Genomic DNA, 72,089 nt, shown 5'->3' on the forward strand with positions numbered 1-72,089 from the left:
GGGCCTCAGCTATCACTACGCCTGTCAGACTCTGCTTTCTTGTTAGCAAGAAATACACTCAATCCCTCCTCTTCTGACTTTATATGAACCTGCCAACTGATCTCAGCAAATCTCGTTGGAACCCTCCATCTGAGAATAGACAATTTTTTTAGAAAACTATCATAATGCAACAGGGATAATAACCAATATTCCATACAAATTCAATATATTTTTGAGAAACCTCTAGATTTACAGAAAAGAAAGCACAATTGTGATGAATATACTGAAATTAGAAACGTGTACATAATTCAAAACATTCAAAGGGGAAGGAAACATTTCAACTAGATTTCCAGATGTTGACAGTACATGTCAATGAGCTACGGGTCTCTACAGCATCATGTGCTCCCCTCATGGCAACAGATATCATCAAAGTGGTTAGAACCATGGATACAAACCCACGCTCAGCTCCATTAAGCTGAGACAATGCTGTGCCCACTTTTGTGTCTATAGGGTCACTTCTATTGCCAGAATAGACACTTCAACATTCTGATGTAATAAGTAATTGATATCAATTATTAAAATATCTGACCACCTGGCCTGGCCGGCATGGCTCAGGGGTTGAGTGTCGACCTATGAACCAGGAGGTCATGGTTCGAGTCCCAGTCAGGGCACATGCCCGTGTTTTCAGCTCGATCTCCAGTGTGGGGCGTGCAGGAGGCAGCCCATCAATGATTCTCTCTCATCATTGATGTTTCTATCTCTCTCCCTCTTCTTCCTTTCTGAAATCAATGAAAACATATTTTTTAAAAAATATATCTGTTCTCTTGTAAAAATAAAACACTAAATAAATACAGCTTTTGACTCTTTCATCTTTACATCATTCTACTCAATATCGGTTGTTTCAGATGTCTGACACATGAAAAGTCAAACAAGGTAGCAAACTTCCAGAAATTTCAATATCACTGATTTAGTGCTCATATAAATTTTAATCAGATAGTATACATCTTGGCTAAAATCAAACAAAAAATACATTCTTATAATTTCATTTCATGTGTGTATGCTATGAACACATGCACAAAATTTTGCATATCATAGAGACAGAAGAAAAAAATAGTTGATTTTTCATTGTTTTGTTGTTCGATGCCAGAAAACAGTAATGGCAGAAATATTTGCACAAAATTCATGCTGCTGCGTATATGTGATCTTGGGTCAAATTTGCACCTTGTGTATGAATTTCAGGAGCAGTAACTTAAATCTGAACAACCAAAACAACTTTAAAATGACAGATTGGCCCAAGAAAACTAGTCAGAAAGACATGCCTATCACCATAATGTGAGGTATTTCTGACTTTTCTCATGGTCTTATTAAAAATTGCGTGAGTACATAATATAATTTAGAAGGGCTTTCTTTTTATGTGCTTGGCACCTCCAGAGGAGTTAATATTTGTTCTGGGATCAGTGAGCACGAGAGATAAAATTAAAGCTAATGCGTAGACCTCTTTTTCATCTAAGAAATCCCTCCTAAGCCTCTTTGACGGAAGGCCCAGGGTATATGTCAGGATGTGGGGAACAAAGAGGAAAACAAAATACTCTGAAAATACGGCCCTGCAATTTCAATCTCCCACTTTCTATGATTATATACTAACGTGCTATTCCCCATAAATATGTGGGGTTTTTTTTTATTTTCTATAAAAACTAAGTTAGAAAAATGCAAATTTATTTGTACGTTTCTAAGCATAAAAACAGAAATGAGAAGAATTACCAGTTGAGGTATTTCAAAGCAGGTAAATAGTAACATAACTTAGTAAAAGAATATTCGACTCTCATTTTCATTTGAAATAGACTTAGGTAGCTACAGGATTGTTCAAAAACTACTCTGCTGAGCTTGTTTTCTACCATGATTATGTGATAGGCACATGGGACACAAGTTCAGTGAAGCATGTTTTTATTCTTGCTTATTAAACTTCCTACTTGAACAGTAGGAAAATTCTAAGTTGACATTATTGTGAAGATTAAAAGTTGGCTGCTAATCCATCAACTTTTAAAGAATATGTTGAACAAATCATTTCTGCATGGGCATATTTCTATAGCATAATAGGATTTCTCGTTTACATGTTTTAATTCATTTTTAATTTTATGAAAAATGAATTAAAAATGCAACTGCCTTTAGACCCAGCGATCCCACTTCTGGGAATATATCCAAAAACTCTGAAACACCAATTCAAAAGAATGTATGCATCCCTATGTTCATAGCAGCGTTATTTACAATGACCAAGATATGGTGTAACGCCCTGGACGCAAGCCGCTGTCACAAAGAACCAAGAGACGCTTCTCATGCAAAAAGCAAAGGGTTTATTGTTTCCAGCATGCTGGGGCTCACAGCTTACTCTGAGCACAGAGCAGCGGCTGCAAGCCCCGGCCAAGAGTTTAAGCACACATTATATACTTTCTAGCAAACGGGGGAAGTAATCTGGGGTCATTCTACTGGAGATCTGGCGCCGTGTGAGTTAATGCCTGTCTGGTTTCTTATCAGGTTGTTTGTCCTTCAGTTCCCTCCCGGGCTGCAGCCATCTCCCGTAACCTCCCTGGCTGCAGCTGTCTCCCATAAAAGTTGTTTGTTCCATCTGCCCCTTCTGACCTTCCTGATTACTCTGGTGCCTGTCATTCCCCCCTTTTTCTGTGGGCGGTCTCTAATCTTAGAGACCCTCAGACTCAGCCAAGGCTGAGTATTGTTGCCTGATAATCAGGAGCTTAATGTCCCCTACCCTCTGTTGTATGAATTCCATAATTTTATTTATAATACAGGGTCCTATGGAGAGAATTAACAACAGGATTATGAGCGGTCCAGCAACTGCTGATAAGAGGGTCGTTAACCATGGCGACTGTGTAAACCAAGATTCAAACCAACTTTTCTGCGCCTCCCTTTCCTTCTGTCGCTCGGCCAGCCGCTGCCGAAGTTTGGTCATGGACTCCTCTACTACCCCTGTATGATTGGCATAAAAACAACACTCTTCCCTGAGGGCTGCACAGAGCCCTCCTTCCTGCATAAACAGGAGGTCGAGACCACGCCTGTTTTGCAGGACTACCTCTGAGAGCGATGTGAGGGAGTCCTTAAGGGCAGTTATAGAGGTTTCTAATTCCTTTAAATCCTGATCTATAGCAGCCTGGAGCTGATGCATATGGCTCGACCCCTGGATAAGGGCAGTAGTTCCAGTTCCTATCCCCACTACTGTTCCAACTCCTAGGAGGACCGCTATAGTAAGCGATACGGGCTCCCTCTTAAAGCGGGTGACACGCTCTCCCATCATTTCTTCGAATGAGCCTGCATCATGGTACAGTACCCGGGGAAACAAACGGACCATAATACAAAAATGGTAAGAACTATTGAATATAGCAGTGGAAATACAGGGGGTTAGGCCAGTACTGCAGGCCCACCAAGTTCCTGCCTCTGGAGCCAGGTACTCAGCTGCAGAGTTTACAGAGACGGTTCTGGCACAAAGGTGCTGGTGACCTAGTGGGGGAGTACCTATGCAGAGTCCCCTGCCGGAAACTTCAGGGAGGGTTAACTTGTGATTTTCTCCCCAACTGCAGGCGGAGCTTGTGGTCAGGGTATAGGTTCCGTTCACTGCAGTCCCCTCATAATAAGGGGGTGTTGCCGAGAGGCAAAGCCAGCAGGATCGAGTCAAATTACTTTGGGTTGCATTAAGAGCAGTGTAGGCCCCACTTACGAGGTTGAACAGGGGGAACCTACCACTTGCGCTTCTCAGGGTAGGAGCCCCGCTACTCGGGGTCCGAACAGGGTTGGTAACTTGGGGAGATTCTGTTACTGGCCCCGCCAAGTAGTGGGGCCGGAGTGGGGAGACCGGACGGACAGCTGGATTGGGCCCCACTGGGACTGGTGTAGTCTCTTGTCGTAGTTTGATAGTAAACCAGAGACCAAAGTCATATCCGGAGGCATAAAACCTAAGCCCCCATGTCCTTCCCATATACCAGTGGGAAAGCTTGTCCGCCCTTCTGCCTCGTTCTGTTAAGGAGATATTTAATCCATTACACAAAGCTTCTGTTTCACATTCCCCCCTTTTGTTGCTCCAGTGGACAGTTATCCAGTCTGAACTGGATCGGGTGGTCCAATAAGCTGACCCCGTGGTTTCACACCCCCATGCTGCGCAATAAAGGGATTCAGGCCCACCACAGCTCTGTATCTTACTCCGACTACGATCATCTCTTGGGCAAACATAAAAGGTGAGGCGGCCCAGGGAGGTACGCTTGCCACTATTTAGACACCCCGGTGTGTGATCGTTACTGGGACTATTTCCATAGTAGAGTAAGTGACGCCCCCCGGTTGCTGATGGAATTTTGTTGGGGTCCTCAATCTCCGGTATGTCCCATGTGTCTAGGCCGAGGGCCAGCTGGCATACGTCTGGAGATAAGGTAGGCCACCAGCTACCCGGAGTATGGACACCTTTGGTTGACCAGACTACTTGCCCTGTTGGGTTGATGACTTCCCAGGTTAAGGTTACAGGGGCATGGGGGTTACTTGCCATCGGTTTGGTTAGGCAAGGGCTTACAGCGAAAGCGAAGCTTAAGAGGGTTATCAGTCCTTTCCATTGTCCATTCAGGTCCCGGTGGTGGTGCAGGCTTGAGATGAGAGGCATGGATCCAAGGAGTGATGCCATCTACTTTTACCGCGGTCGGAGTGGTCAGCAGCACCACGTAAGGTCCTTTCCACCGGGGCTCCAAGCTGTGGGTCTGGTGCCTCCTCACGAACACCGAGTCTCCAACGTGGAAGGAGTGGGGCACTTTAAGGTCTCCTGGCTGATAAGCCGAGGCCAAGGGCTTCCAGACAAATTGCTGGATTCCCTCTAAAGCCTTTAACCTGGCAAGTAGAGGAGTACAAGGTAATGAGTCTTTATCTATGGTGGGTGATACTTTCAAAATCAGAGGTGGGGTCCCATACAGAATTTCAAAAGGGGTGAGATTATACATAGAGGGTGAGGGAGTGTTCCGAGCACGGAACAGGGCATAAGGTAGGAGCAAGGTCCAATCCTGAACGCCAGTCTCTAAGGTCAATTTAGTTAAGGTCTCCTTAATGGTTCTATTCATTCTTTCTACCTGCCCTGAACTTTGGGGACGATAAGCACAATGTAATTTCCAATTGATCCCCAATACCTTGGCCACTCCCTGACTTACCTGGGCCACGAAAGCAGGTCCGTTATCTGACCCAATTACCTGGGGCAGTCCGAATCGAGGAAAAAGTTCTTCCATAATCTTCTTAACCACCACTTGCGCTGTTTCCCTTCGGGTGGGGTAGGCCTCTACCCATCCTGAGAAAGTATCTACAAAAACTAAGAGAAATCTTAACCCATACTTAGCTGGTTTGATTTCAGTAAAGTCCACCTCCCAGAATTGGCCGGGCCGGCTTCCCCTGAGCCTTTTCCCTTCTGGTATTTGCGACGGGTGTGCATTTACAGCCTGACAGGCTCGGCAGTTTCTTGCCACCTGTTCAGCTAGTTTTCTGTTTTCCTTGGCTGCTAGAGTGAAGGGCTGCTCTTTTAATAGCTCTTGCATCTTCCTGGCCCCCAAATGAGTGAGCTGATGTACATGCTGTAAGTAGGAGGTCGCTTGTTGTTCCTTACTCCCTGTAGTTACGGGCGTCGTGTCCTCCTCAGGAGTCTTGTTCACTAGTGCTAGAACCCCTGCCCCTTTAAGAGCTGCCGCCTTTGCTTCTTCGTCTGCCCGCCGATTTCCTGTGGCTACAGGGTCCGACCCCTTTTGATGGCCGGGGCAATGAACAATAGCTAATTTGGTAGGCAGTAGGACAGCTGCTAGTAGTCTAAGGATTTCGGCCTTGTGTTTGATGTCCTTTCCAGCTGAGGTTAACAGTCCCCTTTGCTGGTACATGGCCCCATGTACATGAGCCGTGGCGAAGGCATAACGGCTATCCGTATAAATGGTAGCCTTCTTCCCCTCAGCCAGTTCTAAGGCTTTTGTGAGAGCAATTAGTTCCGCTTTCTGGGCGGAGGTCCCTTCTGGTAGCCCTGCAGACCATACAACCTTGTCCTTGCTAACTACCGCCGCCCCTGCACATCTCTTACCATCCTGCAGGAAGCTGCTGCCGTCCGTGAACCAGGTCACCTCTGAGTCTGGCAGTGGGAAGTCCTTTAGGTCACGACGGATTCCTGCTTCTTCTGCCAGGATATCCTGGCAGGAGTGTAGGACCGGGTCTGCAGCCTCATCCGGAAGCAGAGTGGCAGGGTTTAAGGCGATTGGAGGTCCGAAGGTCACTCGGTCCTTGTCTAATAGAATGCTCTGATAGTGCGTGATGCGAGCATTCAAGAGCCACCGGTCTGGGGGCTGCCTGATGATACTTTCCAGCATATGAGGGGCCACAATAGTTAGTTTTTGTCCCAGAGTCAGTTTGTCCGCATCTTTGGCTAGTAAGGCAGTGGCAGCTATAGCTTTTAGACAGCGGGGCCAGCCCCCAGCTACTGAGTCCAGGCGTTTGGACAGATAGGCTACAGGTCTTTTCCAGGGTCCCAAAGTCTGGGTCAAGACCCCTCGGGCCACTCCCCCTCGCTCTTCTATGTAAAGGGTGAAGGGCTTTTCAACATCGGGAAGCGCTAATGCTGGGGCTGATAGCAGGGCTCTTTTTATACCGTCGAAGGCTTGCTGTTGTTCTGACCCCCAAGAGAATTCTGTGTCCCCCTTCAGGAGCGGGTACAACGGGGCGGCTAGCGAGGCAAATCCCGGAATCCACAGTCTACAGAACCCAGCTGTCCCCAAGAACTCTCGGAGTTGTTTTCTGGAAGTTGGTGTGGGAATCTGCACAACAGTCTTTTTCCGCGCCTCAGTTAACCAGCGTTTTCCTCCCCGGAGAGTATACCCCAGGAAAGTAACTTCCTGTCTGCATAGTTGGGCCTTCTTAGCTGATGCCCTATACCCAAGCTGAGCGAGCTCCTGCAGTAAGGAGCGAGTCCCGTACTCACATTCTTCCCGAGACGGCGAGGCCAGCAGCAGGTCGTCTACATACTGGAGCAGGGTTACCTCCGGGTGCTGGGTTCTGAAGGCGCCCAGGTCCTGATGGAGGGCCTCATCGAAGATCGTGGGGGAGTTCTTAAATCCTTGGGGCAGCCTGGTCCAAGTCAGTTGCCCTGCAAGACCAGCCTCCGGGTCGGCCCATTCAAAGGCGAATAGTGGTTGACTGCTTTCGCAGAGCCGCAGGCAGAAAAAGGCATCCTTTAAATCCAATATAGTGTACCAGCTCCTGTCAGGTGGAAGGGAACTCAGAAGATTGTAAGGGTTAGGGACAGTGGGGTGTATGTCCTGTACCCTGCTATTAACTTCTCGTAGATCTTGCACTGGTCGGTAATCCCCGGTCCCCGGTTTCTTGACGGGAAGGAGTGGTGTATTCCAAGCTGACTGGCAGGGCTTCAGGACGCCTCCCTGCAGTAGCTTTAGAATATGTGGCCTGATTCCTTCCCGAGCTTCCTTACTCATGGGATACTGCCTCACCCGAATTGGAACTGCAGAGGTTTTTAAGGCAACCACTACCGGAGGTTGATTTCTCGCCAACCCTAATCCAGCCTTCTCCGCCCAGGCATCCGGATACTCGTTAAGCCACCTTGTTACATCCTGTTCCTTTACCGGGGAGTCATACAGGCGGTATTCGTCTTCCATAGACATTGTCAGAGCCGTTACTACTGGTTGCTGGACTAGGGGGCTCAAGAACTCTACTCTGGGCCCTTCGGGGTTGAAGGTGATGCGGGCTTTTAGTTTGGTAAGCAGATCTCTCCCCATAAGGGGAGCTGGGCAGTCAGGTATCACCAGGAAGGAATGATGGACCTTTCCCCTTCCCAAGTCTAAAGTTCTTTTGGTGGTCCAGGCTCGGTATCGGCTGCCGTTGGCACCCCTCACCAGGGACCGCTTAGTTGACAGCGGCCCCAATGGTGCTTGTAATGCCGAGTAAACAGCTCCGGTGTCCACCTCAAAGTCAATAGGGGTCCCCTCCACATCAAACTTTACCCTGAGCTCGGGGAGGGGATCCGAGCCCCGTCGCCCCTAGTCTTCATCCAGGGCCAGCAAGGTGGGCGGTTTAGCCTGTAGGCCCTTCCTGGGTCTCTTAGGGCAGTCTCTTTTCCAATGCCCGTACTCCTTGCAGTAGGCACACTGATCCGGGTCCAAGTTTGGTCGCGGCCGTGGCCCAGCACTGCCTCCCTTCCTGTCTCTCTCTTTACTGCTACCAACTACCGTGGCCAGGATTTTAGTTAATGCTTTATCTCTCTTTTTATCCCTCGCATTCTCTCTTTCTTCTCTCTCCTTTTCCTTACGTTCCTCTTTCTCCTCCTCCGTTTCTCTCTTATGAAAAACTTTATCCGCTTCTTTAACTAAGTCCCTAAGAGTGAGGTCCTGCAGCCCATCAAGGCGTTGCAGCTTCCGCCTTATATCTGCAGCGGATTGGCCAATGAAAGCCATGGCCACTGAAGCCCTCTGGTCCTCCGACCGCGGGTCGAAGGGGGTAAACCTCCGATAGGCTTCCATTAACCTTTCTAAGAAGACTGCAGGAGATTCAGCAGGACCCTGGACGACCTCCCTTACCTTAGCCAAATTGGTGGGCTGCCTAGAAGCTGCCCGGAGACCCGCCACGAGAGCCTGGCGATAGGAGGACAGATGCTCCCTACCTTCCGGAGTATTAGGGTCCCAGTTGGGGTGAGCCAATGGGAAGGTGTCATCAATAACATTCTGTAGCTGTGTCGGACGCCCATCTTGCCCTGGAACGTTCTTCCGAGCTTCTAACAGGATTCGGTCTCTTTCCTCTGTGGTGAAGAGGGTCCCCAGAAGTTGTTGGCAATCATCCCAGGTTGGCTGGTGAGAAAACATAAGGGACTCCACGAGACCTATTAACCGAGTGGGGTCCTCAGAAAAAGGAGGGTTATTATTTTTCCAATTATACAGATCAGAAGAGGAAAACGGCCAGTACTGAAGGGCCGGCATGGCTCCCCCATCCCCGTCATCCACCGTAGGCCCATAAGGGCGTAGCGGCAGAGCTGTCGCCTCAGGCCCCTCATCCAGCGGGCACCGGCTCCTGGTCTGCTGGGCCGGTCCACCGTCTGGCGGTGTCGAGGGACCCTCAAGGGTAGAATCCGGAGAGGCCACCGACGGGGATATCGGCAGGGGAACAGGAGCGGGCGGCGTGGGAGCAGGCGGATCGGGCGCCGGGGGCGGCGACCGATCGTCCTGCTGCGGCGCTCGGGCTACCGGAGGCTGCGGATGTAATGGCAGAGGCTGAGGTGAGGCATAAGGCGGTGGGGAGTCTAAAAGGATAAGGTCAGGTTGGGAGTCCAGGAGAACCGGGGGAACAGCCAGCTTTACAGGGAGTATCATGGGCTCCGGAACCGAAGTCGAGGACCTGGGAAGGGAACCAGGGGGTAAGAAGGGCTTTACCCACGCCGGGGGGTTTTCACATAAGTCCTGCCAGACCAGGATGTAAGGTTCCTGGTCTGGATGTCCGCGTCGGCCAGGCTGAAAAACCAGATTCCTTACCTCCCTGATGAGAGGCAGATGGAAGGACCCCTCCGGGGGCCATCCGACATTAAAGGTGGGCCACTCGGACGAGCAGAAAGTCTGCCATTTACTCTTTCTGATGATAAGGGATAGATTTTGAGCTCGTCCCTTGACTTCTGACCAGCGGTCCAGGGTCAGAGACAAAGGAGTAGAGGCAGACTGGCCCATGACTAAAAACACACACACACCAATGACAAGAAACAAAGAACAAAAGACAAGGACAGACACAACGCGTTGAGACAAAAATCGAAGGATCCAAAAAGAAGGTTTCACAAAGCCAATTGACCTAGCTGGCAACAGAATTACAGAATCAGAATCAGTATCTAACAGACGAAACAGACGAGAGGAATCCAGGCGTCCCTGGTCCTCTCCAGACTCCACCAGGGCGTCCCCCGGGGATGTGGCCTGTGACCTCCCGACACGTCTGTCAGCCGCAGTCGGGGGAGGCTCACGCCCCTCCCCGACAGCCACCAAACCGAACAGAGCTCTGACCAAACAGATTTGCTAGCACTGACCAAACAGATTTGCCGGCTTCAGACAAAATTCGAGCTCTCAATATCTAAGCGATCGCTATTCTTATCCAAAAAGGCGCCGTCACTTACCCCAAGAAGCGTCTGTTGGAACCCAGAGGCGGCTACAGCAATCTCGGTGGAACCTCCAAATGTAACGCCCTGGACGCAAGCCGCTGTCACAAAGAACCAAGAGACGCTTCTCATGCAAAAAGCAAAGGGTTTATTGTTTCCAGCATGCTGGGGTTCACAGCTTACTCTGAGCACAGAGCAGCGGCTGCAAGCCCCGGCCAAGAGTTTAAGCACACATTATATACTTTCTAGCAAACGGGGGAAGTAATCTGGGGTCATTCTACTGGAGATCTGGCGCCGTGTGAGTTAATGCCTGTCTGGTTTCTTATCAGGTTGTTTGTCCTTCAGTTCCCTCCCGGGCTGCAGCCATCTCCCGTAACCTCCCTGGCTGCAGCTGTCTCCCATAAAAGTTGTTTGTTCCATCTGCCCCTTCTGACCTTCCTAATTACCCTGGTGCCGTTTGTTCCATCTGCCCCTTCTGACCTTCCTGATTACTCTGGTGCCTGTCAATGGAAACAGCCTAAGTGCCCATCAGCAGATGAGTGGATAAAAAAGCTGTGGTACATCTACACATGGAATACACTGTGGCTGTGAAAAAGAAGGATCTCTTACCTTTTGTGACAGCAAGAATATACCTGGAAATGACTATGCTAAGTGAAATAAGCCAGTCAGAGAAAAACCAATACCACATGATCTCATTTAGATGCAGAATATAATGAACAAAATAAACTGATGAACAAAAGAGAAACAGAGGCATGGATACATAGAATAGATGGACAATTGTCTGAGGGAAGGTGAGGGGGACAGAAGGAGAAGGGATTAGTCAAAGAACATATATGCATCACCCACAGACACAGATTACAGTGTGGTGCTGGCCAGAGGGAAGGGGGGGAGGGGGGTGGGAGCTGGGTGGAGCGGGCAAGGAGGGTGGGATCTATAATGGTGTAAGCAAACAAACAACAAAAAACGATTGATTGAGTTAATGTTTGATTTCAATTCAAACTATCAGTATGCTTATTTTTACTTTAAAATAAAAAAACACATTTCTCTGAAATATCACAAAAGTCAGTAGAATAGATTTTTTTAAAAAAAAGATTGTTCATAAGAAATAAGAATAGAAAAGAGTAGCCATCTACACAGACCTTGATTAAGAAACACTAACGTTCATGGGGACTATTACTCCCATGTCCTTCAGGTCCCAACAACTCCTGTTCAAATCCCACCAATGCCTGACTCTTGGTCCCCCACTGCGAGTGATCGATCCCCAAAACAATGCATCTGAGCACAGAGAACTGAGGTGCACTGAGAGGGGCACACACACATCACCAAACCCAGTCTGTGAACCGAGAGTCAAACACTCAATTACAGGTCAGTCATAACCATGAAACCTCGGATGGAACAGAAACCAGTGGGTCGTAAACCAGTAGAAAATCACCTTAAAGGTTTTTGGACGTGGTAGCTAATCCAGGGCCCTTGTAAAAGTCTCAGAAAATAGTTTTTCCTTATAGTTGTATAAAAACAAAGTGATTGTTGGTTTATCTGAAAGACACAGATAGGCTCTTTTGTAAAATAACGGATTATTAGATTAGTTCTATCTTTTCATATCGTGTTTGTCCCTGGATTCGATTTGCTTAGTTCGCACAATGAGCTGACTCTCCCGATCAGTTGCCTCTCACTGTACAGAGAGTAGCATGTCAATCAACAAAACTCCAGTTACTTCAACTTAAGCCATTTTGTAGTTCAGGGAGTTAAGTCACAGCTTGAAATATCCCCCAGTTAAGAAAACATACCGAAGTTATTTAGTCACTGTCTTCTATCTCTTGTCTTCATTTATGTTAATAAACAAAATTGATTTGTAAATGTAAGACTATAAGCTTCATATTTTACTGCATATTTTTAAATTGCTCTAAAAAATTTTATGACTATCCAGGGGAATAATCATTTTTGGTACCATGAGATGGTCTTTCAGTGTCATTTAATAATAGAAAACTATGATTTCTTCTATTTTCTAAAGAGCTGTATTGCCAGGCCAACCTGGTCCCTTACATCCTTATGAGAAATATTAAAATAGTTCATTTTTATTCCATTACTTTCTGAGTTTAACTGGGCACAATCTTACGCTAGCCAGCAAAATCTAATATGAGTATTAGGAAAAAGAGGGAAACAATAAGTGGAAATTACTTATGATGGCTGACATCCACCTTTTTTAAAGTGTCTGGAAGTCAAAAGTGAGCAGCTTTTTACTAAAATATTAAACCTTGGTGCAACAATACCTTCATTGAACTTGTATGCAGAAAAGAGTTTGTCATTACAGATGGTATCTTCATCTGGCCAGTGTGGCTCAGAGGTTGAGCACTGACCTATCAACCAGGAGGTCAGGGTCTGATTCCTGTCAGGGCACATGCCCAGGTTGCAGGTTCCATACCCGGCGGGGCGGGGCATGCAGGAGGCAGCTGATCAATGATTCTCATCATTGGTGTTTCTATCTCTCCCTCTACCTTACTCTCTTAAATCAATAAAAATAAAAAAGTAAAAAATAAAAGACAGTATCTTCCAGGTTATAACAACTGGAAGTGCAGTTCCTCTCCCTTGGAATTATTTTCAGGAACATGACAAATACTTCCGAATACTGCCTAGTTCTTAATGCTACAATAAATTTCCCAGATGCTTAGATTATGTTGCTGCGTCAAGCTTGTCTTTTGAGGATATTATGCAAATCAAAAAATTAAAGTTGACTACCTTGGAGGAACAACATTATGGGGAATAAAGGAATGAGTTCAATCTAAAGGTATCCACATTCTATTTTTCTTTTCTGAATAAGAGCAGATCGTCCATTATTTGTTCAACCCAATGTGTGGACCATCAAGGAGAATACACAGGACATGTTGATCCCTATGTCAGAGAAATGAAGCGAGCACAGTAACCGATGTCCTCATGCTTGCAGGGCGGCACCCAACTCCTTGGTCCAGGAGTGACAGTTTTGAGGATGAAACTCAACACGGGTCTTATGAAATGGACGGAGGGACTGAGGGTATCTTCATGGGTTTCCGAACCTGGACCCACGCACGGTGTTGCTTACTGCCGGGTCCTGGGGAGCTGCGGAGCCGCCATGTGTGTCTGATGGCCGTGGTTTTGGCAGCGGGGCCTGGTGAACAGCTGAACGTTAGCGCGGCGGACACACCCCCAATCTGTCCGGGAGCAGCTACAGCTGGACCGCGGGCACCCGGGCGGCGCTGAGGGCTGTTTTGCTCACAACCTTTAGTAATTTTTAAATGACAGTTAATAATCTGTGCATCACAGAAGGTTAGGAATGCATGTTCCTCTCGATCTCCCAGGGCCCAAGCATTTCTCGTGATCGTTCGTGTCTAAATACTCCTCACGTATTGAATTGTTTATATGGATTTATTCAGTTATCAATGGATCGTTCTTGGGCTATTTGAGCGGATTCATGTTTTTCAGATTTAAAAATAAAATGTTTAATGAGCAATTTGGCTTCCTATCATTCAGGCTCATTTCAAGATAAAATGAGCATTCCTAGATAAAGGACCATTGGAAAAGCTCAAATATCAGCTGCCTGGCTACTGGGCAAAAATATTGGTTTGATGTATGTAACTTTAAAGTTAATATTTAAATATCAGGAGGAACAATTTGTAAACCACTATGATGTAGACCTGAAACTAATACAAAATAATATTGAATGTACTCTGTAAGTGGGGGGAAAAATTAAAAATAGAAAAAAAATTAATATTTTAGGATTTTTCTCACTAACTAGATTACTTAATTTAAGGGTAATTATTCTTCCTCTTTGTTCTTTCAATATATAAATTGGTAGAATTTACATTTTTTAATAGTGGAATTAAAATCTTAATATTGCATTTTTATTTTTAAAATGATCATTGCTTCCTGAAGCTATTTCCACAATGGTGTCAAAAGCATAACATTTTTTCTTTTCAGAAACTTGTTGAAATCATAGGTATTGGTTAACTTGATCATTAGCTTGGTTATTACTATTACTCCTGATCTTTATATTATTAACAAGAGAGTTTCTATTAAAATGTATAACTTTCAATGTTTTATTGTCTCTTCCTTGATACATATATTATACTCTGCTAACATCACATGATCTCACTCATTTGTGGAATATACAGAACATCATAAACTGATGAACAAAAAGATACAGAGACAGAAAGGCATTGAACAGACTGTCAAACTTCAGCAGGAAGGCAGGGGAGGGTAAAAGATCAACTAAAGGACTTGTCTGCATGCACATAAGCATAACCAATGGACACAGGCACTAAGGGGGTGAGGGTATGTGCGGCGGTGGGGGGGGTGAGGGAGGCAAGGGGGAGGTCAATGGGAGAAAAGGAGACAGATGTACTACTCTTTGTAATACTTTAAACAATAAAATAAAGAATTTTAAAAGAAAAAACCCTAGATTTGACTCATGTATTTACTTCACAAAAGAAAGACTAGTATAGTAAATTAATATTTTGCTTTGTTCTGGAGAAATTTTGTTATGCTGTAAAATAAACCATTTTTACAGAAACAAGCTAGTACTCAGAGCATAAGTCATGTTTGCCAAATGTAGAGTCTCTGAGCTTCTGAGCTAAATTCTACTAGCAAAAATGTATTTTATGACTCCTGTTCTACTCATTGAATTGTCTAAGTGATCCTAAGTGGTTTTTTGCTGTTGTTGTTTTGTTTTGTTTTGTTTTAACTGCACTATGAATCTCCTACTGGTTCCATTTTTCTTTTTTTAAAAATCTTTATTAATGAAAGTTTTACATATGTCCCTTTCTTCCCCCATTGACCCCTTCTAGCCTGCCCCCAGCCCCCATCCCAGGCCTTCACCCCCCTATTGTCTGTGTCCATGGGTTATGCATACATGCAGACAAGGTCTTTGGTTGATCTTTTCCCACCCAGGACCGGGAGAGTATTATGCTAAGCAGAATAAGCCAGTTATAGAACAACAAGGCTCCTAAGTGTTTTTATTGAGATGCATTTAAGGTCGTCCTATCTACTCTACCCTACAGTGGCCCAGCTTCTAAAAATGAATTAGGAAAACAATTGAAATCTAATTTCCCCCACTTCATTTATTTTTGACCTCGCTTGTATTTTACACATTTATTTTATTTTTTCATGTAGTGAGTGCTACACTGACATTCAATATCTTAAATTCTTAGTTCTTTCAATAAAATAAAGAATTTTATTAGTTAAAATTAGGTTGAGGGATGTTCAACCTCTTACCTAGTAAGTGTAATCAGTTTCTCTGTGGCTCATAGTAGCTGATCAATTTGACTGTTGTAAATATGGTGTGAAATCCAGACGCCCCAAAATTCCAGATACCAACATGTTCAAAACTTCCTGAGTTGAGCACTAGAATTTTGTTTTGTTTTACTCATTGATGTATAGATTTTTTGGTCCCCTATCCCTCTGGTATAAAACAAAACAAAATAACAACAAAGAAAACAGCCAAGCTCTTTTGAGGTCTAGTAACCCTACAGTAACTGATGACAATGGTTTGTGGTAAATACTTTCTCTATAAAAATCTGTTAAATCATTAAAAACGAAAAACATACATCAAACTTCAAAAGCAGAGAAATTTAAAAAATGCTTATAGCAGCCCTACTCTAGAATTTCTATACCCATTGCTTAAATATGAGAGTCCAGAGAAGTTAAATACATGGTCAAAGTCATAGAGCAAGTCAGTGGTCAATCAGAACTAAAAGGCCTGGCTTGCCAAAACTGGTTTGGCTCAGTGGATAGAGCGTCGGCCTGCGGACGGACTGAAAGGTCCCAGGTTCAATTCCAGTCAAGGGCATGTACCTGGGTTGCGGGCACATCCCCAGTGGGAGATGTGCAGGAGGCAGCTGATCGATGTTTCTCTCTCATCGATGTTTCTAACTCTCTATCCCTCTCCCTTCCTCTCTGTAAAAAAATCAATAAAATATATTAAAAAATAAAAAAATAAAAATAAAATGCCTGGCTTAATTTTGAACTTGAAGTCCGGACAATTCCGAAGCTTCTGTGAGTCACCACCTGGCATTTCAGTGCATTTTGCTTACACAGAGAAAAGCTTCTTATCTAGTCATCAAAGGAATTCATTACGTTATGCCAAAGTCACGAATAATTCTTTCTGTAGGAGTAAATGGGCCCAATAGGTTGTTTTTTGTGTAGAAAATAGACCAGAAGTTAGGCAGAAGCCGTGTGTCAGTAATTGACCCTTCCAGAGAGTAATTATGCAGAACTAAGTCTTAAGAAGTATATGGATGATAGAAGAAAAAGGGACAGAATATTGTGACTTCCTTCAAATTCTCTATTCTCTTTAATCAATTGATAGCCAGAGTTCAATCTTTGAAGTTCAAATGAGTTTTTTCAAAGATGGACCAAAAATGATATTTAGGAAAAAAAATTGAGCACATTTCCAAAAGTTAAAATTAGTATAATAAACCATAAAAGAGAATTAAGTATAACAAAAAATAAAATTTATTTTTTTTATTTAAGGTCACCTTATAATCAAACTATGAATTAATGAAATGTAATATATTACTTAAAGTTTTCCTCCTTCATTAAGATTTTTCCATGTCAGGAATAATATTTTGCAGCTTATGATCTTTTAATGTTGTATCTTAAAAATTGAAAGTACATCAATATCTAAAGAGCATAGTTAGTCACAAAGGTATGAGAATTAAAAATTAAATTTTTAATTAACATCAAAGGCAAATTTAGAAGAAGATACAGTAAAACTCTGACTAACAGAAACTCCTCGCCAAGGCTTCATTTAATCAAGATTTTGCTTAACTCTAACATGAGAGCCATAAGAAAATGATCTTATATTAAAAATTTGGTCAAAAAGTAATTTAAACTAAATTTTGGAATAACTATGTTACTATTCAATCTTCTACATCATCTATTGCCTAAAACCAAGTGATAATAGAGATCATAATTCTACAGCACTGTCAACCCTTAGTCCTAACCAAAGGTCTAACCTACCTTGTAAGACCATCTAAAACAGTGGTTCTCAACCTGTGGGTCGCGACCCCTTTGGCAGTCAAACCACCCTTTCACAGGGGTTGCCTAAGACCATCCTGCATATCAGATATTTACATTATGATTCATAACAGTAGCAATATTACAGTTATGAAGTAGCAACGCAAATAATTTTATGGTTGGGTCACAACATGAAGAACTGTATTTAAAGGGCCAGAAGGTTGAGAACCACTGATCTAAAACCCAGTCAATGATTAGTGCTCCATGTATTTGCAGACGGTGAAGTCTACTCCCCCCGTGTTAAAGCTGATTAATCGAACTAATAGAAGAGAACTATCTGCATGAGTGTTCTTAGAGTGTCAGGCACAATAAAGCCCGTGATTAGTAGAATGCTAAATTAATGCTAAATTATCTGGGCACATTTTCACCAATTACACATTCAAATGTTAAAATAACATTGTGAGTCTTACTAAGCTTTTCATGCAGCGATAGGTCATTCTTCCACCTCTGTTAAAACTATTAATACAAAAGACCCCATTTCCACTTGGAGGATACAGAAGCCATGAGGGAGTTGATTTATTTGCTTTGCTCAAAATCAGGAGAGTGGCGATATAGGGGATCGTGGGCATGCCTTACTCTTGTAGAAACAAAGCATTCACTGGGGTCCCAAGGACCAGACATCTGCCAGGAGACAGGGACAGTGTGGAGCCACCTGCATGCCGTGGGGGAGCGGAGACCCCAGCAGCGGCTTGTGGAGTGGATGACCCGAGATCCATGTTGAAGGGTCTCTCATTACCATTTTCCTGAGCTTCCACTCTCTCCAGGCGTTCTCCTGGGAGCTTCCTCGTGGTATTTCTGTCCAAACAGATCAAGCCCTCTGCTCCTACCAACAGGAGCCAGGGTCTTCACAGCACTTTTTTTTTTTTTTTTTTTTTTACCAGAGCTAGAGCTCATAAAATATCCTTTTCCTCTCACTTCCCACTCTTACCATTTCTACATCTTGAAATGGGTAAAGCGGTTGAAAAGTCATGTTTTGCTTGTTTTTAACACTTTTCTCTGCAAATTCTGATATGGGGATGCGTCTTCTGCATCCTTTAGTGTCCCTACAGTACCGACTCCTTCGTGAAAAAAGTGGAGGCAGAAAGAGTTTCATGCGGATATCCCATTACATGGATTCATTGCGTTATCCATGGTGTTTACTTACTTGTTCAACATAATTACTGAGCACTACTTCTATGTCCATTTCCGAGAATAGAATTGTGAAGAAAATAAACAGGGCCCCAACTTTCCGTAACTACAGCCTCGCTCAGCAGTAGCACCCACATGGCACTCACACAGCCACACTCCACGAACAACGGCTTAGAAGGCAGAGCTAACCGTCCCGTCTCTCATCTCGGTGCAGTTTTCTAAGGAGTCACTATAAATCCATCCAAACTGTCATCAGATACACAAATTTTTTATTGTCATTTGTTAATAGGTGACTATAAAAGGAAGCGGAAAGCAAACATCTACCATTTCATGCACAGAACACACAGCACCACTTGATCCATAAATGTGTCTTTATCTGTACAGGTATTTCTTGAGTTAAATAAAGGGTTTTGGTGATGATGCCTTTTACGTTAAAGTAATACCAAGCATCTACTAAGTGACAGTAAGTTACAGGAAGGGACGAGCTTACATATATGCCTAAGTAAATGTGGAAAAGTTAAAGAGGGGCTGGATGCTCTAAATGTAAATGAGTGATCCATGTCTCCTTTCACTCATTTTATTGGGTGCCTATGTTGAGACTCGCCCTGTTTAGGCTTTTGGAAATCATCAGGGAACAGGAGACAGGACCCTGCCCGCATTGTGGTGGGGGAGAGAGATAGTACACAATACACAGCATTAATCAGCAACATAGAGAGTGTATCAGAAAGCGGTAAAATCAGGAAACAGAGTACCTGGCATATAGGGTGGGGAAGATGGAGGCGATGTGCAGGATTGAATTTGCATTATCCCGGGGGCCTGAGCAAAGACTGGAGGAAGCGAGGATGGCTTCCCAGGAGTGGAGAAAGTAGCAGTGGAAGAGGAACATTCTCAGCACATAATCGGCTAAATGGCTAGGAACAGGGTGGGTTAGAGGGCAAGATTACACTCTAAATTGTACCTGTCTCTGCAAGTTGTTGATAAAATAGAGAATAAGAAATTGAGGATAGGAAAGAAAAAGTAGGTAATGTAAATAGCTGAATAAAAAGTGTTTAAACAAAAATGGGTAACCAGAAACAAAATATCCATTGGCCATATGTCTAAACGTTCTGATCAGGGGGCTGAGATGTGGATATTTCCATGGGCTTTGAAATGATCTATTATGGGGAGATTAAAAGTGGTGGCGGAGTAAGTGGATGCTACATAGACATGCTCCCAGGACTAACTGGAATTACAACTAAAATACAAAAAAAAAACAACTGAATAATCAACTGAAGACTTGCTGGAGAGAGCCCTGATAATCAGGAAAGTGGAGCCCGCATAGAGACTGGTAGGAGGGGCAGAGGCGCCAAAGAGCTGGCAGGGCTCCCAAAGGCCGCAGCTGAAACTCCGGAGCAATAGCTCAGCTGTGGGGGTTGCCACTGAGAACTCTGGGGTCTAAACCCCAAGCTGGACCCCCAGCAGAGAGCTTTAGAAGAGAGAAAGGTGCCCACATAACACCTGGCTGTGAAAAGCTGTAGGGTTGCTGTAGGGTAAGGCAACCCTAGGAGACTGGATAAAATGGAAAGTTCTGTGCAGCCACGGAAGCCACTAATAGTCCAGGGACTTGTGGATCTATGATGCCATAAGTGGATAAAGGCCACAGAAAAGGTTGCCAGAAGATGCTGGAGACTCCATCTGCCTCGCATGTTGTCTTCCATGACAAGGAATAAATGCAATTTAAAAACCTAGGAGTTGTAATGAATTGTGGGTGATGGAAGGGCGTGTAAATAGCAGATAGCACTCACTCTCCAATCAGCAGAACTCATACTGTTTTACTGTATTTTCACAGATTAGCTACTGGGCCAAAGCCTGCACTGGACAGTAAAATGCATGGAGCCAGCAACCAGGATGGTTTTATGCATCGCTGAGCAGCAGAACTCTGCGGGCACCTGTCACACGAGCTGTCAAAGGCACATACTGAATCGATAGAAGCTCCCAAAACATCTCAGCTCTCCGCAACTCAGTAAGTTTTGCATGGACCCTTTAAACCAAAAGAAATAGCTAACAATTTTGTTTATTAAATAGGCCTCAACACCTTAATATTCATGTCCTAACATCATGACACCTGTTTGTCATTACATAACATCTACACTCTCATTCCCTGTTCCATGTTGATTTTTATGCCAGACTTGCTCCTCAGCACAACTGCTAAAACCCCAGCTGCCCTGGACACGGCATCATCAGAAAGAACGGAGCCATCTAATACAGAAACTCCTTGGAGCTAGTAGTTTGCTCGATTGCCTGACAGCTTGCTATGAAAATACAGAAACACGACAGTGCCCAGTGTTTCCATGATCAAAGGACACAGATTGGCTTTCAAGAAAAAACCTACGTGGAACTCCTTTAATTTTGAGTAATGTTTATTCATTTCACTCCTGGACTTAAATATCGTAAACAAGATCAAGTACCGAGTCCACATTATGGGTTTCAGTACCATCGTGCAGGATGGCTCCTAGTCCACTGCTCAGTGACGCTGAGGCTGACCAAACAGCAGCAGGCAGCAAAAGCTTTTCCCAGCATCACCAACATGTTTACACTCAGCCACAGGCTTACCCTGCATGTGTTTCTCATGTACCCACAGTAACCATTTCCCAGAGGCCGCATTCTAAGTAACGGCTAGCTGATTTTCTAGCATTATTCAGAAAACAACAACTCAGAAGTAGTAAGATAGCTGGGGAAAAGTTTGGGATACAAACACAGAAGCAAGTTTTTCTAGAGCATTAGAACGTAGGTCAGCGATTTTCAGCTGGTGTGCTGCCCCTCACCCCCCAAGGTACCCTGGGGAGCTCGGCAACTTCTTAAAACACGCCGTGCCCACCTAGTCAGGGGCACTGACCTTTTCTCCCTGGGCCCCTATTTGTCCAGGAGATAGGGTCACAAAGACATTTTATATATATTTCCATTGGCTTTTTCTAAATGTATCAAAATGGTTGTCATTTTGACAAAAAAAAAAAACACCCTGAGTCATTAAATAGTTTGGATTCAATTTTGGTGACATTTTAAAATTTAGAATATTTTTACTCTCATAGATGTGACACTATGTTCTGCCTAGAAATCAAAATGAGCTTAAAATGGCATCAAGAAACTAAGGCTTACTCCCACTGAAAATGTTTTTCCTACTGAAGTAGTTAAAGTACATTTAGGCCTGTTAACAAACAGCACCACTTAGCTCAGTACCAGCCTCAGCGCACGGAGATGAAACACACACAATTTCCACTAAATTGTTTAGCATCTCCACCACAGCTGCATCATGTATTTATTAATCACCTGTAAAATCAGCAGAATATGTTCCGTAACTGCCAGCTTGGCTTACATCGTACACAATCACCATTTGAGCCACACCGTTGTTTATGTCATTTTATAATGATGCTAATAATTACCAGACAACTAAATTATTCAGCAAACTGTAAATGCTCCACTTAATTACTTTATCGGTTTTGTATGTTGCCGTGGAGATTAAATTGCTAACTTAACTCATACATTATTTTATAATTTCCATCTTTATCAATATGAATGCGAATGAGTTCATAAAACTGAGGAGCTGGGCAAACCAGTTAATATTTTCTTGGTATCTTTTCTACTCACACAGCTTCTTTATGATGCTGTGAAAATGTACCAGGTTCTCTAACATCTCCAAAGCATTCCTGAGCTCGGAAAATTAAAGGGACAATAAAATAAATCTTGCATAAGATACAATTTCCACCTTCTGTCAGGAACTAACTATATATAGAGAACTCTTTACAGCTTAAACAAGCTCTTCTGTTTTTACGCTTCTGAGTATTTTCATACATAAAGAATAATGCCTTCTCACTGCCAGCTATCCCCATGCAGTAAACCCCGGCACAGTCCACACAGCGCCCTGTGTCGCAATGTGTCATACGTCTGGTTGTGTTTTTCCACAGCATCTTTGTTACGGGCCTGCAAATAGCCCTAAGAATTCTCCTGCATGTGAAATCACTCACAATTTAAGTACCTCGTGATAACCACTGGTCGTGCGCCAGTCCTTGGCGACCATCCTACCACAATCTGCGTGGAGAAACTGGGTCGTAATTTCTCTAGGTGAGAGTTCATTATTGGGGTATAAAAATGCTCCTGATTTTGAATATTAATTTTGAATCCCGCTACTTTGCCAAATTCATGTATTAGATGAAGCAGTTTTTCGGTAGAGTCTTTGAGTGTTCTCTCTGCACTATCCTGCCATCAGTGAATGACAGTTCTCCTTCCTCCTTTCCAATTTGGATGCCTTTTTCCTTCTTCTTCTTCTTGTCTGATTGCTGTAGCTGAATAAGAGTGGTAAAAGCAAACATCCCTGTTTTGTCCCTGAGTTTAAGGGAAATCCTTGTAGTTGGCTGTAGGTTGGCCATACGTGGCCTTTATTATGTTGAGGTCTGAACCCTCTATTCCCTCGCGGTTGAGAGTTTTTATCATAAATGGGTGCTGGGTTTTATTTGCTGCTTTTTCTGCATCTATTGATATGATCATGTCATTTCTTATCCTTCACTTTGTTTATGTGATGTATCCTGTCTATTGATTTGCAAATACTGTACCAACCCAGCATCCCCAGAATAAGTCCCACATGACCATGGTCTATAATCTTTTTAATATATTGCTGGATCTGGTTTGCTAATATTTTGTTGAGGATTTTAGCATCTGTGTTCATCAGGGATATTGGCCTGTAGTGCTCTTTCTTTGTAGTGTCTCTATCTGGTTTTGGAATGAGGATAATGCTGGCCTCATAAAAAGAGCTTGGACGTATTCCTTGAAATTTTTGGAATAAATTCAATTTTTAAAAAAAAGAAAAAGAAATTGGGTCATTAAAGTGAGTTACTCTTCTATACGTAACAGGCATTGAAAGGATCCAGAGGCACATTCAGATTAACATCAACTTGAAGACCAGGTGCACTGAGAAATTTAGAACTTTATCACAATTTAATCCAACCTTTATATATACAATTCTAACATGCCAGTATTCTCTATGGGTGATAGAAACCACCAAGCTTCCTGGGCTCCTCTCTCCAGTATACATTTAGAAAGACATTCTTCATAAAATGCCCCAGTGCATTGCTGGATTATTTACGAATACAGCAAGTTTAAGAGACTAGAGAAGCCCCAATGTTTCATTGGATTAGATGTACATGAAAGCTCTTTATGAGTTCATTCATAAATATTTCTTTATCCCATTGTCAACACCACATGAATTTTGATATAATTGGAAAAATGACAAGATACCCATTTCAAATTTAAAAGAACTTTTACAGATATTTCTCAATATACAGGTAAATGCTCAGAAATTAACAATACAGGACTCCAAAATTTCATCCGATATTGGGAAAAGGGTCTAAGTGAATGCAAGAAATCATAGTAGGATGTGGAATGTTATATTAATGCCACAATATTAACAGCATGGATGGACCTTGAGAATATCACACTAAGCAAAATAAGTCAGACAGAAAAACTCAAAAACCACCGGATTTCACTCATATGAGAAATATAAAACTGAAAGCAACATATGAACAAATAAGACAAACCAACAAACAAAACTCATAGACACAGACAACAGTATGGTGGTTACCAGAGGGAAGAGTGGGGAGGACAGTAAAAGCTAAAAGGGATCAAATACCTGTGACAGATTTGACTTTGGGCGGTGGGCACACAGTGCAACTTAGAAGTGTGCACCTGAAACCTATATAACGTTATTGACCAATGTTACCCCAATAGATTTAATTTTTTAAATTCAAAGTAAGTGAAATTTAAATTCTTTCAAGCTCCTGGGGAGACAAGTTTTTCTTCATAAAATTGAGAGTTTTCTATCTTAAAATGTAATTAAATACCAAAACATGTGGCCAGGTCTTGCAAGGCAACACTGAATATTGCTGGATTATTGAGAAAGCCTAACAAGTGGTTTCAGTTTCTAGTTTGCCCCCTTCCCAGCCCAACCTAGACATAGGTTGGAGACCTTTTTCTAGAACATCAAATATAGATAGATAGATAGATAGATAGATATAGGTATAGATATAGATATAGATATAGATATAGATATAGATATAGATATAGATATTCAATATGTAATATCTTTCTACTTTTCCAAGGCTTCTCTAGAATTAACTCTTACACCAATACAATACAAAAATCTATTAAAAATGGAACTCTTGCTTAACTCTCATTTCCTATTTCAGCACTTTCCTTCTACACTCCACATGCTTCAGCCATATAGAATTTTGGTTTACTTCGCAAATGTATCATGTTTTGTTTAGCATGTATTTCTTTGCCCATATAATTCCTTCTTTTTAAAAATTTATTTTACTCCCTCTTTCCCTGGGTAATTCCTGGTCAAGCCTCCCATCTCTGATTAGGGTCACTCCTTAAGAAAATAATCTCTAGTTCTTACAAATTATATTTGGTGACTTTTCTATAGACCCATGATAGCATATATCATACCAAATATTCTAACTATTACTATTTTTATTTAATAAATGTTAAAATACAATAAAAATTAACAATTCTTCCACTAGATTAAAGACACTAAAGTCCAAAATCTGAAACTTCTAAGAAAAAGAAACCCATCATGTAAATGTTACCCACCAGCACTTAAGAAGCATTATGCATCCTTAATTATCTTAATTATCTGACTCATGTATACAGCTAAAATATGGAGGGAAGTGTTAGGCTGTGTAGATTACAATTAATTTTGGACTTAAGCAACATATAACTAAGCAAACAATTTCATAATAAAATAGGCTTAGTATTAAAATTAAGAATCAAGATATTTATAATATTATTCCTCATTTTATTGATATTTTAGATTTAATTAGGTAAAGATATGCAAATTAGTAAGGAAATAAAACATAACACCATTGGGACACAGACAAAAGAGTTTTTGATTGTTTATTTTATCAATAAAATTATTTAAAATTGTGTAACATCATTGAAAGCTATCTTCATTTCCCTAACCGGTTTGGCTCAATGAATAGAGCGTCGGCCTGCAGACTCAAGGGTCCCAGGTTCGATTCCGGTCAAGGGCATGTACCTTGGTTGCAGGCACATCCCCAGTTAGGGGGTGTACAGGAGGCAGCTGATTGATGTTTCTCTCTCATTGATGTTTCTAACTGTCTATCCCTCTCCCTTCCTCTCTGTAAAAAATCAATAAAATATATTTTTAAAAAAAGAAAGCTATCTTCATGTACTTTAGAGTAATGCTGACTAAATGTTTTAATCACATTGATAGCTAATAAACTACATTCTATCCTAACTTTTCCCATCCCAATGTTTCCCTCTCTTCAGATACCATTTTTTTTATTTATTGTTAAGAAATCAAATAAACTCCCTCATTGTCCCTGGAGCTTTCTCTGTGCTGTGGGGAGCCAGCCACTCTCAGCCAGCCCTGGAACTTGGATATTGATGTGTCTCTCCAGGAGCTAAAGAGAAGATGAATTACTAGTTGTCATTTCTGAAGAGTGCCTTTTAGCTCCTCAGACTATGGTAAATGAATAAAATGACTTGAAACAGTAAAAATATTGGGATTATCATTAATGACATCCCTGCAGTTGCATGTCAATATCAAAGGGCACACTAGCCAAGAAAATCACTAACACTGAACTTCAAGCTGGGAGCCAGGGAATATTCATGCATTTTAACTAACAACTGAGGGAAAAATCAAGCATCATAAAGAGAATAGCAAGTGATCGGCAGGAAAACTAAGAAGTGAATGGAAACACATAGAATTTGGGAAAAGGCAAATTCCATGTTTAAGTTCAGAATCAGGGACAGAGAGCCCTTTCCAAGTACCGTTAACAATCCAGGTGCTTCCATCAGAGAGGAAGATGTCAGCATACACCCAAGCTGTGCAAATTTCTACCTGCTAAAAAGTTGCTTTTCAATAAATACTGCTGTAATCATTGCATCAGAAACGTCTGGAATTCCACCAGGGATCTATTTAACCAAACGACTTGCTAACCTCCCCAGGAAGAAGCCATTCTAGGTGGAGGTGGGACAGTTTAGATGTAATCTGATGACCTGTATTGAATCAATGAAGACTAAGATCCCTGCACACATATCTGATTCCTGAGCAAGAGAAGCTGCACATCCTATAAATTGACCGAACTGCAGAACTACCAGTTGCTGTGATGCACACTGACCACCAGGAGGCAGACACTCATTGCAGGAGCTGCCCCCAGTCCTCAGGTCCCAATCGCCAGATCGGGGCCAGCCAGCCAACCTCTCAGTCCTTTTCTCCGGTAGGCAGGCTCTGATCGCCCAATGGTGAACAAGGAACTGAGGCTGGGTGGCGGAGGATGCCACGATGCCAGGCCAAGGTGCCTACCCCATCAGTAGCCCCACACACAGAGGGCAACCCATGGCGGGGGACAGGGCTGGTGAGCAGGCGAGAACGGCCAACCTCCCTACCCACTCGACATCAGGCTCCAATCACCCAATGGCGAACGGGGAACTGGGGGTGGTGGTGGCATAAGGAAACACTTCTTTGGGTCTAATGTTAAACAAATGAGGTGAGGGGAAGAATTCTCATCTGCATAGCTCGTACTGGAAACTAGGGCACCTGCAATTCTGCTCATGGTATGAGACAGCATTCCTGACGCGGATCACTAGCGATATAAACGCATTGGGCAATTAAGAGAGATAATGTGTGTGAAAGCGCCTGGCACACAGTAAAGTCTCAGTGCTGACACTGTATTTTCCTTCTCCTATCTACACGCACTCCCTTAGTGATGTAGTTAGGTTTCATAGCTTTAAAAACCATCGGTAACCTTAGGATTTAGAATAGATTTTTTTCTGTTTTGTTTTGCGGGTTTTTGAAAATATATTTTTATTTATTTCAGAGAGAGAAACATCAGTGATGAGAGAGAATCTTCAAGCGGCTGCCTCCTGCATGCCCCTCACTGGGGATGGAGTCCACAACCCGGGCATGTGCCCTGACCGGGAATCAAACTATGACCTCCTGGTTCATAGGTTGACGCTCAACCACTGACCCACACCGGCCCAGCCAGGATAGATTTTGAAGGTAACATTAACAGCAGTTGCCTGGACTGGCTGTGATGCTTTGTGAAGAGAGAGAGAACTTACTTAAGAATGACTCCAAGGTATTTTGCTTGAGCACAGAAAGGATGGAACAGTCATTTCTGAAGTAAATAAATAAAAAGAAACTGTAGTAGTTGTGGTTGGGAGATGAGAACAAGGTTTCTAACGGGACTATGTCGCTTGGATGCCCATTAGAGAAATAAGAACTGGACATCAAGCCGAATCTAGAGTTCAAAGCAGCCATCAGCTCTGCGTACCCACGTGGAAGTCATCAGCACGTGTTCACCAGAGGAGGGTGTGCTGACAGAAAATGAGAAAAGTTCCAAACATCTGGGTGCGAAGACAATGTTCTGAGGTGGGGAGAAATCTGTGCTGTTTATGAGAAAGTGAACAAGGGCCTCGACGGGGAATGTGCGGGACTAGCAGTGAAGCAGAGAGAGGGCTGCCCCTGAGCACTGCGCTCACAGGAGGGGGTTTCTCCAAGGCATGAGCGGAGGGAGCAGGGGAAACAGTCTTCATGGCCATCGGTGCCGCCCACCAACAGTCCCGCCTGCAGGGGACTCTGCACAAACCAGAAAGGCACCCCGCTTCTGTGGGTGGAGGAAGGGGGGGGTGCTGGTTTGGTGAGGAGTGAGTGGGGGACCATGAGCTGCAGTCACACAGGAGAGGATGGCTTTAGGGGCCTGCGGGTCCAGAGGTGGTGGGGCAGTTGGAAGAAAGAATATGATGAACTAAAGTGGAAACATAATATGCAGGGCTTATTAAAGGGACTTTGGTGGGGCGGGGGCGGGGGGGGGGGGGGAGAGGTATCAAGTAAAATGTTCATTTTGAGCGTTCTGAGCAGATGCTGCCGTCCTGTCTATAGGCCTGCACCCTCGTTGGCCTGTGCCCACTGCGGCCTTTTCCTGGCACCCACATCTGCACCCACAGGCTTGTCTTTCCAGTGGCATCCGAGACAGAGGAGGCCAGAGACCAGTTCCAGCATGACAGCAGGGCTGCCTCTGGGAATGGCTGATGGCATTTCCCCAAACCTGAATAGGATACATTAAATTGATTCTTGGCTGCCAGACAGCTCAGGGCATCTTAATCTACATGTTATTGCCTCCTACTGGCCAAACACCTGAACAGCTGTAGGCTAAACCCCCCATTCTGACAATGGACTCTCTAGGAAACCCTGACCCTCTGAAGTGTCTATCTCTGCCTCGCCCCAGGACCAGTTGTGTTAATAAAAAGCATGGGGTCTGGGGAGGAGGAGACCTTAAGACCTGAGACTTACGGACCTTAAATCTTAGTTTCCTTTAAACTAGGCTCCTCTGACCCCAAATGCCTTTCAAAATGATATTTCATCTCCGGACTCCTATTTAATCTACGCACAGCCTTCTCCAGATTTCCTGAACCCTTCAAATGCTGGGACAAGAGCACCGGCAAGAGGAGGGGGGGGCGGGGAGGATTGCCCGGAGGCTGTAGTCAGCCAGCAGGTGGGGGCTGGTCAAGGCCCAGCTTCCCAAAGTCTTGTTTTATGGCCCATGTTCAAACTCGGGCATTTTCTGAAAATAATCTCTTCTCATTTGTAGCAGAGCACGGCCATAGAGCCTGCGGTGCCTGGAGTGTAGCTGTTCTCCCAGCAAATGATTTCTTATTCATTCCTGGATCCATAGAATCGTGTAAGCAAAGGAGACTGCCACTTGGCAAGAGCAGACGCATGTCGTCCTGCCTCAGGTGCATCAGAGCTTTGCTCCGAGCTCCATGCGTTTGTAGGGACTCGGCTCTTCGCCATCCCACTGACTAGTCTCAGGAAATCACTCACTGACCGGGAAGCTGGGCCGCCAGCACCCGGTGCCTGTGGGACGCTCCCTGATGGAAGTTAATCACCTTCATGGAAGAGGGACCTTCCAGCTCAGTGATGATTCCAGGGATACAGAGGAACAGGCTGAAGTTTTTTCCTCCAAAAAACGCACATCCCAATATGATACAGAACTACACAATTCAATCTATTTAATTACACCTTTGTGTTAAATATGTGTTTTGAGTGTTTTAAAGTCTATTGTTAGTGATAATAAAAATACTTAATAGCATGAAGTAAACATGAGTGCCTTGACAATTTAAAATTCTATGTTTTTATTTTATCCTGAAGTAAAATGGGTTCTAAAAACGGGATTTCCTCAGCATGTGGCCAGCCTAAGCTGGACTTTCCAGCCCTGTGAGTATTTCCTAGCATTTTGCACGCCCACTTCCTGTTGCTCTACATCCTCATTACCTAGGGATTTAAAAATCACTTTCAACTCCCACTTCATTCCATGTGGCTTCCCATGGCCCTGTCTGTGATGTACACAGCCAGGTGTGAAGCGCATACATACAGAATGTAAGTACAAGTGTGTTGAAATGTACTATAGTGCACATTAGAAAAGCTGCGTGAACTCCCACGAACAGTGCAGGAGCTGGCCAGTTTTCCAAAATTCTTACTGCCCCTTGGAACTGTCCAACTGTTTCATTTCTGCTAACCCAATCTATAGCTATAGACGAGATGTTACAAATGGATATTACATTTGCATTCGATTACTTTCAATTACTTGGTAGTCCTAAACATACTTTAAGTATGTTTATCCAATGTCGATTTTTGAATTTTATCTAGAATGAATGCATTTTTATGTTTATTGATTCTTTTCAATGACATTTCTTAGAATTACATTTTTTCGTGCATTTTGAAAATGTCTTATTTTGACTTGAAGTTCTTTGTGATGCTTTCTTTCTCTTTCATTCTCTCACATTCCCATCTTCCCCAATGTGGAATCGCTCCCACCTGGCTCCTTGTGTACTGGGTACAGAACCAGATCTTACATAGACATTCCAGACCCGCAGTGATATCGGGGTTATAAGAAACCAAGCCACCAGGTCAGGAGGAATTTTGGTGCCAGGTTCTACCAGTGAGGCTCCTCCAAGGAGAATACGTTCATATTAAACATCCCCAGGCAATGCTGTCAGAGTTAGTTTCCCGTTGCCCCCATTCCTGCTTTCTAACGCTGATCTTACCTCTAGCAGCCCGCCTTCTGAGAAGTGATGCATAGAAACCTTTACCATCTTTTAAAAATTGGAATATGTAATAAACATCACCGACAGATTCCAAATGAATAAAGAGCAACTGAATAGTGAACGAATAAATGTACAATTATACATTTTATAGCTTCTGAGAGGCAGGCTGGTGGGCTACCGTGGGTAAGAAGAGATCATTTTATGATTTGACAGCTAAATAGGATATGTTTGATTATCTTCTGAGTTTAGGGAGGACTTGGTGGAGAATGTGGAGCTGTGTGAAAGGGAAAAAGAGCTGAGTACGGTAATAAAAGATTTCTTTTACCATATTATTTCCTACATTTGTATTTACTTCTCTGTTAGTTTCGCACCAGTTTGCCTTATGATGTGTACTTTTTTGCTTAGGTAAGTATTTCTGAAGTTATAAAGTCCTTAAGATGTTTTGACAAAAGGGGAAATAAGAAGCTTTCTTCTAACTAGAATTGTTTCATTTTAACCATTCCTTTTCTTTTGCCTCCAGAAAAAAAAAAAAAAAAAAAGCCCAAGAGCATTAGCTACCCGGAGACTTTGTTCCCAGGAGGAAACCCACAGGCCCTGGTAGAAAACAGAGTTGATACCATTCACTCCCTGAAGATGCTTGCTGTGAATAAATGCTAAGGATACATTAGGTCTATAGTTCAATTGGTCTGGGCTAATTTGTTTTAGGAGAGAAAACAAGTAAGCCATATATATATTTTTTTCTTTATCTTCCTTAATGAGTAATATTTCTCCACAGATGGTCATGTCCAGATATTGGAGTTACTTTAGCAATAGTTGGATTCAAATGCTACCTGGCTGAGAAATCTTGAACTTGGCATAAAATGGTTTACTGGACAGGATGATTTTATAGAGTCTGTAAACCATAAAATTATATGGTACTTCAGATTATCTGGCACTGTAATGCAGTGAAAAGAACAAGAAATATTAAGTCCTATTTCATCTATATTTGCTTCATCACTTACTAGTTGTATAAGCCTAAATTCCATGAGCTATTAAAAACACTGAAAATGAATTATATTTTCTCTCCTCTCTGAAAAATTCAAATTAGAGAATTTTAGGTAATTTAGAATTTAGATGACTGTGGTATTTTTAAGGTATTGAAATATAATTAAAATATTGAAACAATCCACTGAAAAAATCAGATAATGGAAAACATATATTTCTCAATCTCTTTCAACCTTTGACTCTTTCTCTCTGTCTCTCTAACAACAATAGCAACAGTACCTTTGAGTATTATTTTAATAGCGTACTCCACCTCCTTTCTTCTTTGATAATAGCTAAATTTTGAAACTAACAGTGGTTTCTTTATTTATCATTAACATTGCCACTTCAGTCCCTTGTTGCATTTTTATTACTGAATTGATCAATTCCATGCTATCTAATATGAGGATTAACAAAGAAAATTTTATAATGAAGTTCTATATATTATAACATAGTTTCCCTTAGAAATATCTATTGTCCTTGCTGTTCAAGATCTGACACCTCATCTAAGATTGCATGGCTTATTTATTATTTCTTTATCTGTATTGATTTTAGAGAGGGGAAGGGAAAGGGAGAGAAAGAGAGAGAGAAATATCGGTAGGTTGCTTCCTGTAAGCACCCTAACCAGGAATCACACCCCCGACATTTCAGTGCACAGGTCTATGTTCCAACCAACTGAGCCACAGTGGCCGGTGCTGGGTGGCTTATTTACTCACTCCTTTGGTTTGATGGCCAATGGCTGGGCTGCTTATCAACATAGCATTTACCCTGACAACACTGACTAGTCATTGGCATGCCGCTACATCAGTTTTTTTAAATGCGTGGTCTGCTTACCGTCATAAAAACTCTATTAAATAACAGATGCACAGTGACCATATCATTACATGACATCAAAACTTTCCTTAGCAAGATAGGACATTTTCCTGGATATACTTTTACAAAAATCGGTAAAGTTCTTGCTGTTTGGACTAAAATTTAACTCAATGCCTATTATTTTTCATCTTCAAAGGGGACAGAACAATATTAGCTGTTATGTAATTTATCACAATCAATAGAAAGGCTGCTTTCAGTGACAAATCATTCAAAAACCTTTATAAAAAACTTTTTTTGAACTGGCAAAAAATGAATGATAGGAAGCCAACAGCACAACACAAACTGAGACACTGTGTTGTTACAACATTGATAATACTGTCATTTAATGTAATTCTCCAACAGGCGCTACTGTTCCTATTTTCACAGGAAAAGAAACTGAGATACAGGAAGGCTAAGCAAGGCGCCCAGGGCCAACCCGGTACTAACTTCTGCCGCTGGGATTCAAACCCAGTAAACCCGGCTCCGGAATCCAACCTTGTAAGTGCCTCATAGCTGCACCACAAAACAGGCCACACACATGTATGTGAAAACTTCTCCCAACCTTCCTGGAACATAATAATGTTCAAGGAATCTGAATGCAAGCTTACCTTTCAGACTCATGCAAATCAGAGCTTCCATCAGTGGCATAATCTTCTACCAGGAAGATTTTTATGATCAAGACTCCTTCATACGTTTCTGAAAATAATTGGGGGACAAAATTATTGGAAAGATAAGTGGCTGAAGTAGTCACTACGTCCTCACCAAAAATATATATATTTTAAAAAGCACCTAAAAATCAACAATTCTTCCTGGATGCATCAGAGAATTGAGGGCACCAGGCAAACCAATGCCCCAAATCTAGAAAGAGGAAGTGGACACTGAGCTTCCCAGCTTACCCAGAGCAAAGCCCCGGGAGTAGCCTGCAGGGGGAACCATCACAGCTGGAGCCAATGTTACTAGGAAGACTTTACCCCTTAATCACCGAACTGCTGCAGGCTCAGGGCAGACCAGCTTGAAAGTTAAGAACTCAGAAAAGGCCCAGTATTCCTCCAGCCCCACCCCCCACACCCCTCATTCTTATGAGTGTTACCTGCGGGAGGCCCATTGTTCTCACTGTAAAGATGAAAGAAAAATCCTTTTGTGCTTCAGGCCAGAAGGGAGGAAAGCTAACTACTTTAAAATACACTGAGAGTTCTCCATTCTACTAAATAAGACCTGCCCCTTAGGAAACCATAGCCGGAACTCCTGGGGTTTTGCCAAAGATCAGCCAGCCTTGGAGAAGAGAAATACCCCACTCCAGCCATCTCCACCCAGCCTTCCACGGGGAAGAGAAACACCCAATTCAAGTTCAAATAAGCACTGACACCTGGTCACAGGACTGTGGACCACTCCCCTCCACCACACCTGTCATAACAAGGGATTGCAGCTGAAAGGACTCCAAGCCTCAGACGCTACCTAGGGAACATCTAGAAAAACTCAAGGCCAATAAACAGGCAGAAACAAGGACGCTAGGAGAAACGATAGACTCTGACAGCAGTCACAGCAAACAACACACACGACCTAACTCCCAGATGGATTCAAGAGAAAATCCACGCGAGGAACCAAGGAGGCAGCACAGGCAAACGCGTGTACTCGCCGCCTCCCACAACCACATTAAATTACAACTAAAATGCAGAACAACCATCACCCAGAACCACCGCAAAGCTGGCTGAATGGAAGTCCTAGAGAAGTAAAGAAGGAAGCGCACTGAGGCATGGAACAGGCTGATCCGGCACCCATGGGGGCCACTGTTTTAATCTGGAGTGAGGGCCTCTCTGGTGAGCCTGTCGGAGGAACAAGGGGTCCCAGCCCCACACCAGACCCCGAGCCCAGGCTCCCAGTGCTGGAAAAGCGGTCCCCACAGGCAGTAAGAATTATGGGCTGTAAAAACCAGTGTGGATTGGGGCTCAGTGACACAGAGGCTGCTGGAGACCCAGATGTTCCTCCTAAAAGGCCAGCACACAAACTGAACTTACAAGGTCCCGCTTCCTCTGAGCTCCAGCACCAGGGTGAGGCTTTGGCAAACATAGACAGATATGAGGAGGAACTGGATTTCCTGGCATAAAGACAGGGACTCAGGGCGGCTTTCTCCCAGATGGAAGTGCCCACAGGGATCATTATTCCTATGCTGGGACCTCCCCACTCACAGGGCTGACTGCAGCCATTTCTGTTTACTCAGCCCTGGTGGTTCCCTGAGACCCCGCCTCATCCAATTTACAACCCCACAAAAGCTGTGCAACTGCTTTCAATATAAATGGTCTGTCCTTGCTCAGACTTAAATTTTTCAAACAAGCTACAGCTGAGTCAGGGAGCCTCAAATCTATCAATAAAAGGGCCAAGACCTGGCACCAGTACCCGCCTGCCTTGCTTCACAGCTGGACCTCCTCTGGGCATTTCCAAACCTGATACAAAGAAAAGGAATCTGTAGATCTCTCTGACTCTACTGCTGGGTGGCCCCAGGCAGTGGCTGACTTTGCACCTCCCTGGAGACACAAGAGCCAGTGTACCCAATGGTTAGTGTTAGACCATACCAGATTACAACTCTTCACATCAATAAGTGACACACTCAAGGGACAGACTCAGTGAGTACCAAAGCCCCACTGAAGCAAGTCCTGCCACATAAGGGTGTCTCCTGCACAGCAGCTCTCCCACTGTAGTCACAGCTGGTCTCCACAGCCAATTGGCCTGGAGATCAATTCCTCCCAGTGACACCAACAGCAATCAAGGCTCAACTACAACAAGACTGTGCACACAGCTCACAAAGGGGTGCACCTACAGTGCCCAGCTCAGGTGATTGTGGAGGCTTAGGCACTGGGCTCTACAGGACACCTACCACACAAGTTCACTCTGTCAACTCAAGGAGACTTAGCAGCTACCCAATACATAGAACCCAAAGAGGACCACACCAAGACACATCATCATTAAAATGCCAAGGGCTAAAGACAAAAGGAATCTTAAAAGCAGCAGGAGAAAAACAGTTAGTTACCTACAGGGGAGTGCCCATACAACTGTCAGTTGATTTCTCAAAAGAAACTATGCAGGCCAGAAGGGAGTGGCAAGAAGTATTCAAAGTGATGAATAGCAAGGACTTACAACCAAAATTACTCTACACACCAGAGCTATCATTTAGAATTGAAGATCAGATAAAGAGCTTCACAGACAAGAAAAAGCTAAAGGGCCCTAACTGGTTTGGCTCAGTGGATGGAGCTCCTGCCTGCAGACTGAAGGGTCCCAGGTTCGATTCCGGTCAAGGTCATGTACCTGGGTTGCAGGCACATCCCCAGTGGGGGGTGTGCAGGAGGCAGCTGATCGATGTTTCTCTCTCATTGATGTTTCTCTCTCATCGATGTTTCTAACTCTCTATCCCTCTCCCTTCCTCTCTGGAAAAATCAATAAAATATTTTTTAAAAAAGAAAAAGCTAAAGGAGTACATCTCCACCAAACCAGTATTACATGAAATGTTGAAGGGTATTCTTTAAGAAGAGAAAAAAGAAGAAAAAGAAAAAGATCAAAAAATATGAACAACAAAATGGCAACAAATGCATATCTATCAACCATTGAATCTAAAAATCAAAATAAATGAATAAGAAATCTAATGAACAGAATAAACTGGTCAATAAAATAGAATAAGAGGCATGGAAATGGAGTGGACTGACAATTCTCAGAGGAAAGGGGGTGGGCGTGGGAAGAGATTAACCAAAGATCTATGTATGTATGTATGTATTACCTATGGACATGGACAATAGGGTGGCAAAGGCATAGGATGGGGCAGGAAACAGGTGGAGGGGGGCAAGAGGGGAAAAAAAGAGGGACATCTGTAATAACCACAACAATAAAGATTTAAAAATAAACCAATACACTATGTGAGCATAAAAAAATCCACCTGCTAAAGGCTTATCTAGCTCAGTTCACTTTGCCTAGTATAGAGCTGATATCAATCTAACAATATCAATAATTACTTTAATATAAACAGTCTAAAGATACCCGTTAAAAGACAGAGACTGACAGAGTGGATTAAGAAAAAAAAAAGACACAACTATGTTACCTTCAAGAAAGATAATGCTTAAGCTCCAGATTCTTGTTCTTCAAGGAAAGGTGATTTATGAATCCCTCATAATACTGACTTTTTTCTCTCATAAATTATTTCAGTGTTTTTATAGCTAGTATTTTTTAAAATATGCTGCTTTGCAAATAGCAGAAACCCAGCTCCAAGTGATTTAAGAAGAAGTAAACATTTCAGATCATGGAATTCATTTGTCCAAAACTTCATGTCTTGGCTCAATGCAGAGCTCAAACTATATCACCAGAATCTGGTTTCTCTCTCTGTCTCCACTACATTTCCTCTATGTAACTGCATTCTCTGATGGGTTTCAAGAGGGCTGCTAGAAGTGCCGGGGTTCAAAGCCAACCAAAAATAGTGAGATTCTTTCCCCACCACGTGAAACCAAACTCATTTTGTTTCCTAGTTCTAACTGGCTTTGGGGGAAAATAGGTAAACCCACCATACTAGCCTGAACAATGTATTGAACTGTGCAGATTGGGTCGACAGGGATTAAATGCCAGTGGAAACATGTCAGACAGGAAGGAGCAGAATGTGTGATCTTTTGGATGGAAAATCAGTAGTTCCAAGCAAAGGGGGTTTGAAAGTTGATGTCCACTACATGTCATTGAACAAAAACCTCAGGTATTTTTCTTCATTGTGCTCAAATAATTTGCTCATGGATTCTTTCCACAAGGTGTGTGTGTGTGTATATATATATATTTGGAAAATGGAATTAATTTGAATTAAATCACACTGAAATTAAAGGACATGAAATGAAATAAATTGAAGATGTGAATATTAGAGATTTCTCCCAACTGCATAATTTTGTAGCCAGTAGAATGAGGAATGATTATAGGAATAAACTGGCCTTTCATTCTATTACTCAGTGCAAAATTAGCAATATTTTAAACAAGAACAAGTAATACTTGTCTAAGATATGGATGTGTGTGTTTTTTCTAGTATATCTGGTTTTAAAGTTGAAAAATGAATAGGACTTTTTGTTCATTAGTTTTTGAGCATTTTGTCATAATGCTGGCACATTCTGCTGTGAAAATTCTATGTAATAATAAATCTTTCACACAAAAAAATGTGGAAGAGCAATTATAAACTCTCCAGAAACATCTCTTGACATATTTAGGATGAGATTCACATTAGGTTCACGCTCTTCTCCATGTAGGCATGACCTTTTCATATTGAGATATTATATCAGATAGGTTACTGCACTTCAGGGAGGCTAATTAAAACATTTTACAAATTGCAATACAACAGGAAGAGAGAGAAGGAGAAGACAGGAGTGAAGGGTAAACACATATTTCGGGGTCTGCATTTTTCTAAGCAAATGAATCACATTCATGCAAGACTTCCCCTTGCTCCTAAAATAAAGCATGAACATACTTTACTTATTGAACATCAAGTCATATGTTATGGGAAGACATTTGTAACACTAGACACATCAAACAAGCACTCTGAGTCAGATTAAAAGCCAAATGTATTTTTTTTAATAACTATTTTGCCCAAAGACTGAATTTCCTGAACATTTCTACATCTGAGAAAAATCAGCGCCTTACATCCAAACAGCCATGCTGCCAACGCTTAAAAACTAACCAAATCCATAACATGGAAACCTGGGAAGAAAGTTATCGGAAGTCAGAAATCAACGCCAATTACACTTCCGTTGTCATTTATAACTGTTTGCTTGTTATGAAGTATTCTTGCTTCATTGATAACATTACCAACATATTTTTTTTATATCGTGGGTTGCACAGTTTGGGATTTATGACATTTCCATCGATAGTGAACTTACACTTTATAATGCCAGTTTTTAGGAAAATAACTGGGCTCAAGTAAAAATTATGTTTCATAATAGGACTAAAAAAGGGTTTCAACATTATTTTACAAATTTTTTTTTTGGGGGGGGGGGTGTGTTTTTTCTGGTTTCCAAACAAGTCCTATCTTTAAAACTCATGTTTTAGAAATTTACATTTTAATAATACAAAATGACACAGTGAACAGGCACCTAAACTTTAGCTATAATCCACAAAGACTCCAGTTATTATTACAGATTACCATGCACAACTTTTAGTGTTTGCCGTTCATGAGATACCAGCAGGACTTGCTCTGCAGATGCTACTATATGGCTCCCACGATTGCCCCTCTAGTAATTTCTCTCCCCTCAACCAGCCTGACCTCTGATCTTCATCTCCCCTGGAAACAAACCAGGTGAGGATAACTGTCTCCGTTCAGGCTGGTACAGCAACAACACCATGGGCTGGCTGGCTGACACAACAGACACTATTCTCACAGTCATGGAGCTGGGAAGTCCAGGGTCAAGGTGCCAACAGATGTGGGGGCTGATGAGGGCCTGCCTTCCTATGAGAAATGGCTCACCTGTCCGCATTCCAATGGTGGATGGGAGGAGACAGAAGTATGGCGAAAATGAGACCTTTAATACACTCTTGAGAGAGGGTGCCCGTCCCATGGTACAGTCACAGGCACATGTGGGGCAGCAAGAGTAGCCCATTTACTTAGTCCCTCCTTTGCTTCCTCATTGGCTGAGTACTATTTGGTCACCTGGGTCTTGCTGTCTCCCATTGGGCCATTTAAAATACTGTGCACGTGGGCTGAGGCCTTTCTATCTGCCTCCACCTCCCCTGGCTAGCTGACACAGAGGCCTGGGGGTTTCCACCATGATGTTGGCCCACTTGCACAGCTTTCCCCTACACTCTGCCTGCCCTGGGAAATTCAGTAAATTCCGTCAAAAGCTGACCGTGCTGGAGATGGGTCGCAGGGGTCCATTTCCTCCATTTCCGACTCATAGACAGCTGTCTTTCCCTTGTCCTCATCTGAAACATCCCTGTGCGGTGGAGATTCCCAGAGCCCATCATTTAGCAAGTGAGAAGTGAAACGATTCCCTTGAAAATATATCTAATTCCAGAAAAAATTAAAACCTGTGGTTCCTGTTGTACAGGTAAAACTATAAATACAATTCTGCAAAATAACAACAGCAATAATAACAAAGTCAAGTCATTGCTTTTATACCTATACTGTGCACTGAGAAAACCGGAAATTGAAGCTTTTACCTGCGTTGATCAAGGAACCTGAGAACGTTAGCTACAGTGATGTCATAAGACCTCTCTTTCTAGAGTAAACACCACATTAATTTAAATCCCTGTAGATTAGGACAGAATCACAGAATGGCATCAAATTAACTGCCTTAGTCCGAATCTCTTCCCAAAATCTAAATAATATATTTTTCAAGAATTGGAACCACCCAAACCTTCCCACAGCAATTAAAATAACACAAAATCCCTCCCATGGACGGTAAGGCCCGAGGGCTCTGGCCGCTCAGGGCTGTCTGACCTCTGTTCTCCTTGCTAACTCCTCTCCAGCCACACTGACCCTCTTTATAACTTTTAATGGGGTTCAGTGATCAACACGAACATCAGTTTCCACTTTCAATTTCTGGAGTGCTGAGTATAGATACAAAATCAATTAGTCTTTGAACTGATGTGCTATTTCCTGCACAGGGAACACGTTTCTCCCGGACCTGGACATCAATCACAGTGCTAACATTTTTTATATCCTTATAATTTTCTCCAATGACTTCTCCTAGAAGCTTTGGCCGAGCACTAAAGTTAGCATTCTCACATTTCCAGAAAGTCCCAGTTCCATTGCCCTATTTTATTTGCTTCATAAAGTTTGCCACTGTCTGAAATCATGCAATGAATCATTGTGTCCAATAAAAGGGTGTTTGGGTTTTTTTTTAATTTCTCTTTAGCACTCACTAATTCTTTCGATAGTGACTAGAACTGCGGGGCACTTGATTAATGCATGGCAGCTAAAGAGGCTTGGCTCGCTGAAGACCATGTACAAGAACCAAATGGCAATGCCGACAGATCTGCAGTTTATTAGCCTAAAAGAAAATGCAGTAATAGCATCAAAGTCAGCATATGCATCGCAGCCAAAAGCTATCTCACCAGAGGTCTTGAAAGGCCAGAGGAGAGCACATTGTCCTCTCTCTGTAAGGGTGATGACAGTTCTTTCTCTCCAATTGGAAACCACTGTTGTGGGTAAAGAATATCCCAGAATATAGATAGATAGATGATAGATAGATAGATAGATAGATAGATGATAGATAGATAGATAATAGATAGATAATCTATATCTATCTATCTAGCTATCATCTATCTATTATCTATCTATCTATCTATCTATCTAACTATCTATCTATCTATCATCTATCTATCTACCTACCTATCTATCTCTCCTTAACAGCCGCACAGGTCTGGATGTTGCAGCCACGTGGGCTAAAGCACAGAGCCTGCTGTGGACTACATGAGAGCAGAGACCCAGGTGGATTACTGGAGCCTCAGAGGCTGGGCTAATGGCAGGGCAGCTCTGGGTCCTGGCCCTCCTCCTGGGCCTGGCGGGGACAAGTGGGCACCTGCGGCCCCAGAGGCTGGATTTCCTCAGCGAATGGAGCTGAGACATCTGGTCTCGGATGGGACGTCCCCTAAGCCCTGACTTCATTTTCGCGCCAATAAATCTGGCCACCTACTCCAGCTCCTCCTGGGCTGAGTCCTGAAGGCTTCTCATGTGATTCCCTCGAAGAATCCTGTTTCCTCTGGCAACATTTCCGCTCCGGATTGCTCCCCTCTCTGCATGTAAATACTCTGTGTGACACACAGTTTGGAAGGTATTAATAATCTGCGTTATATTTTTCTCTAAACGCCCCAGCACAAGTTGAATGTTAGGCCTTGCCCAAGTCAAGTACAATTTTCTGTTGATTTGCTTGTTACATGTTTGCTATTATTGCTCTCTCTAGCTGTTTTTGAATTGATTATCTGCTTTGTGACACAACCATTATTTAATTAATTGTGTGTAAACTAGTAACTCCAGAAACCCTGTAATTAATTATACAATGCGTAATTTATTATAAATAAATACCACTGCTAGGTTCTTAGTGAGATTACTTTTATATTTCTTGTTACGGTATTTTATATTATATAATGCAGTACCCAGCATATAAAGCCAACTTTTTAAAAAATATATTTGTATTGATTTCAGACAGGAAGCAAGAGAGAGGGAGAGATAGAAACATCAATGAAGAGAGAGAATCATCAATTGGTTGCCTCCTGCACGCCCCCCACTGGGGATCAAGCCTGCAAACCTGGCATGTGCCCTTGACCGGAATTGAACCAGGGAGTCTTCAGTTGGCAGGCCAATGCTCTATCCACTGTGCACCAGCACATGGCAAAGCCAACTTTTTAAAATGCAATAAAAACAATCCTTTTAATTTTAGATGACTGTTTGAATTTCTCTAAGAACTTACAAATGGTATACAGAAAAGTCTTTTGTGTCTCTAATCCTGCTTTATCTCTCTAAAATTAGTATGAGGATTTGATGTATGTAATTTAGTCACTTGGATAAAACTCCTGGGTCAATATTTTATCAAAAAGGAGTATAAACATGTATGTCATAAGTGTTTTTGATACCCCAAAGTAGTGATTTAATAGAATAAAAATGATACCCCTTTAAGACCCGTTCCTTGTATTACTTTAAGGAAGTGTTCCTGTTTTCTTCATTTTATTCATATCTGCCTTATCTCTTCCCCAAGGGCATTCAGTAATGAGATTCTGTTAAAGGTGGTAACAAAGTTATTTCTACTAAAGAAGAACAGCGATCCAATTTTTTGTACATGCATTCTAATTTCAAAACTTGCCTGTCAAATAAACCCACAGTGCTTAAAATCTAGCCATTACCAAATTTTGAATGGCAGTGCATCCACCGTACGAAACATTCGTGTTTTGTTTGCCCTGTTTTGGGTCATTTCGCTATTGTGTCACAGTACCTGCTAAACTGATCTTCAGCTCAAGGATCTTCTTTCTTTCCGTGGAAGGAGAGGAAACCTAGATACAAACCACCTTGCCTCTGGTACATGTTTTGACAAAGTTTAGTGAAATTCTCTTTGGGAGCAAATTCACAAATGTGAATAAACTTGGACTACGTAATATATTAAACTTGCATTGAAAAAGCAAAATTAGGGATGCTGAAAAACACATTGGAAACTCAGTGATAATTATAAAATTTTCTATAGGAATCAAGACTATATTCTACTAATTTTAATTATACTAATAAAATAAATACTAATATTGTTATAGTAAGCATGATAGATGATTTTGAATAATTTATAGTAAGAGTTTTAAAATATATTTTTAATCCTATAAAACCTTCCTGAATTCCTCTATTTGAAAGAACTCCCTGCTGATTTCCTGGCACGTGTCCTTTGTGTGTACCTGCAATGTGTGTGTTTAACAAGATGGGATGGATATTATTATTATTATTATTCATTTGATTAAAAGGAAAATATAGATCATGACTGTGTAAATTACCCCACTTCAAAAAATGGTAGCTATAAAATTACACTTTCAGAATAATTCAATACACAGCCCACCAATAAAGATTCACTAGGAGATTTAATATGAAACCAAGAAAGAATTATATAATTAAAAAAAAAATAACACTGGAGATTCTGAAGACATGGATTCCAATTTGCTTGGTAACCAGCCAAAAAATCCTGCCACATTCGCCTAGATGCTCTCAATCTCTGTCACCTCATTTGTTTGTTAATCCGATAAACACATCCTATATAATAAAAGCCCAATATGCAAATTGTCCCCTCGACTGGGAGTTCCACTGGGAGTTGGACCAGGGGGTGGGGCCAGCCAGCCAGCCAACTGCAGGAAAGGAGGCCCCGGTCAGCAGCCGGCAGCTGCTAGGGACCCTACCCACGCACGAATTTCGTGCACTGGGCCTCTAGTCTTAAACAATTGCCTTTAGTCGGCACTCATCTGAAAGGTGAGGCTCAGACCAGATAATGTGCAAGGTCAGCTCCCAGTATTTCTAACATTGCAGTAGAGCTACCAGCCGTGGGCAAACTACGGCCCGCGGGCCAGATCCGGCCTGTTTGAAATGAATAAAACTAAAAAAAAAAAAAAGACCGTACCCTTTTATGTAATGATGTTTACTTTGAATTTATATTAGTTCACACAAACACTCCATCCATGCTTCTGTTCCGGCCCTCCAGTCCAGTTTAAGAACCCATTGTGGCCCTCGAGTCAAAAAGTTTGCCCACCCCTGAGCTAGACCAATCAGGCAATATGGATAGTCACTTCGGGATGGTAATACTAGATTCTCACATTACTCTTCCCAACTCGCCAATGCCCCTATTAACATTACTCATCAGAAACTCTGCGCCATCCATCACGGTGGTTACTTTATCCACACTATTGATAAAACTTACTTGCCCTTTATTGAAAGGCCATCTATGAATCATCTTAATGTGTGTTAATAGATTGTTGCATTATAAATATAGTAATATTTTTTCTCTTTATGAGGTGTTCAAATTGCTTTAGGTATTCTTCTGGTAAGCTAACTAATTCGAATTCATAGAGTATGACTTTTTTTAAATGGAAACAGAGAGTAGTTTCGTGAAGTCTTAATAATAATTTTTTATACATTCAGAGAGAAGTATGTTATCAGGCCCAGGATATGGTGTGGGAAGGAGGTATCTAATCAAGGTTTATACAGAGTTCACAGTGGTACCCCACTGACTGCAGGCTGTGTTTGGTTCATATGAGCCAAATGCAAGAGCAATAATTCTTTTTTTTTTTTTAATATATTTTATTGATTTTTCACAGAAAGGAAGGGAGAGATTTAGAGAGTTAGAAACATCGATGATAGAGAAACATTGATCAGCTGCCTCTTGCACACCCCCTACTGGGGATGTGCCCGCAACCCAGGTACATGCCCTTGACCGGAATCGAACCCGAGACCTTTCAGTCCGCAGGCCGACGCTCTATCCACTGAGCCAAACAGGTTTCGGCGAGCAATAATTCTTTTAAAAATTCTAATAAATTAGCAAATGCAAATTATGATTTGTAAAGCAATTTGTCCTACATCTTGTTATCTATTAAATATCACATTCTAATAATACTTTAAGAAATTTAGCATAAAAGTAAGCTCAATTGTAATTACAGTACAAACCATAAATCAACAAATTATGATTGCTTCTCTTTTGCATCACACAAATGAATCAAACTAAAAATCAAAATGGGGTGTGATTTGTCAAAGAAATGTCACGAACACGACATCCAAGCCCTTCTCTTGCGGAGAGTAATGCATTTTCCCGAAGAACTCTCACACTTCTCTTTAGAGGCCATAAAACATTTGATGGCGATTAAGAAAACTCACGGTGATTAAAGCCCCGGGATCAGAAGGCAGAAAGGACCCTTCGGATGGCATTCTGAAGCGTTCAAACTGAAGCATACTGGGAGCATGGTTTAATGAACTTTTAGAAGAATGACACATATTTTATTACAAAATATATTTAGAAACATATTACTATGTTCCCTCTATGAAACAAGTTAAATAAGAATCTTAAAAAGTTGGTAATAAAGCCCAACCGATGTGACTCGGTGGGGGAGTATCAACCTATGAACCAGGAGGTCACAGTGCAATTCCTGGTCAGGGCACATGCCTGGGTTACGGGCTTGATTCCCAGTAGGGGGCGTGCAAGAGGCAGCTGATCAACAATTTTCTCTCATCATGGATGTTTCTCTCTCTCTCTTCCTCTCCATCCCTCTCCGAAGTCAATAAAATATATATATATTTTTAAAGTTGATAATAAGGAATTCAATTTTTCATTATTTTTTTCATCAATCATTTTACTCCTTTTCTTGTTTTAAAAGTTAGACCTAGTCCTCCACCCCCACCCCCCCCACCCCCGTCCCACCACTGCATATTTCTTTGTCTTCCTCCTTCAACTTTAGCAATGTCCCTCCGGACCACATTTCATCACCAGAGCTGCAGAAGAAAGCCCCGCCTCTTTCTCACATCTCGGCCACCAGGATCTAGCCTTTGAAGATGTGCCACTTCCCAGATGTCGCAGTGCCCTCGTCCTGCCTCCATGGCCTTTTCTCAGGAAGTTGCTACTGTCTTTATCCTGGTCGTTTTCAATAAGCCTCCACAGAGGAATGTTCCATAGGGCCCAGCGGGTTTGTTTAGGATTTATTCCTCTTCCTCTTCTGCTCTCACAAATGTTTGGCTCGCACCCCTCTGAAACTACACATCACGTTATACTTTCTATCGCAGTTATTTTTATAAATATCTCCCTGTTCTGAGTTAGTACAAATGAGCTTTATCTGATTAGGCAGGCTGTTTTCCCCTTGTGTACTTGGTAATGATACCTTTCCATAACCTGTGTACCTCAGCAGTTAATACCCGCATCCTATACATCCTGATGCTTACCAGTGAGAACTGACTAACATCTTGCTTTGTTCTAAATCTTCCATTCCTTAGGTACTTTAAATGCCTTTTGTTTTGGGTTGTTTTTTTTTTTGCCATTTACATATTCCCTAATGTAAGTTTCTAGATATTTCAAAATCATTTCTCTCAAATTTTAATTTCAAAAGTATATACCTATTAGTGTCATAAAAACAAATCTAAACTCTCTGAATTTCATTTATAGACAATTTCATGTTGGTCATCATAGAGGTGGAAAATTGTAGATTAGTATCCAAATCTATATATTTTTATGTCCACTCAAGTCATCTTCTCTAATTGAAATTACAAGGTGTTTTTCCTATTTCTTTACGTTTTTGTATGTGACTTGTAAAATGTTTTCAATTACCTGCTTCCTGTGTATATTTCCAAAATTCAGTTTGGGGAAACATACTTGATAAATATCTGGATAATAATGGCATTTCACCATTTACATTCATCTATTCAGAAAATCAACTCCTGTGTCCCTGGCTCCCTAGTCTCTAAATCCTTGGTATTTCCCAGGTGACAGAAGTGTCTTTGTTACTTACGGTGGCACCGGACAGTGTATAGCAATAAGGTGAACCCTGGTGGGCCTTTTGATAGTTTATGCTAAAACGTGATTCCGTTCAGAGACTGGCCTGCAACTGAGGTATCGGGTTTGGAGCCATCTGATAGCGGCCTACCCTCCAGGGAGCAGACGGGGGCTAGAGATTGAGTTCAGTCACACAGCCAGTGAGTCCATCCATCATGCCGATCTAACGACACTCCAAAAAGACTCTGGCCATTTGAGAAGTGAGCTCTCTTGATTGTCAATAGTCTGCACATCATTAAACGCTGACACGCCAGGACAGAGACGTGCCCTGACTCTGTGGGGGGAAGACACGGAAACTCATGTTTGGACACCCCGCCGATTTCACCCCTCCTGTCTCTGATTTTGCCTGGTTCTGGTTTACAGCCTTTGGTTATCATAAAACTTTAATCATAAATAAAATGTTTTCCTGAGTTCTGTGAGCTGTTCTAATGAATTATTGATCCCTGAGGGTGAATGAAGGTTCCCAAAATTTATAGTTAGCTGGTCAGGAGTGCAGGTGGTATGAGGACCTCAAAATGCGTGACTAGTACCTAAAGTAAGTGAAAACAACGCCCTAACCTTAAAGTTCAGCCCAACTCTGCATAGCTGGTGTCAGAAGTCATTGCATATATATATATATATACATATATATATATATATATATATATATGTATATATATATATATACAAGATGGAGCATCCTACATTGCCAGCAAGCAAGGAAGTGTTCAGAAAAAGGAACCAGGCGGAAGGCATCCAGGAGCTAATGGGAAGAGCCCATGCTAGCAAACACTAGGACAACTAGAGCAGGAAAATCTGTGATTTGGGTTATAACCCACCATAAAATAAATACCCTTGAGTCCACACTTACATAAATAAATTATGAAGTGAAGAGATAAACCTCCTGCATGAAAGAGGAAACCAGTCTCCCATGTAGATTATTATAAATAATGTATGTAGAGAATCTACCCTCCAGAAAGGGAGCACAGACACCTTCATTCCTTAAAATATCACCGCCTGTACCCCCACTTCCCCCAAATACATTGCTCTAGGTCAATGATGGCGAACCTATGACACACGTGTCAGAAGTGACACGCGAACTCATTTTTTTGGTTGATTTTTCTTTGTTAAATGGCATTTAAATATATAAAATAAATATCAAAAATATAAGTCTTTGTTTTACTATGGTTGCAAATATCAAAAAATTTCTATATGTGACATGGCACCAGAGTTAAGTTAGGGTTTTTCCAAATGCTGACACGCCGAGCTCAAAAGGTTCGCCATCACTGGGCTAGGTACTAGTTAGATCACATGTCATCCTGACTCAACATTTCCAAAACTTGACATAGAAATAATAGTATAAAGGTAGTCGCATTCTGGCCCTGTGTCTGATAAAAACAATTTCATTAGGTATAATATCGTTTAAACTTTCCAATAATTCTGTATTCTGGGTAATATATTTACCATTTTTGCAGAAAAGGGATTGAAGTTTTTAAAGATCTCAGATATTTAACCTGGCCATGGCTCCGAACTAGTTATTTTGACTTCATATCCAGTACTATTTCTACCATCCCTCTCCATTCCACACCTTAATAAAATCCATCGACTATATGCTTGTCCAGCATTTGTTAGTGTCCACCAAGAGTGAAAGATTCAGACAAACACATCCCTAAGAGAAAACGAACATGTAAATATGTACTCCTCTATAAGTAAGCTCGAATTGAGTTAGGATCGCATGTATATATTCCACACATATCACTTTTCTTAAATATATATGGAGATGTACATATAAGCACAAAATATATGCACATACACAAGGTTTTTTCTACATGTGTGTGTATACGCATATGCACACAGACACACATATCTAACATCTTGATGCTCACATAGATTGTCTTTTTGAACGAAATTTATATTTTGTCTAGTCTTTTACCTGCCTTAAAAAAATCATGCATTCCCATGAATATCTTCAAAATGTTATTCACTCCATTTTGCAGATGGCAGAACAGCTTCTTTAGAAAAGCCATCAGCAATTAATCTTAAAAGCTATTTGGATTATGGTCATAAATCTATACAAGTTTTTAGCCCAGCGTTCTCTACTTATATAAGGAAAACAAAGAATAAATAAATGTCAAACAGTATGTATGGAATATGTGAGTGGCTATAGAGGCAAATATGAGAACTGGTAGTTCTTAAAAGTCTAGTAGCCTATAAATATTTAACTGACTGCAACCAATTTTCCACTGGAATGACTATAGACCTCAGAAGCGCAATATAATTGGTTAAAATTTTAGCTTTACCAACTTTGTCATATGCTAGGCTAGTGAAGCAACCAAGCTGATTTATTTTTTCTTGTTTAGCACCTGAACTGAAGAAGAAAAGAAAAAGAAAAGGGCAACTCAATGTCAGGTACACCAACTTATAAATAGTTACTTTACAAAATATTGCAATACAGTTCTGCAAGCAAAACAATTGACTGCAAAGTATTAATATTTCAACATTAACTATGTATGCATTACAATTACAAAATTTATTCTGCTCTAAATAGTTCAAATATATCTTTTATTAACAATCACCTTTAAGGCCAAATGGGTCTTTTGGAGGGCCTGTTTATTTGCTTGTTGGTTTGTTTAAAGCAGTGGTTCTCAACCTTCCTAATGCTGCGACCCTTTAATGCAGTGCCTCATGTTGTGGTGACCCCCAACCATAAAATTATTTTCGTTGCTACTTCATAACTGTAATTTTGCTGCTGTGATGAATCGTCATGTAAATATCTGACATGCAGGATGTATTTTCATTGTTACAAATTGAACATAATGAAAGCATAGTGATTAATCACAAAAACAATATGTAATTATATATGTGTTTTTCGATGGTCTTAGGCAACCCCTGTGAAAGGGTCGTTCGACCCCCGAAAGGGATCGCGACCCACAGATTGAGAACCGCTGGTTTAAAGAAATGGTTTATACCATATGCTCACCAGAAAAGGGACCGGGTCCTGGGGATTGCAGCCTAAGCCACCAGCAACACGGCCAGATGGAGAAGACAGACATGTCTGCCTGCCTGGGGCTCATGGTCCCTTCATACAATGAGTTTAAGAAAAAGAGACATAAGTTGTTGTAAAAGAATCTTCATTGGCGGTAGGTGAAGGTGGGAGAAGGTGCAGAGGCCTTGTTCTGGCCTGGACATACAGCTTAAGGAGGAGGAGGCCTGGTTCTGGCCTGGGCATATACCCAGTAGCTTATGGAGAGAGTTTGCTGCTTGGGGTGGGTGTGGGGAACAGCCGGGAGAGTTCAGGCGTGTGCAGGCTGCGGTGGACTCCAGTGCTGGCTCCTCCCCGGGGAAGAGCTGAAATAGCTGCCTGGCCGTGGACTCCAACTTTTCATGCACTTTCAGGAACGTGATGGGTCTCTGGCTGGTTTTTGCCAGCGGCTCTATTAACTGACGAATTTTCCTTGTCTCCTTCCCACACCCTGGCCTGCTATACATGAATCTAGAACAACTTAAACAATTATTTCTTCCTGTCACCTCAAATTGTGTTGTGTATTTATTTGGGAAGCTCAAATCACAAAGAATTGCTTTCTTTCTTTTTTTTCGGAGACACGAGCCCACTCACCGAGAGCTATGGCACCCGTCCCTGGCTGTCATATCCTGACTTGTCTCTGAGAAGCTTTCTTTATTCTGTGACCTCCTTACAGTGTTTCATGCTGGAGAAAAAAGTCAACGAGGTAAAAACCCGGAAGTCAGGGAGCCTCTGTTTGTTCAGAGAGACCGCTGAGAACATAAAAGGCCGGTCTCTCTCTCATTGGTGGTTTGAAGAAAAGCTGGACAGCTTCTCAGGCTCCCACTGTTTCTTTCCCTTGAGTCCTTTGGTCTCATGTCAACGCTTTGAAAAGCTCCAGGTTCAGGGCAGCTGTTCTCCAAGTCCCTCTTCCCCGAGCTGGGCCGGGGTGGGGTGAGGGGGGCCCTCTCCAGAAGGAAAGGTTGGCTAGGGTTCATTTTGCTTTTGCCCCATCTTTTTAAAATACGGGTTCAAGTAAAATTATTGCTAAGAACTTTTTAAAAAGCTGACCACACAAAACCTAAATCCGGAAAAAAATGAGAGATTTAAATACAGGCATTGTCTTCACCACATCTACCTTCTGCCACCTCAACTGATATCACTCAATACAACCTGTCAGTTAGGTCCATGACAGGTTAAAAAGAACCGCTTACAGATTAAAACAAAAACAATTTGGGGCAAAATAAAGCAAAGTAAAATAATCTCGTTTCATTGACCCTGGTTAAAACAGAGAAATCTGAGAAACGAGCTTCAATGTGCACTCATCATGAAGGAATAGTAAGATATTCAGTTCAAGACACATACGTTTAAACGTTTGAATCTATTTGAATGTGTTCATGCTCAACTTTACAATCAGCCTCTGCTCTCACTTGGAACCCTGACAACACACACTGCAGAACCCCACTCTCCCCTGTGTCGCTGGTTTGGTGGGACAGTCAGAGCACAAGCTTCTTACGCAGCATGACCGAGGCACTTTCAATGTGCACGTTAGTAAGGCAGCCATGAGAGGACAGTGACAATCAGGTACGTGATCTATTTGGAAGAGAGAGATACACGCCCCTCCCAAGGTTGAAAGGGGCGCAGAGCGAGCCTCAGAGGCCAGGCATGGAGAGAGGGTGTGAATGAGAGAGCCACAGTCCCAGCCTCAGGTCTCTGAGGGAGCGTGCACGCTGGTGTTGCCTGCTTTCCAGGAGCAAAGCTTAAACCTCGTGGAGGAGTTTACAAAGGCTCCTCCTTCTGCACCTCTGCAGACCACCCACGGGAAAGAGAGATGGCGAACAGTAGGGTAGAGCTCAGACCAGGCGCCAGGGTGCATGGCCTCCCTAAGAGAAGCTCGGAATTAACAATCTTGACCCAGAGTGAGCACATGGCATCACCCTGGAATGCTTCCTTGCTGCCTGAGGACAACAGGGGTGCCCCCAGGTTACCCCCTCCCCCACTGCCTGCTAGGCCAGGAGCAGGCCCCGCAGGGTCTCCAGCATCCTTTCCTGGAGGAGAGACTGGACTTCTTACGTTTCAAACCAAGGCAAGGTCTTCACAGTCTACCCCGTAGAGTCAGCGTGCTGCTTGGAAATGGTGGGTGAACAGTCATAGGTGACCTGTCGGTGGCATCAAAGATGTCCCCAGGGATGACAAAGAGCCTGCACAGAGGAGTTAAAATGACCTCACTCTCTGAGACGACTCAGGGCAGGAACTGTCTCTGTCCCTGAGCTCTCTCTGGCACAATATTTCTGGGCCATCTGCCTCTGTGGGTGACCTAAACACGAATGCCCTTTTCCTCTGTGAAGTGAGCCCTAAATCAGCTCCGGCTCAGACACCGGCGTGACACTGCCCCGTCAGTCCCAGGTAGCAGGTGTGGCGATGCCAGGAACGCACTAGCGCTAGCAATATTCCTGGGAAGGTGAATGCTTCTTCTTTGTTCTCTTCTCAAAACTGTACTTAGTATGTTATTGTTAGATGTTTATGTTCCCCCACGACCCACGTGGTTGGTTCAGGGGTCAGGATCTGGAAGAGCGGCCGCACACAAATGAAAGAGACGAGACAAGTAATAATTTGGATATTGGGGGGCCAGGCGAGAGCCCAGCCCAAGAGGATGGACTCCGCTTGTGCTCAGGCCTTGCCATCATTTTATTGAGTTTGGGATCCACCCATAGCCCTTAGGCAGGCAAGTTCCAGTAACAGACAGATAATCTTATCAGTGAGGATTTACCTGACTATAGGTGGGGAAGTTGCTTCAGCTACCATTGTCTTCACTAAACAGTGGGTGCATAGCTCTGACCTTTGCCAGGGCTCCAGGGTCACCAGCCTTCCGAGCTCCTTGTCCACACCTCTCTGCTAGAGGAGACAATAGACGGCTTCCCACATGTTATATTCATTGACGTTCTCACAACAATCTTGCAAGATAAGCGTCTTTATTAATAAGTCAAATGAACCACACTACTTTGGGGTTTGTTTGTTATTTACTTTATACAGTTAGAAGAATGGAAGAGCCTTGTACTTCTCACCCATTACATTGGCTAACGTTGCGGTTGTTTAGCAAAAACAGATTAACAGCCTCTTTGCGCAGCCGGCTCATTTTTAAAAGCATACTTAACGCAGGCGAAGCGTGGGGCTTTTCCTAAACAGCCGGCATAACTGTTCATTTGCTTTCAGATTGCATTTCAAATTTCTTTGGATTTATAAAAAGTGCATGTCAACAGACCAGAATTAAAAAGGTGACAAACTGTGAAGAATTAAGAGTTCTAATTTAACAGCTGAGCAATTGCAAATAACAAAATCTCCGACAGACACCATTTTAATGAAAGATGACATGCTGGAGACGCTTTTTCGTTGTTTTGTTCCTTTTCATCAGGTAACAACAAATGCGTTCAGGAAGCCACACTGGAATGTTGTGAGTGTGAGAACCAGCTCAGAGCCGTGCTGTTAGCTTTGCTTTTTTGTCGTTTTCTGAAACCATATATGACACTTCCTTTGCACTAAGTAGATATTTCTTCACTCAGATGCATCACAGTTGTTCAAGTCCAGACTAGTTACGTGTTATCGCTTTCCAATGCTACTCTTCTTGTGGTTCCTACTTCTGAAACCCTCCTTTTCATAGTGCTCAGAACTAGAGAGAATTGCATGACCATACAGGGAAGAGATATGAAACATCCTATGGTGCAAGAGTGAAATTTTGTGACTTATACAAAATAATATAGGTCCTGTCTTGCCTTGCAAACAGAGATGGCATTAACTGGCATTGGAGGAGGGATTAAATGTGATTAAGGAATGAAGCAATTTTGATTTCGGATAATAAAGTTCATGGAATATCAGAGTGTGCAGTCATGTTCTTTTTTAATTTATTAGGGCTTCTAATAAATGTTCGCTGATTAACTGCAGAAAGATGTATGCCCCTGTTCCCCGAGCATTTATAGAACAATAAGAGCACGTTATTCAGACTTTGAATGAGATATGTGCGCGTAGCTCCCACTTACAGATTTGTAAACAAGTGCCTGTGAGTGGTCACCTTTCGGTCCCAGGGCCCTGACTCTGAACATTGGATTATGGCTTCCTAGTTTCCCTTATTTTCTACTCTCATAGCTCTGATATTGTTTTAAAGAGATTGTTGGGAATGAATACAATGAGAAAATAAACCTCCAAAAATATCTTTCTTTTTTCATATTCAGTTAAATAAAATGACAGTTTTGGGCTTTCTTTATTTTCCTTTCATAGACACCTAATTCCCCTCGATTTAAATATGTATTTATGGTTGACCTTGCAGAATATTCTAATTATCACTTTGCAAAAATAATCGTATTCTAATTAAGTATTTATAAACACATTTTATCTAATTTTTATTAAATTTATTATAATTGTGTGTATATATATATATATGATATTTATTATCTAGCTTCCCTCATTGTCATCATCCCCCACTAGAGTGGCACATGTGTTAAAATTGATGAATCTGCATGGACACATCATCACCATCCAAAGTCAGTAGCTTCCATTAGGTTTCACCCTTCCTCAAACATGGAAAGACTGATTTTATAACAGTACGTGTATTAACAAATGTTTATGTGTAGAATTTCAATAGCGAATAAAAGAAGGCAGGATAACAACGATGGAGGAAAAACTGGAGAGGCCCATAGCTGGGCAGTTGAGGACAGCTACAGTGGGAGCGTGCCTCGGGGAGGCCTCCATCAAAGCAAGAGGGGCCCAGAGGGAACTCTGGGAAAATCACCCCACGTGTGTATATTTGTTAACTTATGTAGATAATTCATGGGGCTAAAATATGAGTTATTTATGGTAAAGTCTGGGAGAAAGAAAACTGGAAACATATTTTAGTGTCTAATAAGACAGAGTAACAGATATTATTTAATTCAGTTATTATTTAATACATTCAGATGTGTTTATAGTGGGTAGGACAGTCATCCAATTGATTTTACCCTAGCTACAAAACAGAGTTCTAATTGTTTTTCATCTTTTGAAGACTTTCTCATTTTATTTTTTATTTTGGGGTTGAAAAGTGGTTGTCTATGCTGATCCACAACTTTCTGAATTTGTGGATTGTATTCAATTGGATAAATGTTTACAAACTAGACATTTATTTCTGAACTCATCTTTTTTTTTTTTTAACACGCCTTGCCAAATAGCAACTAACACACACCACTAACAGTGTTTTGCTCTTCCCTAGAGCAAAAAATTCCTTAGGTACATAGTCTGCCTTCAATTTTACCACAGATGATAGTTGCACAAATATTTTACCAGGGACTGCTGGCTGCTCGGTATCTGATGGCAGATTCTTCCCCACCTTTCACTTGACCTTTACACCAGTGGCACATATTTGGAAGTTTGCTGCTGTTGGTTTTGTTTTTCAATTTCCAGTGGTGTAATTATTTTCTGGTATGGACTTATATATCAGGAAATGCTAGGTAGGACTACAGTAACAACCCCTCAAACTCAGTGACATTGAACAGAAAATGTATGTCTTCTTCATGCTCCACAGAATCTTGGGTCATTAGAATGATTTGTTCCATGTCAGTCTCCCTCAAGGATCCAGACTGATTTAAAACCTCTGTCATCTGGATCCTCATTGTCAGAGGACATCAACATGAAAAATTGAGCCCTTGCTCTTAAATACTTAATCCCAGAGGTGACACGTGTCGTTTCTATTCATATATGCTTGGTCAAATCAATTCACAAAACCACATCTACTGAATGAGGGCAGAGAAGTAGAATCTTCTATTTCCAGAAGGAGAAGACCTGGAAATATCAATGAACAGCGCTAATGACTCTCATAGCCCCACTGATCCACACTAAATGTGAGCAAGTGGATTGAAGGAAAATCCTCAAAGGACAAAGTCTGGGATGGCCCAAGAATTATACCTCCTTGGTTTCCAGATTTTCCCAGCTATGAATATTAAATTTGTATAATCAGAGTACTCTCCTTATTATACAGCCCAACAATTCACCAAATGTTTACTGGATTCTATTTTTATACAACCATAATAAGAAAATAAATGAAAGTAGTAACATTTATGACAGAGTTTCATTATTTTATCAATGGCCACAAATAATTATGTTCCATAAATAAACACAGCATCTGTGTTATATGACAAAACTAAATTTTTATGTTATGAGTTGCATATTCCAATGTAAGTCTAAATAATTCATTCCTCTCTGAACGAAGAAAGTAAAATTTTACTGGGAGTTTCATTTAATGGGAGATCTGGTATAATTTATTCCTCTTCACCAAGTAAATATCTTTAGTGAAATAAAATTAACTTGTCCTTAGAGTCAAAGTTCTGTTTTATGAAATATTATATTAGCTAGCTTTGTAAATATTTTTTGCTATTGGTTTATATGTAAATTGTTTTCCAATAATAACAAGTTAGAAATGTATTGTCAAATGCCATTGGTTTCTCAATCCTAACTTGATTCCAAAAAGTACCCAAGAACATGAACTTACAGGTCCTTCATGTGTTTTTAGAAAAGACATAAAGTTCTACCTGAAAATAATGGTAAAAATTCAAAAGAAAATAAAATGTAAGTCATGTGAATGCCTTTGTATGTCTGCAGTTACAACTGTTTTCTGTTATATCTTGTAAGAATACCAGGTGTCTACCCCCACCCCACTGTATCAGGTCTCCTCTCCTGGTCTGGGACTGGACCAGCTCTGCCAGTTCCCTTTCAGCCAACTGTACTTCATTATCAGTCCCTCCCTGGAAACTCAGTTTGGTTCCCTGAAAACAAGGCCCCATTTAATTCTGCTGGTTTCTTTTTTCTGTATATTTTTTCCTGCCAATTAATTGGGACCAAACTTGCTATGGATACTTGTTTTAATATGTCACACGCTGTGTGTTTTGGTAGCTAGTGAAGGAAAAATTATTCAGCTCCTTTGCTTTTAGCAGGCACGCCATTAAACAAGCTCCTGAATATGCATTTGATGCTACTGTGAACGGATCCATGAAACAGAGCATCTACCTGCTTTTCTCTTAGTGATTGATGGTGTAAACCCATCAACAATGTCCCTTTCTCTCAAGTAAGAAGACAAAAAAGGTATAATAAGAACATTCATTTCCATATTTATTACAAAGCTATAATTTAGAGGTAGTTACATTCTCTTACGAGGACCACCAGAGAGCTATTGAACTTTAAAAATTAGCTTCCTGATGTAATACATGTTCAGTTTCCATCTAAATGATTCTCCCATGGCCTGCCATTGGAGAAATTTAGGAAGTCCAAACGCCATGGTACAAGGAGCAGTGCTAAGAGGTGAAGTGAAGGCATCAGGGGCCATGGACGTGGTAGGACTGAGCTCAAGTACAGTTACCATGGGAACCGAGCTCCAGCCCCATTATCCCAAGAAACAGGTCAGGTGTGGCTGTGCTTGGAACAAGGGCTCATTATAAAAAATGGTGCTGTAAGTTTTGTGAAATTTAATTTGTGAATTTGTGACATTATATTGTAGGATATTAAAAATAACCACTCCCTGTAACATGGATTGATAATTTATACTGGGGCTTGCATGAAGAACTTAAGGTGTAAGAAGTCATGATCTTAAATATCTTTAAGTAAGGGCACATGGTCTATGTCTCTGTTTCCAAGTCTCTATCTGCACATCTTAATAATTTAGATACATCATACATTATAAATTCTTATAAAGTGCATAATAATGCATAATATTAAATAAGCTCAATCTTCAATCCCATTACTTCAGATGAGTAGGAGTTATGTGTGAATAATTGAAGTTATTTTTAAGGAAGAGGATATTTTTATTCCATCATATGTTTACACATTTAAAAGACATCAGATCTTGAAAAGTGTTACACACACATGCATACACACACACACACACACTGTGCTAATACAACTTCTAGGAAATATGGCTAACTGAGCTGATGTGGAAAAATGCCCACTCTCAAACACAAATAAAGCTATGTATAATACGTGTTTTTAATAGCTAAGCTCAAGAAGAAGAACATGATAGCCCTCATTAATGAATAAATAATTCTAAGCCAGAGTGGTGAATAGCAATGCAGGGCTAACAGCTTATGAGGGTTTCAGAGCAGGACATTAGGGGTAGGAGAAAGCATAGGAGAAGTTAGTGCCATGATGGGATAGAAAGAAAATGATTCTCTAAGTGCCTGTATGGGGAAAGCAAACAAAGAAAACAGCATTTGTCTGGTCCTGTGGATGGAAAAGCCACAATACCTTTCCATGCCCAAGTGGGCCCTTACTTCTCTAACCATGCTTCACACACAATAAAGGCTGGCAAATGAGAAAATAAGAATCTTCTCTTTCTCTCTCTCTCAATATATAGTGTGTGTATAAATGTATACATATTACATTACAAAACATATGTATATGTATGCATACACACATATGTGAAACAACCTCTAACAAATTAATGGGTCAGCATTGCACACCAACAGTTATCACTATGATGAAAAGAAAGCCATGTAGATATTTTGTGCCTACTAAGGAAAGAACATGCCACCACCCATGAAGAAGACTTGACAAAAACATCTTCCTGAATCTTTATCTGTTCAGTCTACTAAATCCAACTACTAAGACAGAGTAAACATAGAGACTACATCATCTTAATCATATGCTGAACATACGAATCATATCGTCAGTAAACTAAGGGACACAATCAGAACACATTGGAGGTCATGTGACCTAGTTATTTCAACAAATAAATTGTAAAAGGAAAAAAAAGGTAAAATAAAAATCTATTGATTAAGGAGACAAACAACATACAACCCAATTACAACACGTGGGCTTTATTTGGATCCATAGGCAAACAAACAACTAAAAAATGCGTGATGTTATGAGACATTAAGAAATTTTATCATTGGCTAGATATTTAATAATATTAAGAAGTTGCTAAAGTCCTATAATGGCATTGAGATTATTTTAAAAATATAGTCTTCATTTTTAAGAACTAAGTATTAAAATATTTATTAATACACTAACATGAGGTATGGAAATTGCTTTAAAATAATATGTAAGGGGGAAATGAGTGGGAGTAGAGATGACACAACACTGGCCAGGAGATCATCATTGCTGAGGCCGGGTAACAGACATAGGGAGGTTCATATTATTCAGTCTGTGTTTCTATATCCCTGAAATAGTTCATAATAAAAAGATTAAGAATAACATTATATATTTGAAGTGATGAAACTGCTTTTAATTACTACTATTCTGTACTACAATAAAAAATTAAATGATAAATCTAAAGACATTATAACATAGACCATTCATTAAAATAAACTAATAAAATATTAAGCATTTTTTAAAGATTAAATTGATAATTTAACCTCTTCAAAGGCAGAAATTAATTTTTGCCTTTGTAGGCCTCATAATTCCTGGCAGAGAATAGCCACTCAATATTCATCTTAATAATTTGATTTTATTTTGCTTTATCAGAATATGAAAGAGACTTTAAAAATGCAAGAGTAAGACATAATCCATTACAGATCCAAGATGTATTTTTCTACTTAATAATTTAGAAATGTAAGCAAAGATAAGCATACTGATACAGATGGGTATTTATATAGCCATAAAAAAATAATATTTATGTAATAATGAATTTAAAATATTTTCCACTCACTCTATAAGAAAAAAGAGTTAGTCATTTTCAGAATTGATACATAATCTATCACTATGAGAAGAAGCTAATTAAGAAAACTACAATGAGCTGGAAGCTCAATGCTAACCTTATCTGAGAATTTGTAGGCTGCCTGTAAGCCAAGTTTCAATCTCCTGTGACATCATTCATAAACCACTAACCAAAATAACTACAAACAAGTGAAATATAATGAAAACATGAGCAATGAGCTCGATGCATTTGTAAAAAAGTAAATCATGTCAAGCAAACTTAATTACCTTCTCAATCGAAATGCATAATTCATGGATGAAGTGAATGTAGTAGATGTGACAGATTTATATTTCATAGAGTTGATGTAATGACTCAGAGTTATGATTTGAAAAAATAGATGTAATTGTCTTACATAAGCTGGCATTTCTTATTGAAAATGGAAATGAATCTGTTGATAAAATGCAGAAGGTCTACAAATCAGTAATCAAACCTACTCACAAATCCCTCTCTGATGAACCCTTATGAGAGGTGACACACTGAGACCTGCCGTACCTCTCAAGTTCCCTGAAGAAGAAATACATGAGACCAGTAATGGAGGACCGGGCGCATTCCAGAGGAAACGTGAAGTTAAGGAGGTGAGTGCCCTGTGTCCTTGCTACTCCTAAGTACTTTTATTTTTCACATCTCACAGCAACCCTTACAACCCCCAGTTCATGCCTGAGGAAACTTCAGGAAACAGAGAATCGAAGGGCCTTGGACAGCAGCAGAGCTGGCGAGTCTAGGTTCTCACCCAAACACTCGGCCTCGCAGGCCATGCAGAGACAACATAGACATTCAGGTGCTCACAAGGTAGCCGGTCATGTGAAACATCGACCCACAGGATGCAACCAGAGGACATCAAATCAGATGAATATGAAGGTACTTCCCAACTTCAAAACTGCTGCACATGAACACAAAACCTGCTAGAGAACGGAAAGAGAAAAGCAGTGATAAATTGTATGATAAATTGCCCGGCCAGTGTGGCCCAGTGGTTGAGCATTGACCTATGAACAAGGAGGACCCAGTTCGATTCCCAGTCAAGGCACATGCCTGGGTTACAGACTGGATCGCCAGTAGGGGGCAAGCAGGAGGCAGCCGATCAATGATTCTCTCTCATCACTGATGTTTCTATCTCTCTCTCCCTCTCCCTTCCTCTCTGAAATCCATAAAAATATTTTTTTTAAAGTATGATAAATTAGCAAATTAATAAGTCCATTGAAGCTTGCAAATTCTGTTCATTTGCTTTTTAAAATTTTTTGGTATTTATATAGAACAAAGTTCTTGTTTTCTCTAGCCAAAGAACTAAGATCCCTTTTCTATTTATCTTTTTTTAAAAGAGTGCTGTCTTTCCACAATAACACAGCTCATACAAGATAAGAGAGCTAGCAAACAAATGTACTTCAAAGATGCCAATGCATCCTTAGCTAAAGAGATTCAATGTGTTATCATTAGAATTTAAAATGCGTTAATATTTATACTTAAAGGGATTATAGTATTTTTTTTTTAAATACTTTGTTTTAAAAACAGAATTAAAAGTTGCTAAGAAATGTTAGGGACTTCCGTGAAAAATACTTGTAGGTATCTATAACCTTATAAGCACCAGCAATGCTCTTTTTGTTTTTAATATATATTTTTATTGATTTCAGAGAGGAAGGGAGAGGGAGAGAGAGAAACATCAATGATGAGAGAGAATCATTGATCGGCTGCCTCCTGCACACTCCCTATTGGGGATCCAGCTCGCAACCCGGCCATGTGCCCTTGACCGGAATTGAACCTGGGATCCTTCAGTACACAGGCCAACGCTCTGTCCGCTGAGCCACACCAGCTAGGGCTGCAATGCTCTTTCATAAGCACTCACTTGGGTGGCTCCATCTGACATAGCTTCATAAAAGCGCAAGACCAGAGGGGACCTTGAGAGGTCATTCGCAGCTTCGCTCTCAGGCGGCACCCTACTCAATGGTCCCGGACAAATGGGCGTCTCTCCCACTTTAAAGCCACACTGCAAAGGCAGCTCCTACAGATTCATCACACACCAAGCTCGAGAGAACAGAGAGCTCAGAGCGGCACTCCCGACTGAACCAATCGAATTATTATTGACTGCCTCAGCGCTGCCATGGTTCCGACTGCTTTCTGCTTGTAAATCAGTAGCATCCTAAAGACTCAAAATTCTCATCTACTTCTGAGGATGTCAGAATCACTCCCCACTTGCATTTCCACTAAGCAGACCAACTGAGAATCCAAAATAATTATTATGTTAAGCAAGACAAGCTGGCAGGAAGTACACTGGAATCCCTGATTCCAAATAATATCTTCAAGTGGACATCGGTGAATGTCAAGGTAAACATGAGTACGTATCAAATGCATTCCACTAAATGGATGCAAATACTGATGAAGATCTTCCCTCCTTTAACTTCATATGATCTTTCCCTGTGGCCTTGCTTCTCCTGCACACATCATTCATTAGATTATGAAAACCATTAATGTCAAGAAGCAGAACAAAATGAATTCACCGAGGGGCTGCTATTAGCATACCAAGCAGCGCTTTCTCACTAAATATTCCTGACAGCTCTCATTATGTATGATGGATGAGCTTTATAAGTAGTAGTAGTTTCTGAGGAAAATAAAATCTTGAAGCATACTATCACGTGTGGCTGAATAGCTGGCAATCCTCTTTCCACAGTTTATATTTTCCCCTTTTTAATGGGAAAGTATTATAAAATTCACAGGTAGGTTAAATGCCCGAGTCAAACTTCATTTAGAAACTGCAGTCTAATTTATGACCTGAATATTATACGTGCTTTTAGTGAAATACATTGGAGCCAGTCGTTCAAGTGCTCTACAAATATAGGAAATGGTAGTAAACTGGAAAAAAATAACAGTTGGAAATCAGAATTTTGGAAGCCACTAGTACTAAAGGGTCTTAAGCACAGAAACTCAGAGCACTGGCTAAAAGGCAGAACTATGATACTTCTCCTTATAGAAGAGCTGTAAGAAAACACCGGAACCTCCATCATAGTACGAGGGTGAAGAAGTAATGATAATTACCACAATATTGTTTGCTTTTCTGCTCAGGTGACTGGAAGCATTAAGCCCCAAGGGTATGACCACAGAACCCAGGGGTTACATTCTGTAAATCACATTTTACAAACTGCAACACAGAGTGGATCCAGTCTGCAGAAGTGTTCTGTTTGGTCTGCACAGCGTATTTTTAAAAATCAGATTTCAGCATTTAAAGATTTAAGGAAGAGAGAGAGAGGCAGAGAAACATCCACATGAGAGAGAAACAGTGATCGGTTGCCTTCCATACACACCCCAACCAGGGCCCAACCCGCCCCCGGTGTGAGCCCTGACGGGACCGACCCGCAGCCTTTCGGTGCCAGGACAGCACTGGGCCAGGCACACTTTGTTTTGTTTTCCTTTGGCAGCAGTTGAGGGGAGCATTAGCCCCAATTCTCCCTTTTGCCACAAACTCCTCCTGTCCACGTTGCCTTGGGGGGACAAGCAGAGGGCCCGTACCTTCCTCATTAGGAGAGTATTATGATGTTCCTCATGGTAGAGAAATACTTCTTTACAAAATGCAGAAAAACACACAATGAACTGAAGGGACAACTAAGTCAGTGACTTAACTTATCTTGTCTGATTCTGTTTCAAACTTATAAGAATTTGATGCCATCTTTTAACAGGTTAATTTCTCACTGATAATAAGAAACAAATGACTCTTTCAAAGCCATATGCATGTAGATACGTAAGAAGATTGATATGCAGATAATTATCACTTGCCTATTTTCTTTTTTATGTTTTTTTTTTCTTTATTGATTAAGGCAGTGGTTCTCAACCTTCTGGCCCTTTAAATACAGTTCCTCATGTTGTGACCCAACCATAAAATTATTTTCATAACTGTAATGTTGCTACTTCATAACTGTAATGTTGCTACTGTTATGAATCGTAATCTAAATATCTGATATGCAGGATGGCTTAGGCGACCCCTGTGAAAGGGTCGTTCAACCGCCAAAGGGGTCTCGACCCACAGGTTGAGAACCACTGGATTAAAGTATTACATATGTATCCTTATCCCCCCCAAAAACAGATCCAGAAACACAGAAGCATCGATCAGACCACTAAACCGCAGAGGGAAGGTAGGGGAGGGTGGGGGTAAGGGGGAGAGATCAACCAAAGGACTTGCCTATTTTCTTTTTTGAAATATCTGGACTGGTTTTCCAAAGTAATAGCATATATCAAGAATAGGCAGGTTTTAGGACCAATAATCTCCATTTTGATCACTTTTACATTTCCTTCCATTTCATTAAGAATATTTAACAAAAATTTCAGGGTTTCTACAATGTTAACCATTTTGTTGAAACATGGCACTGTGCTATAAAGCAATTTCTATCTCCTAATAGCCACTCATCTAGGATTAGTGTTATCATTTGTGCATCCAAAATTGAAATATCCATGTTGTTTGTTTTGATGCTTTGGTCAAATTTGATCATCTTCTTTAAACAAAACTACTATGTCTTATATGAATGATAAACTCAACCAGCATTATTTTACTATTTGACGTGTTGAAGAATTGTCTTTTACTTTGGCTGTGATTTTCTTACACTTTCTTTTTATCAGAAACTTTCTTATGAAATGAAATGCTTCATTATTCATTCAGCAACAAGTGTTAATGAATGACATGTGAGTGATAGGAGAGGAGTTAAAAAGATGATTGAGGTGTTATTCCTCCTGTCAAGGGGATAAAATGTGCACACAGATTATTGTAATGCAAGACAAGAAGTATAAAGGGGCATAAGAGAGATTTATAGAGCATTCGGAGGAGGGGAGTGGAGGTTGTATCACATTAATAGGTGTAAAAAAAAAACAAAAAAACCCCCCACTAAACATCCCCAAAACACACACACCACTAGCTCTTATGCTGGACAGAACTGTTCCTTATTTGCCTTACTGAAACTTATCTTTACTCAGGCCTATTTTTTCTAATCTGTAAAATGGGAATAATATTAGTATTTATCCTTTGAGGGTGCTGGGTGGGTGAAAGAAAATATTGCATGTAACACCCTTAAAAAGTGCTGGGCACACATTTGACCTAACTCAACACTGTTCTGCGTAATGTCGAGTGAGGCACTGAGACTGTGTGTTATGATGGAATTTGGTTCAAGTTCTGGGTAAGCACTGTGCCTCTATTGTCCCAACCAAATCCTGTGTGAAAATTTTCACTCCCTCTTTCCAATATGCACAACACAACACACAAGACATTCAAATAAGAATCACTTTGTATAATTAGAGCTGCAATTTTCTCTTTGTTTTCTTTTTAATTTCTATCAAAATATCTCAAATGATTTTTTATGTTTTTTCTCACAATGTCCATTATGTCCTGAGTTTTTCATTGCAATGACTTTTACTGGCAACCTTGGTTGGTTTGTACCAGCGGGATGGGAGTTGGAGGACAAAAAGATTCCAGAGGGCCCTTCTGGCTGATCTTGATTCTGATGATTCTAAAGAAATCGCTCTTCATCAGCCTTCCACCCTCCCTCACGTTGCTATCGACACGCACATGTCCACAGCCTGCGTGGGGCCGCAGGTCCCCCTGATGCAGGCGTGCCCATGCTGCCCACAGCTCTGCACGTGCGTCCCCCAGCAGCTATCCCCGGAGATGGGGGACCGGGCTCCCCTGGACTCGTACTAACAAGGACGACTCTCACTAATGCAAGGACACGTTCTGCTCCTTCTCTTCTTTCAAGCACATCCTGGTACTTACTGAGCGGAAGGGAAAAGAGTTGGTCACGGGAGTGTGGCCCATTGATCATTTGTGCTTCCTCCTCATTCAGGTCCTTAAAGCTCTGACCCCTAAACACCGTCCAGTAAAGTTGCTTCAAAGAAGTGATTCCCAGCCCTGGCCGGTGCGTTTCCGTTGGTTGGGCCTCAGCCCATGCACCAAAAGGTCACCGGTTCGATGTCCAGGTTAAGGGTTTAGTCCCTGGTCTCCCTGGCTGGGAGTGGTTCCCAATCATGGCCTCTAGTTCAGGGTGTTGTCCCCAGTAGAGGTGTGTATGGCAGGCAACCAACCGACATTTCTCTCTCTGTGTCTCCCTCTCCCTCCTCTCTCTCTAAAAGCAATAAAAGCATATTCTACTAATGCTATTTGCAGAAAGTTTTCAGAAAGAATTAAAAAACGTTGCATGAAATGGATGTGTTAAATGGACGTTTGCTCTGAGGTACTGGATTTCCCTCGCCTTGATGAAGTTAAAAGGCAACTTAATGGGCTCTTTCCACCTGAGCAATTTCCAGCTTCCTCAAAAGTCTTGAACAATTTGAGAAGCACATGCTTCAAAATCCATGGCAAGTTTATCGAGCAACTGAATAATAAAAAGGAAACAAGGAAAATAAATCAGCGGGAAGATTTTAGCCTAGAAACATTATCTCAACAACATTATACCTGCGATATAACCACTCGTATGTGGTGGCTTGTTAGCAGCTGTGGTCATAAATTTTCGCGCCCAGCATATTCAGAGGAGATGATATACGGCTGGTAGCGCTCTCCACACAAATATATGATTTTTTAATCTATGAACTGTAATCACTCCCGGAACTGATGACTTGACGCCCTCCTCTGTAGATCATTCGCTTCTGCATAACTTTCCCCAGCGCCTTGGGTGAGCCCTCCACTCCGTACAGGAGCCTCTCACAGCACTGATTGCGTTCACTTCTCTTTCAGACACCAAACCCTGACCTTGTTCCTACCCTGCTATAGTGTGTACACCCCGCACCGGCACCGCTGGTGGCCACCGGCAAAGGACGCCCTCCTCCCTGTTTTCAAAGCCAACGCTGAGTCCCGGCAAGAGGAATAAACCAAATCCAGCCCTGGGCTCCCAGGCCCTCGCCCAAGATGTCCCCCTTCCTGATTTGCCAAGTTCAAGGAGCCAGCCCCGATCTGCTCATTGGGCTCCTCCTGTCTTACCATCTGGGACCAATATGCTTTCTTCTCCTTCAGATTATTATTATTATTATTATTATTATTTTTAGTATCAGGAGATTTCAGTTTTATTTCTTATCTTATTGCCACTTCAGCAATGTGTGTGGTTTCCATCTACAGGAACAGGGTGGAGAAAGGCTGCTGTAACCTTTGGTCAGAGTCCAGCTCGCACTGGCTATGTGAATATAAGCAAATTTTGAAAACTCTAGGCGCTTTATTCCCTCCCCATAGAACTGCTATTACGATTAAATTTACTGATATAATATATTTTGATGTACCTAACCTGGTACCTAAAAGCACCATGCGGTTCCAAAAATATACTAGTTCTCTGTATCGCCTTCAGTGACAGCAACTTCTCTTGATAGCTGGAAGGCAAGGGCACCACCACACATGGTCAGTGTCCCCAGTACGATAGCCCTGGAGTCAGAGTGTTTTCCCTCAAAGATTAAACACAGCCCAACGCTAGTTAAAGGAGTGAGGATGGATTGTAATCGTAATACATTATTACCAAAGGGAAAAGGTTCCAGCATGAACTGAACTCAACTTTGATCTGTACAGAGGTGACTTGGGCCTTTAAAGAGAGAGTGGGGACGTAGAGAGGGGGTGGGCAGGGGCTTCGTAGAACCAGGGAAGTGAAACGTTATAAAAAGTGGGGAGAAGTGGATAATGGTCCATGTGAAACCCACCTGGGTTTGTTAACTGGCCCTTCTCAACATTAGGTTCCTACCCTCCCACCGGCACAGGTAGCCAGGAGTCCTGTGTTTAGGTGTGGGCTGGAACCGACAGCAAATTCTTTGGGCAACCTTGAGTTTTCTCAGGCAGGGCCTGAAGGGAACATGCAGCCTAGAGGCAACGTGTTTGCTCAGGTCTTTATAGGCCAAGGTTGAGACTAGGGTAGGAAAGAGCTCAGAGGACCCTGGTTAGAGTGTGAACAAGAAGAGAATCTTTGTCTGCCTCTTCCCGCTGGCATTTCACCTGCTGAACTACACTTCCCCAGTCCTGTGTGCACCACCATCCTGCCACTGCTAACTTGGAAAAACCCAGAGAACTTAAGTCTTTGAACAGTGTTCTTCCCTCAGCCTGGGCCTCACCTCTTAGCTCTAGTTTTCTTAAAACCTCTCTCACCTATTAGGTATCTCAGTCCTAAAAGCTAAGTTTCTGCCTCCCTGTGTCACTACAAATGCTTACGCAGCATTTGCTCAATCTGCTGTGACAGCCAAGTTTGTCCACCAGCTGACTATCTGCCAATTAGTATATTGATAAAGTATGTAGATATATATATAAAAATTCTCAATGGATTGTTTCTCACTGAGCTCCAGCTGAAGAAGAAGGCGGGTAAGTAGAGAGGTGCCTATGCCATGGCTCCTGAAAAGCAGGTGGCCCACAATTCCAGCAGTGGTAAAACACTGAGGAAGCAACTGACTACCAAAGCAGTTCATGAGAGTGCGCCCTCTCCTGGAAGGGTTGAGAAACATCACCGTTACAGAACTGGTTCCCTGGCACTTCATGAAACAAGGTATTTATCAGAAGTCCACTGATGATACTATAAATTGGTTAATATGACTGAAAAAAAATGTACATTGTAAAATTTTTAAAAGGTGTTAATCATACAAAATAACATGAATTAAATATAGCATTTTATATTTTATCACATTAATAATACTATTTATTTGTTTTGTTTGTCGTTAACCATGGCTTACGTTATGGGAGTGAAATGGTTATAGAATAAAGAAGATGCATTCTTTTGAAGCTTTTAACTCTGAACTACATTAAAATATCCACAGTCTGGTGTTCGTGTGTGTTTTAAAACCTTTGGGTTCACCTTTTAGGATGCCAGAATAATTATTCTATATGGAAACAGGAATAGGAATAGTACCCAAAAAAGGAACTTATAGACAATCTCACTCATGACTATAAATACAAAATTCTAACTAATGCAATTGAGTACAGCATTATAAAAAAGAGCCTTGTATTTGTAGATTACATCTAAGTAACATTTATATCAGGAAAGCAAAGGTTGTTCAATATCAATGAAGTTATGTAAATGTTACTCAATACTAACTAAATAAAATCATATGGTGATTTAATAGCAAAAAAGTATTCATATGATTGATGAGGCATTACAAATCAGTGGGTAAAGGATGAATTATTTGATAAATGGTATTAAGACAATTAGTTTTCCATATGGCAAAAGTAAAATGAGATCATAATCTCATTTCATACGGAAAAAAAACTCCAGATGGTTTAAGAATCTGAATATGAAAAATAACATTGAAAGTTTTAGAAAACATAAAGAATATTTTAATAAGTTCTAAATAGAGGTGGATTTCTGGAGCAAAATACACAAAGAAGAAATCATATGGAAAATGAATTATAAAATTGGTCACATCAAAATTAAAAGTTTGTGTACCATATAACATAAATATACCATAAATCTAGTTCATAGGTCCAAATCAAATTGAGAAAGATAATTGTAATATATATAAACTTGACATGTATATATTAATAGCTATTTAAAAAATCAATAGAAAAGAAGATGAATAACCTAATTAAAAATAAATAAAGGTTATGAATAGGTTATGTACAGACAAAAACACCCAATTAGCCAACAAACATAGAAAATATGATAAACTTCACTAGTAACTAGAGAAAAACAGAATCGTGTGGGAAGCCATTGCCTCCCTCAGGCTGCAGCGGGCACTCCGTGAGGCTGGCTATGGCATCCCCTTCAGCTTTGAGACCTGCTTCCTTCCCATGAACACCATCTTCGCCGCGGCCTGGGTCTCCTCTGAGGAGCCCAAACTCTTTCAGATGTTTGGTGAAGCCTGTCTTCAGATGTCTCAAATCTCTGAAGGAGCTTCCACCAAATCATGCACCCCATCTCAAATATCTGTTTTGATGGTTGGTAGTGGGAAGTGGGGAGTAAAGGCATTTACGTGTTGCCTCTTTTTTTATTCTTCCTTTTTCCACAGGCCCTCCTTAGGTAGCCCCTCCTCTGAGCAAAAGGGAGGTTTTTTTCTTAATTTTGTCCCCTCATTTATTTCTCACTCTGGAAAGGTGGAAAAGTTTGGGTCAGCCTAAATGATCAGAGGAAAAGAGGAAGAGTAGTTGAGGGTAAAAGAATGAAGAAATAGATTATGCAATGAAAAAAGTCCAATATTGCATGAATGTTTTGTGAAAGGCTCCGAGCTAGGGGTGCCTGAAAGGGTGAAGCCACACGTTGCTAAGACCACACTGAGATTACCTGGACACCTGTGTGGCATGGCTCCGGGAGATATTCCCATCGTAGGCTATGAGGATGGACTGAACTAACTATTAATGACTAAGACTCTTGTAATGTGTGGATATGTTTTGATCCGTGGACTGCCAGAAAGGTGAACACGTGAGTCTCAGAGCAAATGAATCCTGAAACCTTGGAGGAGGCAAAAATGACAGAACTGAAGCTGTCCTGCTTTGGGCACATTATGAGAAGGTGGGGTTCTTTGGAAAAGACAATAAAGCTGGGAAAAATAGATGGCAGCAGGAAAAGAGGAAGACCAAATAGGAGATGGAGTGACTCCATAAGGAAGCCATAGGCACCATGTCTACAGGAGCTGAGCAGGGCTGTTGTGGACATCGCTCCTTCACAGGGTCACCAGGAGTTAGAACCAACTCAATGGCACATAACACACAACGGTTGATTTTTATATTATGTCTACTGCAGTTCAGTGATATGGTATAATACTGATATTGGTAGTCAAATGCATCGTTAACCTAAGTTAAAGCCTCTCCAGTATATAATACTGATGGAAAATGAGTGGCCTGGGGAAGAACTGCTTTTATCTAGCTATTGGCTCATTTCTATGCCAAATAATTCTGCACAAGTTTAACCCAATGGTAAATCAAGGGAATAGCTTTATAGAATGGATCAATTGTTTCTTTAAACTGTTGCTCCTTACACTGGTTCCTCCAAGTGTCCGGCATATTTGTAAAGATGGCATTGCTCTGTCTGGTATATTGATGCTATACTAAGTGTAGGTGCCCACACGAACAAACTTGTTTGGCTATAAGAGAGTCTTGGACAAAGGCCAAGGGTTAGGTTGTGTAGTAAAGAACTTGACCTCGCATAAACAGAAGTCTGGTATTTTCTTAGGCTTCTAGTAGGTAAACGATGTCAGGGCTGATAGGAGTGTTTTTGTTTAGGGTTGAGGCTGGCCATTCCAGATTTTCGGGGAAAAGGGCAGTGGCCATGCCTAATAATTTTAAAGCAGGGGTTTGGTATGCCAAAGAGACCAATATTGTGACTTAAAGTAAGAGCTGTGGATCATGCAATATCAGTTAGTTAGGGAACTGAGTCCAATCATGCGGCCAATCAACCAATTATGCCTGCATCATGCAGACCCAGTAAAAACTCTAGATATCCTAGCTCAGGTGACCTTTTAGTGTTGATAATACTCCTTGTGTGTTTTCATATATTATTGCTTGGAGAGTAACATGTCCTGATTTCAAGAGGAAAGAGTCTTTGGAAACTTCTGGGACTTCACTCTATGTATTTTCCCCTTGGCTAATTTTAATCTGTATCTTTCTCTGTAATAAACTGCAGCCATTGGTATAACTGTTTTAGTGAGTTCCATGAGTCTCCTAAGTGGCTACTGAACTGATAGTGGTTTGAGGAACCCCTCAAATGTGCAGATAATGTCAGAAGTGAAAGGGGTCTGATAAGGACTATGCCCTCAAACTTAACAATTTTACAAATTTCAAGCACCCTGTCAACATTAATGACAGTAGTTTGCTTGTTTGTTCACTTTTACATTTGCAAAAAAAAAGGTAATTTGAATTACTTACTTCTGTGTTTTCTTTTATATTGGTCAGGTTTTACATCTCTATGAGAAGATAATTTACTTTTTGTGTTTTATAACTGAAAGAGGTTTTAGATGTATGGTGACAATTAATTGTGGGCCAAGTCAGATATGAAAATGGATTCCACACATAGGTTTCTTGACGATAGAACAATACTATTCCCTAATATTATTTCTACCCTTGGATTGTAAAGTATTATTTGCACATACTTTGATATTTTTCCTTTCAAATTAAGCACAGTGAGATATTGCAAAAGCATTCTATTCTCTAACGTGCGCTCTAAAAACTGCTCTTTACATGATTAGTGTAAAGATCTTTAATTGATGTGTCAGAGGTTCTTATTACACGTAATCAACTACATTTTTCATAATTATAATATATGGTTAGAACCAAAAGTTATTAAGATAAAGGGAAGCTGAACAGGAGAGGTAGACTTTTTGCCATTAGTACTTTTAGACCCATGTTCTTAGACCCGAGTAAGCTCAAACTTACTGTCACCCCTTAATTCACAGATAGTAACCAGAACTTATTATGACATGCTCTTCAGCAAGAAAGCATTCCTTAGCAAAACGACTGACATTTTTCTCAGATGCTTATATGTTCCTTTTAATCACGATGGTAAAGATTTTAAAAATAGAACAGATTCATAGAAATACTTTCCTACCTTCCTTTCTTTGTTGATGGACATCACTTAACTCTGCTGATGACAGACAGTAGACAAAATGCCTTCTCTTTTTATTATTTGGAAATTTCTAATCATTTTTTCACTGTGTATTTATGTAGAACAAATAGTATCTAGGGTTCCTGAAGGATCTTTAATAAAATATATTTATTTTATTAGTTTGATGATAAAAGGGGGCTTATTTAATATCCATTTGTTATCTAAGATGATCTTTTTTTTTTTTCTACATGAACCTTCCCATCATGACCTGGCCAATAGCAGAAACATTTTGTGCTTAGACTTAACACAGTTCATGAAAGCTCCAAAGATCAATGAGACTTTATGGAGAAGTGTTGACCTTAAAGCATTCTTGGTTGAACTTACCATGTGTGTCCATCCTCAAAAGGTGCCAAATGAAGAAGGAGAAAGTCCATATTGGACTCACTTGGGAAACTGTATAATAATTCACAAATCCACCCATGGCTTTGTCTTCCACATCCTTCCAATTAACAACCAATTGCCTAAATAATATTTGTGAAAATGTAGTATTTTATTTGCATTATTAAAGTCCCTGGATATTCTTCTGTATATGAAGCCTACAAAATTAATTACTACAAGAGACATTTGTGAGAGAACAAAGATGGCGGCATAGGCAAACACCTGGACTCACCACCTCCCA

Source organism: Myotis yumanensis, unplaced genomic scaffold (genome assembly GCF_028538775.1).
Source record: "Myotis yumanensis isolate MYYU_CA2020_CCGP unplaced genomic scaffold, mMyoYum1.0.hap1 SCAF_8, whole genome shotgun sequence".
Taxonomy (NCBI): domain Eukaryota; kingdom Metazoa; phylum Chordata; class Mammalia; order Chiroptera; family Vespertilionidae; genus Myotis; species Myotis yumanensis.